This window comes from Oncorhynchus tshawytscha, linkage group LG21 (genome assembly GCF_018296145.1).
Source record: "Oncorhynchus tshawytscha isolate Ot180627B linkage group LG21, Otsh_v2.0, whole genome shotgun sequence".
NCBI lineage: Eukaryota > Metazoa > Chordata > Actinopteri > Salmoniformes > Salmonidae > Oncorhynchus > Oncorhynchus tshawytscha.
The window spans coordinates 17,230,961-17,291,908 of NC_056449.1; the positions used below are offsets into that span (position 1 = coordinate 17,230,961).

General features: G+C 42.3%; 5 protein-coding genes across 6 annotated transcripts in view; 1 reads left to right on the forward strand and 4 right to left on the reverse strand.

The window, feature by feature from the left end:
- Positions 1–5,506, reverse strand: part of gpm6aa (glycoprotein M6Aa) — a 16,231-nt gene extending 10,725 nt beyond the window's left edge. The window contains exon 1 of the mRNA XM_024383112.2: positions 5,044–5,506. Within this exon, the coding sequence (XP_024238880.1) occupies positions 5,044–5,080 (37 nt within the window). The 5' untranslated portion in view covers positions 5,081–5,506. The remainder of the gene's footprint in view (positions 1–5,043) is intronic.
- A 24,843-nt stretch (positions 5,507–30,349) lies between these two features.
- spata4 (spermatogenesis associated 4) lies at positions 30,350–35,166 on the reverse strand. The gene is made up of 6 exons (XM_024383115.2): positions 34,831–35,166; positions 32,931–33,060; positions 32,538–32,656; positions 31,208–31,428; positions 30,916–31,029; positions 30,350–30,815 (listed from the first exon to the last, which is right to left on the reverse strand). Exons 1-6 carry the CDS (start codon positions 34,929–34,931, stop codon positions 30,721–30,723), a joined length of 780 nt encoding a protein of 259 aa, XP_024238883.1. The 5' UTR covers positions 34,932–35,166; the 3' UTR covers positions 30,350–30,720.
- A 91-nt stretch (positions 35,167–35,257) lies between these two features.
- Positions 35,258–38,900, reverse strand: asb5a (ankyrin repeat and SOCS box containing 5a). Of its 2 annotated transcripts, none has more exons than XM_024383114.1 (7): positions 38,773–38,900; positions 38,298–38,377; positions 38,106–38,213; positions 37,737–37,887; positions 36,783–36,917; positions 36,262–36,453; positions 35,258–36,025 (listed from the first exon to the last, which is right to left on the reverse strand). In XM_024383114.1, the coding sequence occupies exons 1-7, from the start codon at positions 38,819–38,821 to the stop codon at positions 35,898–35,900; spliced, it is 843 nt and encodes a 280-aa protein (XP_024238882.1). In that variant the 5' UTR covers positions 38,822–38,900; the 3' UTR covers positions 35,258–35,897. The 2 variants fall into 2 exon arrangements, with proteins under 2 accessions (XP_024238882.1, XP_024238881.1); XM_024383113.2 differs by having other exon boundaries at positions 38,465–38,873.
- A 9,951-nt stretch (positions 38,901–48,851) lies between these two features.
- neil3 (nei-like DNA glycosylase 3) lies at positions 48,852–54,740 on the forward strand. The gene is made up of 10 exons (XM_024383116.2): positions 48,852–49,076; positions 49,195–49,304; positions 49,452–49,586; positions 51,716–51,929; positions 52,200–52,274; positions 52,416–52,582; positions 52,790–52,959; positions 53,232–53,658; positions 54,019–54,199; positions 54,364–54,740. Exons 1-10 carry the CDS (start codon positions 48,969–48,971, stop codon positions 54,544–54,546), a joined length of 1,770 nt encoding a protein of 589 aa, XP_024238884.1. The 5' UTR covers positions 48,852–48,968; the 3' UTR covers positions 54,547–54,740.
- A 37-nt stretch (positions 54,741–54,777) lies between these two features.
- aga (aspartylglucosaminidase) lies at positions 54,778–60,328 on the reverse strand. Its single transcript, XM_024383117.1, has 9 exons — positions 60,008–60,328; positions 59,203–59,356; positions 58,919–59,031; positions 58,589–58,701; positions 57,914–58,019; positions 57,732–57,807; positions 55,617–55,724; positions 55,141–55,274; positions 54,778–55,044 (listed from the first exon to the last, which is right to left on the reverse strand). Exons 1-9 carry the CDS (start codon positions 60,105–60,107, stop codon positions 54,944–54,946), a joined length of 1,005 nt encoding a protein of 334 aa, XP_024238885.1. The 5' UTR covers positions 60,108–60,328; the 3' UTR covers positions 54,778–54,943.
- Positions 60,329–60,948: the final 620 nt, after the last annotated feature.

The following is a 60,948-nucleotide window of genomic DNA, read 5'->3' on the forward strand; positions in this document are numbered from 1 at the left end:
TTTTACAGATTGGCATTAGTAAAGCATTCCTCCAAAAGTGGCTTATGGTCAACAATGACATAGTCTATTATATTTATCTCATGATGACCACACTTTGTTCTTGAACTTTATTCATATGAAACCTTCAAATTAGGGGGTCATTAAATATTACTGGAAATCACTACAGTATGTGAAAACATGGCTACATGTGGATTATCTCTAAGCTGACAATAAAGGCTGAATCAAGAGACAGGCTCCAGCTCCACCTTCAATTGTACTCCATACAAACAGCCCCTCTTCAAAAAGTAAAGTCTGTAATTCGGCTCTGACCCCAAACATGTCTCTCCAGTCCAATCAACAGAAGGCGTCTCTCTCTCTCTCTAACACAAAGAGAAAGGACAGGCCCCTCCCATGCCCCCTCCCCACTACCACGGTCACCACTCTCCCATCTGTCAGCGTCATGTCCGACAGGCCACACACACACACACACACACACACACACACAATGGCTCATTAAAAGGTTGAGGTTGCCATCATGTAATGGTCACCTCTTAGAAAACATTGATAATGCATCTTGAAGACAACAGCACTCCTAAGGATCATTCAGAAAATAATCCATATAGTATCAGCCGCACAATCACAAGATCTATAGTGGCATTAGTTTCATTAAAACAGGGAAGGGGGGAGCGAGAGACGGAGAAGGGGTGGAGGGAAACAGAGGGAGAGATTGAGAGAGAAGGAGATAGATTCAAAGAGAAAAAGCTAATTAGTTTCTGGTTAGAATAGCTTGTGGTGTACACAAGGCACATTTTCACATTTAATCATGTTCATTTGATCTGGTGGCCTGGAGACGTCCATGGGAGGCGGAGTACGGGAAAATAAGCCTACACTAAGCAGTGGGGATGTTTCAGTCTGTGAATGTCGGAAGAGTATGTGTTTCAGCGTTCGCTTTCCCATTTGTTATGCTGCATCTTGACACACATGTCCAGTTTATGGGGTAAAATAGTATACTTTTATTTGATCAATGGGTTGTGTTACCCCTTCTCGCGCACTTGCAAATTGTATCTTTTATTACATGACATTGAATATATGACAGACATGGAAAACCTGTATTATGGCTTCCCTACTTGAATTCATGTTTTTTTGTAATAATCTTGGATAAATTCCAAGAATTACAATTCCAGTTTCTAGAATGAAAGTTTTCCTGACCAAGAGCCACGATTTTTTTGCAAAGGCCACTCTAGTGAATTATAAGATCTCTATGGTATGGACACTATCATAATGCAATACACCTCAGGCTATGGGACAAATGTGAATCCAATTTGGTTGATTTTGTTTGCTAAAAAAGCTTAGCCTCTTCCATTTGACAGCCAAAATAGATCTGTAACACTAGTAGCAATATAACAGAAGATCAAAGGTATTTTGTAACCCTTTGTTAACGGTGAAACTAAATGTAATGCAAACTATTTGGAGGTATTCATTGTTATTTTGAGTATTTACAAAGCAGCCCTGAGAGGTATAAAATGCACAGTTTTAAATTTGCATGTACAGTCATGTTGTGTCTGAAAACCATACAATGTCATGTTCTGTACAGTAGGTGCATTCCATTTGTATTATTTTTGCACGGTAGCACCCTGGCTAGTCCATGGTGCCCCTAATGCCAGGACAGGGCTACAGACGATCTACAGAGCTCTGGTCCACACATAACGCATGTCCTCATAGGAGGTGACAGGGGGACAGTTGCTGGAGGAATGGCCCAGAGAAAGAGCACTTACATCTGCTTGTCCTCTTAAATATGTCATGGACTCTGGGTTCTCTGAGGTGGGGGGGTCAGTTTGTGACCAGTCACCCCAAAATGACAGTGAGGTCACATACTGTAGATTATAATATAACAACTAGATAAAAGCATAACCGTTTGATGCTGCTCGTCCCTGAGAGTTGCTCAGATTTATATATAATGCATGGTTAAAGCTAGGTGGCCTGACAACTTTAAAGATCAACGACTTCAGCTCAGACTAAAAACAATACTACAGGAGCAGTGTTACCATACAAGTTATATATATATATATTTTTACATAATCTCCACAAATACAGCGAAATGAAAACTGAAATGAATTTGTCATCTAAGGTAACATACAAAACACATTGAACATTAAATATAAGCAATATAAAGCCATTTGAGAGGCCCTCAAGGCGGAGGCCCAAAGTCATTCATTGGCCTAACTCCCAGAAGGGTGTTAAATCTCCCCTTTCATGTGCTCTTAAACCAGCCTTTCAGCTCAGTAGATTTACAGTGGTCATGTGAATAATTGTCTCAACCAAGCGACAAGTGACAAGAGACTTAGAAGCCTTAATATAACAGTAAGGTGTAATCTATAACTTGGTAATACTTTATATTAATAGAAGTACTGTTTATGACGGGTTGTAGTTTTATAAGTAGTTTATAGATCATCATTAGATAATATGTTGTTTATGAATCATTATTAAATAGTTATAATTTTGGTCGTTGCCAAATAATAGGTTTATTTATGGCTGCACTGAGGATTTTGTTACTGTTATTAAAAGATGAATAACATAAATCACATTACCTCACTAAATGCGGAAGACACATTTCAGATGAATGCATTCAGTTGTACAACTATGTGTCCCACTTTCCCTTTCCCTTTCCCTCACTTTGAAGGTAATACTGTGAGAGCATACCCAAGTCCCTCTCAATATGGCTACTCTAGCTTTCTAAAGTGAAATGTATTTTCCTTGTGTCAATAATTGAAATGTCAGGAAAATTTTGGGGCAATTTGATGTTTGTTTGAGGTTGATGCCTTTTCTGTTTAGGGGGTGGTTTTAGGGCTAAGGTTTGCATGGAGGAACCAAATGCCAAATATCAACAGAGAACCAAAATTCCATTATTTGCTAGTGGGCAAGACACACTGCACATACTGTAGCAGGCCTAGAAGCATGTAGGCCAACCTACTACATGGCATTTACACTATGCATGCATTCAGACTTCATAATTGGAAACAGGAGGGTCAAATCATCTTGTTTCAAGCACTAGAATTCTAAGTGTCCCTAGCTGAACTTCAGTAGCCTGGTACCAGGCCTGTTTGTGCTGTATCCGACTCCTATGATCATTGTTATGGTTTAGCATGTTGTAGAACCATAAGAGTTGGCTAAACAGCACAAACAGTTCAGGGACCAGGCAACTGAAGTTCATCAGTCAGTGTGTTGATTCAGAGAGGAAGCACTAAAGAAGAAGAGTGTTAATGTGGAGCAGCACTTAGCCAAGCTGCTTTAGCACCCTATTTAATTTATAACTTTACAAATTTGATAGAGAAGAGATGTGCCAGTTAGCCACCTTTGGGCCAGTGGGGCCGCAGCGCTAGTAGTGTAAAGAGTGCTCGGCTAAGTATTATAGAAAGACTAACAAGGCCTTCACCCAAATGAATGGGCATGGTGTACTCGAGTCACGCATGCACAGTCTGGGTGCTAGTCTCGTTCAGTATGGTGAACATTGATGGAGATGGCCAACTGTATCATGTGACAGATAGGGCTTCCAGGATAAAGAATTCACACAGAGAGAGCGAGTACAATACCCATCAGTCTCTATTTTGGAGACTGATGGGTATTCAATCAAAACTGCTATCAAGAAGTTTCCGGTAGTCATCCCACAGGTTGGAGACATCTTAGTGCCAAAGAATCATGGATCATAGTGTGAAAACAGAATTCCTGATCCAATGTTATATTGCAGCCACCAATGGTTATAACATCTTACCAGACAATAAAGGCCTATCACTTTGTAGTACATGCAATTATTCAGCTGTCCCCATAGCAGAACCCTACCCTGGTTCCAGGTAGAATAATTTTGGGTTCCATGTAGAACCCGCTGTGGAAAGGGTTTTTACATGGAACCCACAATTGTTCTACTTGGAACCAAAAGGGTTCTACCTTGAATCAACAAGGGTTGTTCAAGGGCTTCTCCTATGGGGACAGCAGAAAAATAGTTGTTTTTTTTACGAGTGACCATCCATGACACTCACACAAACACGCACACACGCACACAGACACTGTGTAAACTGTGTGTCCAGGATACCAAAATGTCATCTGCAGGAACAGAACAGAGCAGAGTGGCTGCAGGGATAATGACCAGACTTGGCCAGTGCCATGGCAACTCATGCCTGTGAAGCACTGGTTTTCAGGAAGGAGGGAAGAAAAGAAGCACAGACACACGAAGCCCTGTCACATGCACAGAACCTGGGAAGAAGGGGGAAAGGAAGGAAGGAAGGAAGGAGGAGGAAGAGGAGTTGAGGGGGAGAAATACACCTCAGAGTGGAGAGAACGACAGCATTTTTATTCATCCAGTGAGCATTTAAATTAATATGGAAGAAGGCTCATTCAAACCAACCGCTTGTAAACATCAATGTATTTATACATCATGTATTTATAGACTGCTATTTTCGCCTCAAGCCTACACTTCTTCAACACTGGCGAAGGGGTAAATTTGCATTTTAAATGGCAACCCCTTTGCACAATGCAAACATACCCTGCATGCAGATGCACTAGAAAGGAATCTTCACATGCGTCAAAAAAATGTCTGCTGAAAGCATGAAAGCGCTTTGATTTGAATACAAAAGCTGGACATGCATATGGTCGGAAATACAATGGTTTTATTAGCGAAAGCGGACTGGCTCGATGTCTCTTGTCTTCGATGTTCCGCTGATCCATTTCGACAGGCATGGGAGAGCCTTACCGAGACACCCGTGAACAAAGACAATCCTCCCTGTGCTTTCACAGTCAACGCTCACAGAGGCAGGTCACACCCCTCTGACTGTTTCGACAGCAGACAACACCCACACCACACACACACACTTTAGTCAAGCAGACAATCAATGGACAAAGGAACAACCCAAACAGATGCTTTTTTATAGCCAGATCATTAACCAAATATTTTCTCAAACCTTTCTGCATAAGTACTTCACTGACAACAGACAAATAAATTAGGGGAGGATTTCACTCAAATGGAATCTCAATCCATCCACCTGAATATAAAATACACTTCTCTTTCCTTACCTTTCTGAGTCTGCCCCTCGTCCATATCTTCTTCCATCTGGGCTATTCTAGATGCAGAGCAACTGATATGACAAAAGCTCAGAACTCTGTTTCTGTGTGTGTTCTCGGCTGAGGGATAGTCCACAGAAGTCTCTCTCTTTCTCTCTCTCTCTCTCCCTCTCTACTCTGTGTTCAGACCTCTTGTCAGCAGAGATTTAATTCAAGTAGTCGTGCCGTTGATTTATGAGAGAGATCAGTGCGTCTTCACAGCGCTGTCCATCGCGAGCCACTCTGGCAAGTGCTGAAAACCTGGTCTCAACAGTGGAGAATACAGGGGGTGGTGAGGGAAAAGGGTGGTCTCAGTATGCAGGAATAAGTATGTTTGCAGGAAGGTGCAGGTGGTCAGAAAACAGAAAGCATAGAGAGGCAATGATAGAAACACCGGCTCAGCCTTGAAAACATACCCTTACCCTGAGAACAGGAGGAGGGGTGTTTCTTTAGAGGTGTTGAACACTCTCCCACCCAGCCCACCCGGATAACCCCTTTTTTCAGAGAGAATGGTTAAGCCTGTCAGCCCCCTTGGCTATGTTCTGCTGCATGAAGTGAACCTTCTCCTTAACTGAAAAAATATATATTTCAGAAATCCAAAAGGGAATTCTCATAATCATATTAATCATCCAGGTTCAATTTGTTTCTTACAAGGACTTGTCATGGGACCCTTATCATATATACTGAACAAAAATATAAACGCAACATGCAACAATTTTACTGAGTTACAGTTCATACAAGGAAATCAGTCAATTGAAATAAATTCATTAGGCCGTAACCTATGGATTTCACATGACTGGGCAGGGGCACAGCCATGGGTGAGCCTGGGAGGGCACACTTCTTTATGCATTTCTGTTTTACTCACCTGTAAGAAAACCTGTCCCTTTAAGAGTGACAGACGATGTCACAGCAAGCAGGAGCTCACAGTTTTAATTCGTCTAACTCCCAAGTTTAGCTCGCCACCTGTGGCTTCTAACATTATTATTCTAACTGTTGTATCCTTCACTGTGTGTGAATGCAATAACTGTGAGTACAGTATTTGTTTCCTTGTTTCCTGACATAGTTGCCAATGTTTAAGTCATATTTTTGTCATTGTACAGCATTTTATGCACTTGTTTTGTGCCAGCTAGGAAACAACTGTTAGCCATATTTTGCCTGTACGTTGACTAGCTAGCTAGCTATGTTGTAGCCATTTTAATGTAATTTCTGAGTCACTTTATTGTTATAGCAGATGAGAAATATTTATTCTTGTTTGTTATCACTAAATACACTACTTGACCAAAAGTATGTGGACACCGGCTCGTCAAACATCTTATTCCAAAATCATGGGCATTAATATGGAGTTGGTCCCCCCCTTTGCTGCTATAACATCCTCCACTTATCTCTGAAGGCTTTCCACTAGATTTTGGAACATTGCTGTGAAGACTTGCTTCCATTCAGCAACAAGAGCATTAGTGAGGTCGGGCACTGATGTTGGGCGATTAGGCCTGGCTCACAGCCAGCGTTCCAAGTCATACCAAAGGTGTTCGATGGGGTTGAAGTCTGGGCTCTGTGCAGGCCAGTCAAGTTCTTCCACACCGATCTCGACAAATCATTTCTGTATGGACCTCGTTTTGTGCACAGGGGCATTGTCATGCTGAAACAGGAAAGGGTCTTCCCCAAACTGTTGCCACAAAGTTGGAAGCACATCATCGTCTAGAATGTTGTCATATGCTGTAGCGTTAAGATATCCCTTCACTGGAACTAAGGGGCCTAGCCCGAACCATGAAAAACAGCCCCAGATCATTATTCCTCTTCCACCAAACTTTACATGTGGCACAATGCATTCGGACAGGTAGCGTTCTCCTGGCATCCACTAAACCCACATTCATCTATCGGACTGCCAGATTGTGAAGCATGATTCATCACTCCAGAAAACGCGTTTCCACTGCTCCAGAGTCCAATGGCACCACTCCGGCCAATGCTTGGCATTGCGCTTGGTGATCTTAGGCTTGTGTGCGGCTGCTTGGCCATGGAAACCCATTTCATGAAGCTCCCGACGAACAGTTCTTGTGCTGACGTTGCTTCCAGAGTCAGTTTGGAAATTAGTGTTGCAACCGCGGACAGATTTTTGTGCACGCTGCACGTTTCAGCTCTCAATGTTATATAACTTTCAGCAACGGGTGCAACGGGTGTGAATCCACTAATTTCAAGGGGTGTCCACATGCTTTTGTATATATAGTGTGTATGTGCCTTATTACAGACAAGTCAATGCTGTTTTCATGATTTCTGGTAGATCCCTAGTAGAAAAATCTGATCAGATTTTGGAACTAGTCCTATTAGTATTCTACCCTAAAGGATATCCTATAGGAGACTATAAGAATCCATTAGAAAAATCCTATTAAATTTTGGAACCAGTCATATTGGACTCCTATAGAGTTTTATCCTGTAGGATATAGGATAAAATCCTATAAAATAAATCCTGTAGGATTATATCCCATAGTATAAAACAAATATCATCAGAGAAGATTTTCTATTGGATTTTATTTATTGGAATCCTATAGGATTTTTATATTAAGGTACACGTACGCCAAGTATATAGCCTCATCATTGTTATTTGATTGAGTTACTATTTGTCCTTTAGTTTATTTAGCACATTTTTCTTACTTACTTTTTAAAACTGCTGCATTGTCAGTTAAGGGCTCTTAATTAAGCATTTCACAGTCAGGTTGTTGCATTCTGCGCAAGTGACAAATACATTTTGATTTGAAAAGACATTAGCAGAACCCTGCACGTAACCCAAAATGGTTCTACTTGGAACCAAAAAGGGTTCTCTGATGGGGACAGCTAACAGTGTACTCTGACACTGACAAACTGAGATCAATAAAAACAATCTGGTCTTGAATTCAAACAATAGCCCAGACACACAGATAGTACACTATTAGGAGGAAATACAGACAGATTAGTCAGCAGTAGGAATTTGCTTTCCAAACTGTACGTTTTCCCGTGATTGTATTCTGAAATTATTATTATTTTTTAAAACTCTGTTTATTAAGTTTTACACACACACACACACACACACACACACACACACACACACACACACACACACACACACACACACACACACACACACACACACACACACACACACACACACACACACACACACACACAAGGCAACACAAAGCAATATAAATAATATACTCAACTAGAAAAAAAGAAGAAAAAAAATAGCTTTAAAGATACCATACTTTAGACAAGTTAAACACACCAGGCAGAAGGCTACAAAGGTTAAAGGGCAATCTATAGTACAGGGACAGAGCAAACACCTCTCCATTGTTCCTGTAAACAGTCAAGGGCTAAGGGTGGAGAAACCACTCACAGACAGTCATGGCCACATCCTGACCATCCACTGGACCAAAAATAAAGTTTACAATGCTTTAAAATAAAATAAAATAGAATGATTATTCATGTAGGCGTGAACAAAATGTAAAAATAACTGGGAAAAAACAAGCTCACACTACAGTCTCTGCCCGGGCAATATGAACAAGGCATCCGCGGGTCACAATCAATAAGCACATGGACCTTAATGCCCCCCCAGCAAAAACACAGAGAGAATATCCTCCAACCCTTAAGTCACAGGGGGGTCAAATACAGACTTATTTTAGTTTTAATTGGAATGCCATCAGAGGATGGACTGTTTAAAGTAAGACCGGAATGGAGTCCAAGCCTCATTAAACAGTTTGGGTTTCCCACGTGAATTGAATTGAATTTTTTCTAGTTTCAGAGAGCACAACACATCTCTCACCCAATATTTATAAATTCTGTAGTATTAGCCGTCTAGATAAAAGAGTTGTATAAGCAACAGTGTCCGACTGGATTCTTGATAGGGAGGTATCTATGGGTAGTACTCCAAAAAGGGCTGTAAGGGGAGACGGATCTATAACAGTGTCATATATATCAGAGAAACATTTAAATATTAATTCCCAGAAACCTGACAGTTTATGACAGCCCCAAAACATATGCAACAGCGTGGCTGGTTCCACTTTACATCTGACACAGGTAGGATCAAAATCAGAGAATATTCTTCCAAGTTTGGCCCCTGACCAGTGGATACGGTGAACCACCTTGAATTGAATGAGGCTGTGTCTAGTGCTAAAAGAAGACGAATGCACCCTGTGCAGCACAGATTCCCAGGTGTCTTCCCCAAGTTCCTCCCCCAAATCCTTTTCCCATCGAGTCTTTAAAGGCACCAAAGAAGGGTTCTGTAAGTCATGAATGATTGCATATACATCTGAAATTGCGCCCCTAGGAAGCTTGTTCAACTCCAAGATGCTCTCTATAGCTGTATTCGCAGGCCTATGGGGAAATCCAGGTGTGTTAGCTCTGACAAAGTTTCTAGTCTGGAGATAGCGGAAAAAGTGGGATTGGGGGATATTGAACTTTTCCTGCAGCTGAGAAAAAGAGGCAAATGTATCATCAAAGAATAATTGGGCTAGCGAGGAGAGGCCTAGTGAGTGCCAAATGCCAAAAGCCCCATCATTCAAAGATGGAGGAAATAAAATTTTCTGAGTGATTGGGCCTGATAGAGAGAAGCCTCGGAGGCTAAAGGCTTTACAATTGGGTTGACACACCTTTTGCCTAGGGACACTGGGAGAGACGAGCACAACACAGAGGAAAGTGCTGCAGGTTTACACGATTCAGACTCCATCTGGACCCAGAGTGGTCTAGGGCCAGTAGGATCAGTCTGCAGCCAGTACAGAAGGGCTCTGAAATTTGCAGCCCAGTAGTATGTCTGAAAATTTGGTAGAGCTAAACCCCCCAATGACCTAGGCTTCTGTAAATGTTTTCTACCAATCCGTGGTACCTTGCCATCCTAAATAAAAATGCATGAATGTTTGATCCAGTGAAATAAAAAAAGATTTTGGAATAAAAATGGGTAAACATTGAAATAAATATAAAAATTTGGGCAACACATTCATTTTAATGACATTAATCCTTCCGATAAGAGAAAGGGGTAGTGAATTCCAAAAAGTAAAAGATTGTTTCAAACTGTCTGCTAGAGCAACAAAGTTTTCCTGAAACAAATTTGAATATTTCCTTGTCACTTTAACTCCCAAGTAGGTGAATTGATCCCGGACAATCCTAAACTGAGAACTTGTAAAAGAGCACTTTAAAGCAGCGTTGTTTACCGGAAAAAGCTCACTCTTGCCTAGATTCAGCTTGTACCCTGAGATTGATCCAAACTTTTTAAGAACAGATAGGGCACGTGGCAATGAGGTATCAGGGTTGGAGATAAACAAAAGGAGGTCGTCAGCATATAGCAAGACTTTCTGCTCCAAGCCCGCCCTGATTATACCTTGAATGGCATCATTAGAGCGTAGTACAATGCTGAGAGGCTCGATTGCCAAAGCAAAAAACAAGGGGGAGAGTGGACAACCCTTTCTGGATCAGCGGTGCAAGGGAAAATAGTCAGAGGACAAGTTATTACTCCGTACCGAAGCCATGGGGGAAAAATAAAGAATCTTTATCCACGCAATGAATTTGGGGCCAAAGCCAAATCTATAAAGGGCAGCTGTTAGGTAATCCCACTCAACGCGGTCAAACGCTTTTTCGGCATTTTTATTTTTATTTTTTTATTTTTAAATTTAACCTTTATTTAACCAGGTAGGCTAGTTGAGAACAAGTTCTCATTTACAACTGCGACCTGGCCAAGATAAAGCATAGCAGTGTGAACAGACAACACAGAGTTACACATGGAGTAAACAATTAACAAGTCAATAACACAGTAGAAAAATATACATATATACATTGTGTGCAAAAGGCATGAGGAGGTAGGCGAATAATTACAAATTTGCAGATTAACACTGGAGTGATAAATGATCAAGTATACAAGTATGGTGTCATCTGCATAGAGGTGGATCAGGGAATTCCCCGAAGCAAGAGCAACATCATTGATATATACAGAGAAAAGAGTCGGCCCGAGAATTGAACCCTGTGGCACCCCATAGAGACTGCCAGAGGACCGGACAACATGCCCTCCGATTTGACACATTGAACTCTGTCTGCAAAGTAGTTGGTGAACCAGGCAAGGCAGTCATTAGAAAAACCGAGGCTACTGAGTCTGCCGATAAGAATATGGTGATTGACATAGTCGAAAGCCTTGGCCAGGTCGATGAAGACGGCTGCACAGTACTGTCTTTTATCGATGGTGGTTATGATATCGTTTAGTACCTTGAGCGTGGCTGAGGTGTACCCGTGACCGGCTCGGAAACCAGATTGCACAGCGGAGAAGGTACGGTGGGATTCGAGATGGTCAGTGACCTGTTTGTTGACTTGGCTTTCGAAGACCTTAGATAGGCAGGGCAGGATGGATATAGGTCTGTAACAGTTTGGGTTCAGGGTCTCCCCCTTTGAAGAGGGGGATGACTGCGGCAGCTTTCCAATCCTTGGGGATCTCAGACGTTATGAAAGAGAGGTTGAACAGGCTGGTAATAGGGGTTGCGACAATGGCGGCGGATATTTCAGAAATAGAGGGTCCAGATTGTCAAGCCCAGCGGATTTGTACGGGTCCAGGTTTTGCAGTTCTTTCAGAACATCTGCTATCTGGATTTGGGTAAAGAGAACCTGGAGAGGCTTGGGCGAGTAGCTGTGGGGGGCGGAGCTGTTGGCCGAGGTTGGAGTAGCCAGGAGGAAGGCATGGCCAGCCGTTGAGAAATGCTTGTTGAAGTTTTCGATAATCATGGATTTATTGGTGGTGACCGTGTTACCTAGCCTCAATGCAGTGGGCAGCTGGGAGGAGGTGCTCTTGTTCTCCATGGACTTTACAGTGTCCCAGAACTTTTTGGAGTTAGAGCTACAGGATGCAAATTTCTGCCTGAAGAAGCTGGCCTTGGCTTTCCTGACTGACTGCGTGTATTGGTTCCTGACTTCCCTGAACAGTTGCATATCGCGGGGACTATTCGATGCTATTGCAGTCCGCCACAGGATGTTTTTGTGCTGGTCGAGGGCAGTCAGGTCTGGAGTGAACCAAGGGCTATATCTGTTCTTAGTTCTGCATTTTTTGAATGGAGCATGCTTATCTAAGTGAGACCACCACCTCCGGGTCCTCCGACGCTGGGCAGTACAGTATATTCATAAGTAATAATAAATGCCTATTTCTCACAAAGCCAGTCTGGTCAGAGTGTATTACTTGGTGCAGCAAGCCTTCCATACGGATGGCTAAAAGCTTAGCTAGGATTTTGTAATCACAGTTTAAAAGCGAGATTGGGCGATAGGATCCACATTCCAGGGGATCTTTGTTTTTCTTTAATAGTAATAAAATTGAAGCCTGATAAAGACTAGGCGGTAGCTTTGAAGTATTAAGGCACTCTGCAAATAGTCGAGACAAGAATGGGCAAAGCAGACCAGAAAACGTCCTGTAAAATTTGGTTGGAAAACCGTCGGGACCCGGTGATTTACCCCTTTTCATTGCGGACACTGCTGTTGCAATCTCCTCAGGCGTAAATTCTTCTTCTACACAGTCATGGAAGTCTGTATCAATTGAAGGCATATTCAAGCCATTAAAGAAGGAATCAATCAACAAAGGGTCTTGAGGGGATTCAGAGGTGTATAGTGCAGAGTAAAATAGTTTGAATTGATCATTGATCTCTTTATGTATAACTGTGGTGGCACCAGATGGGGTCCTTATTTGTGGGATTAAACGTGAGGCCTCAGATTTACGGATCTGATGTGCAATGAGTTTACTGGCCTTGTCGCCTTGTTCATAGACTTTGTATCAAGCTCGCAAGAGTAACTGTTCAGGTTGCCTGGTAGAAAGCTCATCAAATTCAGATTGGAGTAGTTGGCGCTCTTTATGCAGATCGGAGGAAGGATCCGTAGCATACTTCTCATCCAATGTGGCTATGGACTCGCTCAGGTCCCGAAGTCGCTGAGAGCGAACTCTGTTTTGGTTGGCTGTATAAGAAATCATTTGGCCACGTAGGTATGCTTTGAGAGACTCCCATACGGTAGAGCAGGACATACCTGGTGTTGATTTAGTTTCTAGGAATAAGGTGAAATTAAATTGACAAACTCCTTATCTGAGCATAAAATGGGGTTGAGACGCCATTGATAACACATAGGAGGTCGCTGGGGAAACTCTAGTTCAAGCACTAATGGTGAATGATCAGAAATAACAATACTCTCGTAAGTACACTGCCGAAGGTTAGGCAGAAGTTTTTTGTCCAAAAATAAGTAATCAATCCGGGAGTATGTTTGATGAACATGAGAATAAAAGGAATACTGTCTATCTGTAGGATGTAGGAAACGCCAGGCCTCAAACATAGCATATTTCTGAAGAAAGGATTGAATAAGTAGGGCACAGTTAGATGGGCCTGTAGTTCTTTGTGAGGACTTGTCAAGAACTGGGGACATTTTACAGTTGAAAATCCCCCCTAAAATCAACAAATGAGAATCTAAATTTGGAAATAGCAGACAGAAAGGAAGAAATGAAACTTGTGTCATCCCAATTGGGAGCATAAACACTAGCCAAAACAAGAGGGGTAGAAAACAGTTTACCGGTTACTATGACGTATCGTACCTTAGGATCAGCAATAACCTCAGAAGCTACAAAGGGAGTAGCTTTATCAACCAGAATCGCAGCACCTCTTGATTTATTATGAACGTTCGAGTGGAACACTTGACCAACCCAGTCCCTACGCATCCTAAAATGCTCACCAGTCCTCAAGTGAGTCTCTTGTAGAAATGCAATATTTGCATTCAAACCCTTTAAGTGTGTCAACACCCTCTTACGCTTCACCGGGTTATAAAACCCTTTGGTGTTCCATGAAATGTACTTGATCGCATTATTTCGGCCCCTCTGGGCATTCCCGTTATTCAACCCTGTCATTAGAGCATAGAATGGAAAAGCAATGAGCGCACAAAACCCCCAGAATAACTTGTATCAGAGTAATACTATACGGTGGTAGATGTTTGGAAAAAGTACGGGGGAAAAAAACTAAAAAGACAGAATGACAACATTAGAACTGAACAATTCAACCTCCCCCCACCCCCTCCCCCCATCCCAGACAATACCTCCCGAAATGAGGTGCAGATTCAATTGTTTAGTCTTTACCCTCATGAGCCATAAACGGGCCGGGAATCACAGTCCATACTTCACACCTGAATGGTCCCGAAGTACTCGTTTGGCCTGTCCGAAAGCTGCGCGCTGCCTGGAAACAGTGGGGGAGTAGTCCTGGTAGATGGAGAAGCTCTGTCCTTGAAAGTTCAGAGTGGTATTGCGGGCTCGTCTGAGGATCTCCATCTTCTCATGAAAAAAGTGCACTCTAAGAATTATCTCACAGGGCCTCTCCCCATGCCGGGGCTTTGGGCGCAGCGACTCGATCAATCAGGGGCTTTTCATCTAAGGCAAGAACATCCTTCAGCAGCCCTGAAACAAAATCCGTGGCGCGATGCATTTCAGCTGACTCTGGGACCGATACAAGTCTCAGATTATTGCTGCGAGAGAATCCCTCTAAACTCACACAGCTCTCCTTCACCTTTTTCAAATCCGCAGCTAGGCGTTTCAGGGATGTAGTTAAGTTGGAGACATTAGTAGCGGAGGTCTCCAGTGCCTCAATCGTTGTAGTGTGTGACGCCGTTGTTGTTTTGAGTGATGTGATTGCTGGCACAGTCTCGTTCCGCAGGATGGTTAAATCTGCTTTTAAAGTATCAGAAACCTCCTGTATTCGGGCCTCAATCGTAGCAACCACCTCCATTTTCATTTCAACTATCTCAGAGCGTAGTAGTTTGATGGCCTCGAGAATGTTCATTTTCATGTTCATTTCAGCGCCGCCAGGCCAAGCCGCACCCCCGGGTAAAGTGTGCGTCCTCAGACTCAGGAGAGGGCGGTGATGAGAGCGGGTCTTGTAGGCCGGGTTTTCTCTCTCAAAGTCATGTTTTTGGCTTTATGTTTGGTCGACATGCTGACATTCGGAAGCAAAGTAGTCTTGGTTTTTACGGAAAGGGATCACCAAATTAATATCTGAAAATAAATACGGTTCTGCTGCAAAATTCACGTAAACTTTAAGAATACCACGGGAGCAAACGGAAAACAAAATATATTGAAAACAGAGATATCTAAGGTCAGGGCGTGACAGTACCCCCCCCCCAAGGTACGGACTCCCGGCCGCAAACCTGAACCTGTAGGGGAGGGTCCGGGTGGGCATCTACCCTCGGTGGTGGATCCGGTTCTGGATGCAACCCCCCCTCCTTACGCTGATCCCTCCGCTTCTGTCGAACCGGACCGTGGATCATCGCCGGAGGCCCCGGACTGGGGACCATCACTGAAGACCCCGGACTGGGGACCGTCGCTGGAGGCCCCGGACTGGGCACCATCGCTGGACACCCCGGACTGGGGACTGTCGCTGGAGGATTCGGACTGAGGACCGTCGCTGGAGGTTCCGGATTGGGGACCGTCGCTGGAGGTTCCAGATTGGGGACCATCGTTGGAGATTCCGGACTGGGGACCGTCGTTGGAGGTTCCGGACTGTGAAACGTCGCCGGAGGTTCCGGACTGTGAAAACGTCGCCAGAGGTTCCGGACTGTGAATTGTCGCCGGAAGCTCTGGACTGGGAACTGTCGCCGGAAGCTCTGGACTGGGAACTGTCGCCGGAAGCTTTGGACTGGGAACTGTCGTCGGAAGCTCTGGCCTGTGGAGACGCACTGGAGGTCTGATGCGTGGGACCGGTACAGGTGGCACCGGGCTGATGACACGCACCTAAGGGTAAGTGCGGGGAAGAGGCACAGGATGTACTGAACTGTGGATGCGCACTGGAGACCTTAGCACCGGGCTGATGACACGAACCTCAGGGCGAGTGCGAAGAGGAGGCACAGGACGTACTGGACTGTGGACACGCACTTGATGGAGAGTGCGAGGATCAGGAACAGGACACACCTGAATGGGAAAGTGCATTTGAGGGAGAGTGCAAGGAGTTGGCACAGGACGCACTGAGTTGTGAAGGTACACTGGAGACCTGGTGTGTATAGCCGGCATCAATTGTTCCGGAATTTTAACACACGTTTCAGGATGAGTACGGGGAGCTGACTCAGGTGGCACCAAACTGACAACACGTTCCTTTCCGTGCTTCCTCCACCAACTCAACAACTCCCCCATTTCTCTCTCCTCCGAATTCTCCTTCTTCTCCCAGACTGGCTCTGGTTTACTCCTCGGCTCCACCAACTGCTCCATGTGCCCCAAAATATTGGGGTTTCTGTGGCCTACCTCTCCAACTTAACTCCTCGTATCGATGCCGTTCCTCTCTCGCTGCCTCTATCTCCTCCTTCGGACGGCGATACTTCCCAGCCTGCGTCTAGGGTCCTTTTCCATCCAGGATCTCCTCCCAAGTCCAATCCTCCTGCCACGCTACTTGGTCCATTTGTGGTGGGATCTTCTGTCACGTTCATAAGGATCGGACCAAGGCGCAGCATGGTATGCGTACATTCTCTTTTTAATGAACGAACAAAAACAACAAACAACCAAACGAAATGTGACGCTTACAAACTAGTGCTGACAGGCAACTAAACATAAACAAGATCCCAACCCAAGAAAGTGGGAAAAAGGCCTGCCTAAATATGATCCTCAATCAGAGACAACTATAAACAGCTGTCTGATTGGAAACCATATCAGGCCAACATAGATATACAAGAATCCCTAGACCTACAAAAAACCCTAGACATACAAAACCCCTAGACAAACAAAAACTAGAGTACCCACCCTAGTCACTACCTGACCTAACCAAAATATATTGAAAACAGAGATATCTAAGGTCAGGGCATGACAGTAACAGGCTGTTACTACAACTACTCATAAAAACTCAATAAAACAAGTCTCAAAAATAAAGCTATTTCAAAAATATTGCTATGCTATTACAATTTTTACTGTAAGAGTTCTGGCTCAACTAGATATTTATGTTTACACTGCCCTGCTTAGAGGGGGGCAAATGTTCTACAGCTGCACCATCAAGAGCATCCTGACTGGTTGCATCACCACCTCGTACGGCAACTGCTCGGCATCCAACCGTAAGGCGCTTGTACATCACTGGGCCAAGCTTCCTGCCATCCAGCACCTACAGTTGAAGTCTACCAACATGGACAGGGCTCTAACTCCTCTAGCGCAACAATGAAATAGGGTGCAGGCCAGGCAGCAGGCTGTTAGCCAGCCTTCCAGCTTAGTGGAGTCTGCCACTAGCACAGTCAGTGTAGTCAGCTCAGCTATCCCCATTGAGGCTGTGTCTGTGCCTCGACCTGGGTTGGGCAAAACTAAACATGGAGGTGTTCGCCTTATCTCACTAGGATAAAGACCTCCTCCATTCCTGGTAATATTGAAAGAGTTCATGATACGTCACATCTCAAAATAGGGCTACTTAATGTTAGATCCCTTAATTCAAAGGCAATTATAGTCAATGAACTAATCACTGATCATAATCTTGATGTGATTGGCCTGACTGAAACATGGCTTAAGCCTGATGAATTTACTGTGTTAAATGAGGCCTCACCTCCTGGTTACACTAGTGACCATATCCCCCGTGCATCCCGCAAAGGCGAAGGTGTTGCTAACATTTACGATAGCAAATTTAAATTTACGCCAAAAAAATGACGTTTTCGTCTTTTGAGCTTCTAGTCATGAAATCTATGCAGCCTACTCAATCACTTTTTATAGCTACTGTTTACAGGCCTCCTGGGCCATATTCAGCGTTCCTCATTGTGTTCCCTGAATTCCTATCGGACCTTGACCTCCGATCGTTCCTACTACTCCTCCACTACTCCTCCACATACACTAAGTTGACTGTGCCTCTAAACAGCTTGGAAAATTCATGAAAATTATGTCAAGGCTTTAGAAGCTTCTGATAGGCTAATTGACATCATTTGAGTCAATTGGAAGTGTACCTGTGGATGTATTTCAAGGCTTACCTTCAAACTCAGTGCCTCTTTGCTTGAAATCATGGGAAAATCAAAAGAAATCAGCCAAGACCTCAGAAAAAAATGGTAGGCCTCCAACAAGTCTGGTTCATCCTTGGGAGCAATTTCCAAATGACTGAAGGTACCACGTTCATCTGTACAAACAATAGTACCCAAGTATAAACACCATGGGACCACGCAGCCCTTATACCACTCAGAAAGGAGACGCGTTCTGTCTCCTAGAGATCAACGTACTTGGTGCTAAAAGTTCAAATCAATCCCAGAACAACAACAAAGGACCTTGTGAAGATGCTGGAGGAAACAGGTACAAAAGTATCAATATCTACAGTAAAACGAGTCCTATATCAACATAACCTGAAAGGCCGCTCAGCAAAGAAGAAGCCACTGCTCCAAAACCACCATAAAAAAAGACTAAGGTTTGTAACTGCACATGGGGACAAAGATCGTACTTTTTGGAGAAATCTTCTCTGGTCTGATGAAACAGAAATTGAACTGTTTGGCCATAATGACCATCGTTATGTTCGGAGGAAAAAGGGGGAGGCTTGCATGCCGAAGAATACCATCCCATATGTGAAGCACGGGGGTGGCAGCATCATGTTGTGGGGTAGCTTTGCTGCAAGAAGGACTAGTGCACTTCACAAAATAGATGGCATCATGAGGCAAGAAAATTATGTGGATATATTGAAGCAACATCTCAAGACATCAGTCAGGAAGTTGTTCGCAAATGGGTCTTCCAAATGGACAATGACCTCAAGCATACTTCCAAAGTTGTGGCAAAATGGCTTAAGGACAAGAAAGTCACGGTATTGGAGTGGCTAGCACAAAGCCCTGACCTCAATCCTATAGAAAATGTGTGGGCAGAACTGAAAAAGCAAGTGCAAGCAAGGAGGCCTACAAACCTGACTTAAACTACACCAGCTCTGTCAGGAGGAATAGGATAAAATTCACCCAACTTATTGTGGAAAGCTTGTGGAAGGCTACCCAAAACGTTTGACCTAAGTTAAACAATTTAAAAGCAATGGTACCAAATACTAATTGAGTGTATGTAAACTTCTGACCCATTGGGAATGTGATGAAAGAAATAAAAGCTGAAATAAATTATTCTCTCTACTATTATTCTGACATTTCACATTCTGAAAATAAAGTTGTGATCCTAACTGACCTAAGACAGGAAATTTTTACTAAGATTAAATGTCAGGAATTGTGAAAAACTGAGTTTAAATGTATTATGCTAAGGTGTACGTAAACTTCCGACTTCAAACGTATATTCTAGGCGGTGTCAGAGGAAGGCCCAAAAAATGGTAAAAGACTCCCAAGTCACCCAAGTCATATACTGTTCTCTCTGCTACTGCATGGCAAGTAGTACCGGAGCGCAAAGTCTAGGTTCAAAAGGCTCCTTAACAGCTTCCTTTCTCTATCTTTTGTAATTTTCTTTTACTTGAGTTTATTTTGTAAATATTTTCTTAACCAACAATGCAGTTTTAAGAAAATAGATTTAAGGGCTTGTAAGCATTTCACAGTAAGGTCTACCTACACCTGTTGTATTCGGCGCATGTGACAAATACAATTTGATTTGATTTGATGTCGGCGAGCATGGTGCGTTACATACACATTAAGCGGTACAGACGTTTGCATGTTTACATTGCAGTATGAGTGAAATTCAAACCTTTGATCAACCATTGGGAAAGTTTAGATTTAGATCATCTAAGATGGTCATCTTTGTTCACATCTCTGAACAAATGTTAAAGAAAGCTAATTGAAAGCTAACATGTTGACAAAATAAAATATAGAGATTTGAAAATTGTAGTATCTCTGTATACAATTTTGGTGATATTCGACTCATATTTATTCCCAGTATGGGTTAACCTCCTAACTGTATGCAACACTGTGGGATGGAGAGGATAGGTCTGCTCCGCTCTTCTCACAATAATATATTATATTTCACTTCTACAGAATAAAAGGGGCTCAATTTATGGCCTGACGTTACAGTGTAGCTTCTGTTTAACATGGAGTTTTCTAAGGTTAGACAGAGTGGCAACAATGGTGGAGTGGTGGGAGGCTGTCACTAAATGTCACAACATAGCTGTACTTCACAGTTTATGTAACAATATTCACTTTATAGTGCACTACTATCGACCAGGGCCTCTGTAGTGCACTGCATAGGGAATATGGTACCATTTGGGACCATGCCTACATATCCCACCCAATTGGTAATTGCATTTTTATTTATAAGTGTTAGGCTTTTGACAGCCTTGAGCTTTACAGACATATTGGAAGAAATGAAATAAATAAAAACAGTTTAAATGTGTATCTCAGGGATAAGGAAAAACAGTCAAATGTTTAATTAATTTGAGTCAGCCTTGAGTATGGACAGTAAAGTGATTATTACCAAACTGAATAAAACATGTCAATAAGCAAGTGTGGTGAATTGCCTGCACATACAGTACCAGCCGAAAGTTTGGACACACCTACTCATTCAAGGGTTTTTCTGTATTTTCACTATTTTCTACATTGTAGAATAATAGTGAAGACATCCAAACTACGAAATAACACATATGGAATTATGTAGTAACCAAAAATTGTTAAACTAATCCAAATATATTTTAGGTTTTAGATCCTTCAAAGTAGCCACGCTTTGCCTTGATGACAGCTTTGCACACTCTTGGCATTCTCTGCAGCTTCATGAGGAATTGCCACACCAGCCTTCACTTTGGCTCCCCCTCCTGTCCAGCTCAGGCATTCAGCGTAACCGCCTTCTAGCTGCTGCCAAATGCCCTTCACTCATCAACCCCAGACTTGTCTCATCATCATTACACACACCTGGTTCCAATCCCCACTATCACTGTATATATACTCCCTCCGTCATTTGTCTGCTGGTCATTGTAAATGTTGCTTGTTTTCCTTAGAGGAATCTCTCCTACTATTTCCTGAGTACTTTATTATTTTGGACTTTGGTTTTTGTCCCCCTTTTATAATCATAGTGTTTTAATAAACTCAGTAGTTCTAAACCTGTGAATGCCTCCTGCCTACTCCTCTCTACACTTGTGACAGAATGACCGACTCAAGAGAACAGGAAGCAACAGGACATCCGACCTCTCCGCTATAGGAGCAAAGCTCCTATACCACGACTCGTGCCTGGAGCACCTCGTGATTGCCATGGAAGAGGTGCTCTGGACCGTACGCCAGCTGCAGGCTACACCACCACCTTCTCAGCTCCCCGCAGTCGTTCCAGCCACCCCACCACCATCTACATTACCTAGTCAGATCAGCAAAGTTCACCTTCCCCTCCTGGAGCAGTTTGACGGCACCCCAGCTCACTGTAGGGGGTTTCTCCTGCAGTGTGACCTCCATCTTGCTTGTCATGCCAGGACAGCCTCAGAGAGGGACAAGGTGGCCTTGGTGATCTCTGTGCTGACAGGCCGGGCTCTGGAGTGGGCGTACGCCGCCTGGGAGAAGTGCAGTCCAGTGAGTGCTTCACCCAACTCTTCCGTGCCGTTTTCAACCACCCTACAGAGGGCCGAGAGGGAGCTGGGCATCTCCTCTGCCTATGTCAGGGGTCCATTAAAGCGTCTGAGTACGCTCTGGATTTCCAGATGGTGGCTGCTTCAACTGGCTGGGACGACCAGGCCCTGTTGACAGTTTTCCGCAGCGAGCTACAGGCGAACGTCCAGACCGAGCTGGCCTGTCACGATGACAACCTCACGCTGGACCAGCTCATCGCCATGGCCATACGCCTGGATAATCTCCTGTGTGCCTGTCGTCACCCATCCCGGGGGTTCGGGTCTCTCCCAAGAACCTCCAGCAAGACTGAGCCCATGGAGGACGGCCCGACGCACCTTCCCCCAGAGGAACGTCAACGCTGCCGTCGACAGGGTCTCTGCTCATACTGCGAGGAGTCGGACCACCCCTGGAACACCTGTCCCAGAAGGAGAACCAGGCAAGAAAGCGCCTCAGGGGGGGGTACTGTCACACCAGCCTTGGCTTTGGCTCCCACTCCTGTCCAGCTCAGGCGTTCGGCATTGCCGGCCTTCTAGATGCTGCGATCTTGCTGCTGGCAAACGTCCTTCACTCATCAACCCCGGACTTGTCTCGTCATCATTACACACACCTGGTTCCAATCCCCACTCTATCACTGTATTTATACTCCCTATATATGCTCCCTCTGTCATTTGGCTTTGTCGGTCATTGTAAATGTTTTCCTTCACTCTGCGGTCCATCTCATCCCAAACCATCTCAACTGGGTTGAGGTCGGGTGATTGTGGAGGGCAGGTCATCTGATACAGCACTCCATCACTCTCCTTGGTCAAATATCCCTTACAGAGCCTGTAGGTGTGTTTTGGGTCATTGTCCTGTTGAAAAACAAATGATAGTCCCACTAAGCACAAACCAGATGGTGTATCGCTGCAGGATGTTGTGGTGCCATGCTGGTTAAAGTGTGCCTTGAATTCTACATAAATCACAGTGTCACCAGCAAAGCACCCTCACACCTCCTCCTCCATGCTTCACAGTGGGAACCATACATGCAGAGATCTTCTATTCACCTACTCTGTGTCTCACAAAGACACGGCGATTGGAACCAAAAATATCAAATTTGGACTCATCAGACCAAAGGACAGATTTCCTCCGGTCTAATGTCCATTGCTTGTGCATCTTGGCCCAAGCAAGTATCTTGTCATTATTGGTGTCTTTTAGTAGTGGTTTATTTGTGGCATTTTGACCATGAAATCCTGATTCACGCAGTCATTTTTCTTTGATTATTTGAGCTGTTCTTACCATAATTTTAACTTGGTCTTTTACCAAATAGGGCTATCTTCTCTATACCACCCCTACCTTGTCACAACACAACTGATTGGCTCAAACACATTAAGAAGGAAAGAAATTCCACAAATTAACTTTTAACAAGGCACACCTGTTAATTGAAATGCATTCCAGGTGACTACTTCATGAAGCTGGTTGAGAGAATGCCAAGAGTGTGTAAAGCTGTCATCAAGGCAAATGGTGGTTACTTTGAAGAATCTCAAACATAAAATACATTTTGATTTGTTTAACACTTTTTTGGTTAACTACATGTTATTTCGTAGTTTTGATGTCTTCACTATTATGTAGAAAGAAAATAGTACAAATAAAGAAAAACCCTGGAATGAGTAGGTGTGTCCAAACTTTTAACTGATACTTTATATAGAACACTATATTACATTAGACACACACACACACACACTATGTTAACATCTGCTATAAAGGATGCAGTGCTAAACACACACACACACACACACACAGACACAGACACAGACACACACACAAAGCGCCCTACCCTTGGCCTGAATACCAGCCCCTCACACACACAGGCCTGTCACGGCTGCTTTGTTAACAAGGGTGGGAGATTTGCTGTTGGGGGTTGGGGTCTTGTTTGGGGGAATCCTTAGCTTGCAAGCCACAACACTCTCTGGCTAGTCATGTTCCTGGGCAGACCCCCTCCCTCCCCCTCCTCCCTGTGCCCACTTCCCTTCCTTGCATCCACCGTTTTAGCACTGTCGGTACCAATGGAGGAAGAGAGGGAGATAAAAAATAGCAGATGGCGAAACACTGCGAGGGTATCTAGGCAGTATGCATTCCTCATCACTGCCAAGCCATGTATGAAATTGTGTGGAAGTGGGACTAAATGTCTTTGGGTGAATCTGTTTGTGTATGAATGCATGTGTACGTGCGTGCGTGTGAAATTATATGCCAGTGTTTTTTGTTAATCATAATTTATAAACAGAAGGAGCCAAACAAGCTCACAGTAAGCTTATTACTGTCTCCTGGCTGCTCTCCAGTCTGTGTTCCTATGCGCTCGCAAGTTGCCATAGCAACCATCCCCATATATTGTTCAATAGGAAAGACTAACAAACGTAATAGAATAGAAACAGCACCTCTGAACCCTAAGCCACTCCCTCTATACATCATCGCAAACATTTTAATGTTGAAAAATCACTATATTTAATAACCATTTTGCTTGCCCTAGGACGCTGTGAATTATATCAGTTTCAAATCCCTGTCCTACTATTTTCATTTTTTCTCTCCATTTAAATCTACTGTATTATTTGCTGAACCTGAAAACCCAGTAATTCCAATACAAATCACTGGGCAACCGAACAAGCCAAGAGAGTGTTGTTCTGTGCTAATGTTTGTTAATGTGTTAATGTAAGTGTTAATGTTTGTTCCCACCCAGTCAAGCTGAGAGAAATCAACAGAATCTGAAAGATTCAGGAGGTCAAATTTTACAGCACACCAGTGAAGAGGTAAATACTTGTCTAGGGCTTCAGTTCACTTTGACAACCATGGAAACATGATGAGGGTCCTTTGAATGAAGCCCTGGGGAGTGAATTTATATTTAGTTGTAGGGAAAGAAACTTACAAAACCGCTGTGGAGAGTTAGATAGATATCTAGTGTGACTCACTTAATAAATGCTGCTAGTAGTTTGCAAATTATTTGTCGATAGACATCATCTGTAGGCGAAAGAGTAAAAGACCACATGCACATCTTACGGCTTTGAGCAGATGCTGAATATCGTATAGCCTCAATGTTCATCAACAAAACATGAACATTTGCCAGTACATTATAGCATTTGACCCTTAGGTTTATCTGAAACAGTGCTGCAATTAAACACACTAAGCTATGAACAGGTAATGCATGGAATCAGAAAATGGTACCACATACTGTATATACCCCAGTATGCGGTCTCTCTCTTTTTCCACATCCTCTCCAGGAGATCTCTAGCCAGATAGATATGTGTCAGGCTTGAGGGACCTGCTAAACCACAAGCTTCTCAGACCACATTGAGGGCTGGGCACACAGCCAGAAACACTTATCTAGCTGTCATCTTTTACACTCAGTTTACAGCTCTATTATACATTGAGCAGGGTATGGAGAGATTTAGAACCAACAGAGCAGCCCATTGGGAGTTAGAATTTTCCATCAGGGGAATCGGACAGCTCTGAATCTAGGTGGAGAGCAAACGGCAGCAGCAGAAAGCTGTCTTTCTTTGAACTCCGCTGACGATTGTAAGAAAAAAAAGGTATTTGTCACAAAACATTCCTGAATTTTGCAGGATGATAAGAGACTCGTAAAGACTCTTGACAACAAACAATTTAAGTGGTTATGAGGATAACTCTTTATTTGAAACTATGTATGTAATGCTGTCATATAGTGAAAAGCATCATTATGTAATGAAAACCGTTATGATGATGGAATGCCAGCAGTAAGCAGACATACAGTTGAAGTCGTAAGTTTACATACACTTAGGTTGGAGTCATTAAAACTAGCTTTTCAACCACTCCACAAATTTCTTGTTCACAAACTATGATTTTGGCAAGTCGGTTAGGACATCTACTTTGTGCATGACACAAAAAAAATCCAACTATTGGTTACAGACAGATTATTTCACTTATAATTCACTGTATCACAATTCCAGTGGGTCAGAAGTTTAAGTTGACATACACTAAGTTGACTATGCCTTTAAACAGCTTGGAAAATTCGAGAAAATGTGGTCATGGTTTTAGAAGCTTCTGATAGGCTTGACATAATTTGAGTCAATTGGAGGTGTACCTGTGGATGTATTTCAAGGCCGACCTTCAAACTCAGTGCCTCTTTGCTTGACATTATGGAAAAATCTAAATAAATCAGCCAAGACCTCAGAAAATAAATTGTAGACCTCCACAAGTCTGGTTCATCCTTGGGAGCAATTTCCAAATGCCTGAAGGTACCGCGTTCATCTGTACAAACAATAGTACGAAAGGATAAACACCATGGGACCACACAGCCGCCATACTGCTCAGGAAGACCATGGTTTGACTACGGTTTACAACTGTACATGGGGACAAAGATCGCACTTATTGGAGAAACGTCCTCTGGTCTGATGAAACAAAAATATAACTTTTTGGTCATAATGACCATCGTTATGTTTGGAGGAAAAGGGGGAGGCTTGCAAGCCGAAGAACACCATCCCAACCGTGAAGCACAGGAGTGGCAGCATCATGTTGTGGGGGTGCTTTGCTGCAGGAGGGATTGGTGCACTTCACAAAATGGATGGCATCATGAGGCTGGAAAATTATGTGGATATATTGAAGCATCATCTCAAGACATCAGTCAGGAAATTTAAAGCTTGATCGCAAATGGGTCTTCCAAATGGACAATGACCCCAAGCATACTTCCAAAGATGTGGGAAAATGGCTTAAGGACAACCAAGTCAAGGAATTGGAGTGGCCATCACAAAGCCCTAACCTCAATCCCAAATTCACCCAGCCTACTGTTGGGAGCTTGTGGAAGGCTACCCGAAACGTTTGACCCAAGTTAAACAATTTAAAGACAATGCTACCAAATACTAATGGAGTGTATGTAAACTTCTGACCCACTGGGAATGTGATGAAATAAATAAAACCTGAAATAAATCATTCTCTCTACTATTATTTTGACATTTGACATTCTTAAAATAAAGTGGGGACTCTAACTGACCTAAAACAGGGAATTGTTAATAGGATTAAATGTCAGGAATTGTGAAAAACAGAGTTTAAATGTATTTGGCCAAGATGTATGTAAACTTCCGACTTCAACTGTATTAGCTGACTTTACAAAGGTTTGAAATAAAATTTCTAACAAGTGTATAATCATTATCTACCAAGATAATTCTCCGTGATAATAATCACAGCCGTGTATATCCCCCCAAAGCAGACATCTCGACGGCCCTGAAAAAACTTCCTTGGACTCTATGTAAACTGGAAACCACATATACTGAGGCTGCTGGGGATTTTAACAAAGCTAATCTGAAAACAAGGCTCCCTAAATTTGATCAGCATATCGAATGCGCGACCCGGACTGGCAGCATTCTGGATCATTGCTACTCTAACTTCCGCGATGCATACAAAGCCATCCCTCGCCCTCCTTTCGGCAAATCTGACCACGACTCCATTTTGTTGATCCCAGCCTATAGACAGAAACTAAAACAGGAAACACCTGTGCTCAGGTCTGTTCAATGCTGGTCTGACCAATCTGATTCCACGCTTAAAAATTGCTTCGATCACGTGTACTGGGATATGTTCCGGATAGCCTCAGACAACATTGATACGCTGATTCGGTGAGCGAGTTTATTAGCAAGTGCATCGGTAATGTTGTACCCACGGTGACTATTAAAATCTTCCCCAACCAGAAACCGTGGATTGATGGCAGCATTCGCGGAAAACTGAAAGCGTGAACCACTGCTTTTAATCATGGCAAGGCGACCGGAAACAAGACCGAATACAAAGGCAATCAAACAAGCTAAGCATCAGTATAAAGACAAAGTAGAGTCGCAACTCAACGCCTCAGACACGAGACGTATGTTCCAGGGTCTAAAGTCAATCTCGGACTACAAAAAGAAAACCAGCCCAACCAACGTCTTGCTCCCAGACAAACGAAACAACTTCTTTGTTCGCTTTGAGGACAATACAGTGCCACAGACACGGCCCACTACCACCGCAGCCAACGTGAATAAAACATTTAAACGTGTTAACCCTCACAAGGCTGCCAGCCCAGATGGCATCCCTAGCCACGCCCTCAGAGAATGCGCAGACCAGCTGGCTGGTGTGTTTACGGACATATTCAATCAATCCCTATCCGAGTCTGCTGTTCCCACATGCTTCAAGAGGGCCACCATTGTTCCTGTTCCCAACTAAGGTAACTGAGCTAAACAACTATCACACCATAGCACTCACTTCCGTCATTATGAAGTGCTTTGAGAGACTAGTCAAGGATCATACCATCTCCACCCTACCTGACACCCTATACCCACTCCAATTTGATTATCGCCCTAACCCATCTGGACAAGAGGAATACCTATGTAAGAATGCTGTTCATCGATTACAGCTCAGCATTTAACACCATAGTACCCTCCAAACTCGTCATTAAGCTCGAGACCATGGGTCTCAACCCGTCCTTTGCAACTGGGTCCTGGACTTCAACACTGGGGCCCCACAAGGGTGCATTCTCAGCCCTCTCCTGTACTCCCTGTTCACCCATGACTGAGTGGCCATGCACGCCTCCAACTCAATCATTAAGTTTGCAGACGACACTACAGTGGTAGGCTTGATTACCAACAACGACGAGACGGCCTACAGGGGGGAGGTGAGGGCCCTCGGAGTGTGGTGTTAGGAAAATAACCTCACACTCAACGTCAACAAAGGAGATGATCGTGGACTTCAGGAATCAGCAGAGGGAGCACCTCACTATCCACATCGACGGGACAGTAGTGAAGGTGGAAAGTTTAAGTTCCTCAGGGCGTACATCACGGACAAAATGAAATGGTCCACCCACACAGACAGCATGGTGAAGAAGGCACAACTTCAACCTCAGGAGGCTGAAGACATTTGGCTTGTCACCAAAAACACTCACAAACCTTCACAGATGCACAATCGAGAGCATCCTATCGGGCTGTATCACCGCCTGGTACGACAACTGCTTCACCCATAACCGTACGGCTCTCCAGAGGGTAGTGAGGTCTGCACAACGCATCACCGGAGGAAAACTACCTGCCCTCCAGGACACCTACACCACCCGATGTCACAGGAAGGCCAAAAAGATCATCAAGGACAACAACCACCCGAGCTACTGCCTGTTCACCCCGCTATCGTCCAGAAGGTGAGGTCAGTACATGTGCGTCAAAGCTGGGTCCGAGAAACTGAAAAACAGCTTCTATCTCAAGGCCATCAGACTGTTCAACAGCCATCACTAACATTGAGTGGCTGCTGCCAACACACTGACTCAAATCTCTAGCCACTTTAATAATTAAAAATTGGATGTAATAAATGTATCATTAGTCACTTTAAACAATGCCACTTTATATAATGTACATACACTACATTACTCATATCTTATGTATATACTGTACTCTATACCATCTACTGCATCTTGCATATGCCGCATGGCCATCGCTCATCCATATATTTATATGTACATATTCTTATTCATTCCTTTACACTTTACATAAGGTTGTTGTTGTTAAATTGTTAGATTACTTGTTAGATATTACTGCATGGTCGGAACTAGAAGCACAAGCATTTCATCTGCTAACATCTGCTAATCATGTGTATCTCAAATCAAATCAAAAGTTGATTTGTCACATGCGCCGAATACAACATGTGTAGTAGACCTTACAGTGAAATGCTTACTTACAGGCTCTAACCAATAGTGCAATGTGACCAATAAAATTTGATTTGATTAGATATACTGTACCCAGACAAACAGACCTGACAGTTAAAAGATCAGATCAGCTTCTGATCTTTTCCAATCAGTTGTATAAAGAAAATACCTTCCTGATAATTGGAAGCATGGTTATGTTGCAGGCCATGTGCTATGTGTTTGGGATCCTTTATCTAAATGCTGCTTTCATTCTATTATAAAGGTGATATTACTGTGTCTTATCACAGGTGCAAGGAAAAGAGGAAATGATCTGCACATCATTGTAAAGTTCTCAGAGGTGGAATTATATGAGCTGTGCAAACAAAGAACACAATATCTGGACCTTGCGGTTTTCATCTGGTGTATGATGCACAATATCTAAATGCTGGTGAAATAAGACATTAGGGATCTTTCATCACACAAAAGCTATTGCATTTCCCATCCTTCATTAGCTGAAACTGGATGGAGCCAGTGTAATACGGCAGAGAGAGGTGGTAATTAACCATGTCCGATACCTGAAGACTTGTGTTAACTCCCAAAGGAACCTAGGGTTTAGCTCAGCTGGCTAAGATAGTTTTGTGATGTGCAGATGACCTGGGTTCAAACCCAGTCAGTCACAACAATCTAGTCATTATTAACGTGATGTTGAGATGGATGCACCAAGCATATTACCTAACACTGTATAAAGGACCCTACCTGAAATTAGGGAATTTACAGGCAGAAGAGATGAGCAGACAATATATTGTCCATTGTTAGTCATTGCTGAGAAGGTAATAAATGGAATGTTAACAGACATTTGTGAAAAGCACAGATCTATAATACAGAATGCATTTATCAAAACGACCGTTGATCGTGCTTTGATTTTCAACCTGCCTCACCCATGATTATAAACCAGACACAGCACCGCCACCTACTGGTAACCCCCTGAAATTGTAATTTTAGAGCAACTACTAATGGTTGAAGTACTGTAACTAATGGACTAGTGAATAACTAGTAAAACAACACCCCTAAGGTAATATCTTGCAAGATAGTCATTGAGAACTGCTGTACTTATATTCGGTCATAGAGGTACTTCTATTAGAGGAATAAAGGTACTTTTATTAGAGGACTAGAGGTACTTTTATTAGAGGAATAGAGGTACATTTATTAGAGGAATAGAGGTATAGAGGAACTTTTATTAGAGGAATAAAGGTATAGAGGTACTTTTATTAGAGAAATAGAGGTATAGAGGTACTTTTATTAGAGAAATAGAGGAACTTTTATTAGAGGAATAAAGGTATAGAGGTACTTTTATTCGAGAAATAGAGGAACTTTTATTAGAGGAATAAAGGTATAGAGGTACTTTTATTCGAGAAATAGAGGAACTTTTATTAGAGAAATAGAGGAACTTTTATTGGAGGAATAAAGGTATAGAGGTACTTTTATTAGAGGAATAGAGGTATAAAGGTAATTTTATTAGAGGTATCGTATCAGAGGCATCTCTCACAAATACACACCAAATGGCTGAATATCCTGGCCTTTTAAATTGCAATCAGCGAGCGTCTGTCCGTCTGACGCACCTCAATCTCCTTGAAATGGACACTGGCTTTACTCCTGATGGATGGTTCACATGACTCTATAGAAGGGAGGAAAAAGTAAGTGATGAGAAATAAAAGATACTACAGTGTAGACACGGTAAAACTGGTGGTGGTGAAAAAACTATGTGAATGACTTACTTGCGGTTCCACTTTGTACTGAGGCGTTGTTATCGGAGCTGTCATCTCCGTGGTGAGAAGATGGGGGCAGTCTCACGGCCAGTTCTCCCAAGGTGGGCTTCACGTTGAAGCGCTCTGCCAGAGACAAATGCAGGTTTTTTTTATATCCCAATTCAATTACATTATTTGTATTTGAATAACAGTAGCATTGAATCACAATCACATGATAGTCCTGTCGAATCCTAACCCTAATGTTACCAGCCTCATGGTCTATCCAAGAACCCCACTCTATCCCGATTGTTGGTGCACTCACTGGGGTTCTGGACTCTCTCGGCCGCCCTCTGCTCCAGGTGCATGTGGATGATGGCCTGCACCTTCCTCTGATTGGTGGAGATGTTGGGCTCGGCTATGACCTCGGTCAGCCGCAGGTTGTTCTTGATGGCCTTGGAGGCTGTGGCCCGAGCTAGCATGGGCAGCTGGTCCTGGTAGTCCCTGTCTGTGAAGTCAATCTCCCTGCCCTGGATCCCTTTGATCCTGGACAGTTATACAGTATGTAAGTTTTATCAGCTACAGTGCCCTCCATAATTATTGGGACAGTGAAGTATTTCTTCTTCTTTCGGGTTTTATACTATGAAAGTTTGGTTTTGAAATTAAACAATGACAATGAGGTTAAAGTGCAGACCGGCAGCTTTAAGTTGAATGTATTTTCATCCATAATGGGTGAACAGTTTAGAAATTGCAGCGCTTTTTGTACATAGTCCCCCCATTTTAGGGGAGCAAAAGTATTGGGACAAATTCACTTATATGTGTATTAAAGGAGTAAAAAGTTAAGTATTTGGTCCCATATTCATAACACACAAGGCACTTTATTCATTACGTCAAGCTTCTGACTCCACCGACTTAGATGCATTTGCTGTTTGTTTTGGTTGTGTTTCAGATTAGTTTGTGCCCACATTAATGGGGCACAAACTTAGACATTAGACATTAATGTCTACATTAATGGAGATGCTACCATGATTATGGATAATCCTGAATGAATCATGAATAATGATGAGTGAGAAAGTTACAGATGCACACATTTTTGGGGGGGGTATGATATTTGTGCTTCTATGGAAAAATATGAGGAACTGGATCTGGAAAGCAGTAAAAGAAAGCCTGGTTAAACCAGACTGACCACAATGCTCACCAGTGAAACTATTGTAAGTGCAGCAGACAGTCTAGATTCACAAAGCTAAGGAAGAGAATCGCTTGATGATCAGTTAGTGTCTATGCATTGTATTTATTTTAGCCAGGATAGTCAGCTCAGTAACAATTGGAAAACAGACAACCATTGTCTCACTCTCTTGATAAAGCCTATTGTAATCCTAATGTATTGATGAAAAGGAGAGGATTTGAATTGGTTGAGCATGCTAGGGCTCCCGAGTGGCGCAGCGGTCTAAGGCACTCCATCTCAGTGCTAGAGGTGTCACTACAGACCCTGGTTCGATTCCAGGCTGTATCATAACAGGCCGTGATTGGGAGTCCCATAGGGTGGTGCACAATTGGCCCAGCGTTATCCGGGTTAGGGTTTGGCCATCATTGTAAATAACAATTTGTTTTTAACTGACTTGCCTAGTTAAATAAAGGTTAAATAAATGTCCCACCTCCTGTTAGTTAAGATGGTGTAAATCTCTTGCACTAGAAGCTCCGCTGCTCCTGGCTTGCAGTGGATGGTCCCGTCCAGAACTTCCTTTTGCAGATGGATGTTCTGTTTCACTAGAAACTGATAAGAGAGTAGAAATGGATTCTCCATTATTCAACATGACAAACAAAAGAAAAGACAGGATGTCAGTAGTATAGAAAGACAGCCTTCTCACAGCAAAAACATTGATGACTTTGCAAGTGGACATAGGATTATACCCACCAGTTTATTTGTACTCATACACCTACTATTTTGTTACTGTCCGTTAGTCTGGGTTCAAGTCTGTTTAGCTAAGGAGTGTAATGAACAGAAGAGATGACAACCAGGCTACCTGGCCATACCCTCCAACTCTTACCCTCTCTATTTGTGCCCAGTTGCCCTGTTTGGTTGGAAGTGATGTCCCATTGTTGTAGGAGTGCATGGGGAAGTCTTCATGATAATACCAGGAGAACATCTCTGCCACAAGGTAGCCATTGGAGAAATCCCTGGTGAAGGGAAAATGTGACTCCATAACATAGGGGAGAGTGGGATAAGTTGAGTCATTTTTTATATTCATTACACTGCATTCAGAAAGAATTCAGACTACTTCCTTTTCTCCCCACATTATTTACGCTACAGCCTTATTCTAAAATGGATTAAATTAATGTTTTTCCTCATCAATCTACACACAATACCCCATAATATCAAAGCAAAAACAGGTTTTTAGATGTATATTTTTAATTATTTTACAGAAATACCTTATTTACAAGATTCTCTGGTCTGATGAAACCAAGAATGAACTATTTTGCCTCAATACCAAGCATCACATCTAGAGGAAACGTGGCACCATCCCTACGGTGAAGCATGGTGGTGGCAGCATCATGCTGTGGGGCTGTTTTTCAGCAGCAGGAACTGGGAGACAAGTCAGGATTGAGGAATGATGAACGGGACAAAGTACAGAGAGAGCCTTGATGAAACCTACCCCAGAGCGCTCAGGACCTCAGACTGGGGTGAAGGTTCACCTTCCAACAGGACAACAACCCAAAGCACACAGCCAAGACAACGCAGGACTGGCTTCGGGACAAGTCTCTTAATGTCTTTGAGTGGCCCAGCCAGAGAACCGAACTTGAACCCAAATGAACATCTCTGGAGAGACCTGAAAATATCTGTGCAGTGACACTCTCCATCCAACCAGACAGAGCTTGAGAGGATCTGCGGAGAAGAATGGGAGAAACTCCCCAAATACAGGTGTGCCAAGCTGGTAGCATCATACCCAAGAAGACTCAAGGCTGTAATCACTGCCAAAGGTGCTTCAGCCAAGTACTGAGTAAAGGGTCTGAATACTTATGTAAATGGAGCTAAAAAAAAGATATACATACTGTAACTGTAGATTGATGAGATTATTTTTTTAATCCATTGTAGAATCAGGCTAACATAACATGTGGAAAAAGTCAAGGGGTCTAAATACTTTCTGAATGCACTGTATATTCATTATGGAAATAATCAGAATTCCTGTAAACATTACCGTTTTGAAAACATTGCTTATCCAAAAAAAGCAGTGTCTTGGCACAACTTATCCTGGCTATGGGGTATGTTGAGCCCCTGTACAGGGTAAATTAAGCTGCCTAAAGATTTCTGTAATGAATGGAATATTACCACAATAGTTACCTTTTTGAAACCATGTCTATTTTTATTTCCCAAACACAATAACAATCGCTTCTTTGTCTTTTGATAATTTAAAGCATCTTTTAACACATGCTTTGTTTTTTTTTACCTCATGCCTTGCTATATGCCTGGGAAGAAAACACTTCAATTTGTTCAACTTCACATTTGGATAAATTTACCACATAGCCATTGGCTCAACTTACCCCAATGCAAAAATGTTGACTATAGCCAACACAACTACAAGATGCACTTTCAAGCTAGGTGTAGAACGTCATATTAAAGCTTATAGAGACCCCAATAGAACAATCTTAAAAGGATCTACTTTGGTTTAGATACAAGCATCATGAAACCTCTAACCTAATTTTAAAAATATGAATTTGTTTACCTAACTTGCTTACCACTTTTTCCATGTGGTTTATTCCTTCACAGACTACATGAAAATTGACACTTCCTCAATATTTGGTCAAATTATATATCTTGTGTATTGTTTCCTTGAAACAAAGGTAGCTCAATTTACCCGACTGTCCCTTTAAGGTTACTTGGTTAGATAGACCAACTCTCAGGTTATATTTCACATAGACACGCTTTGCAATTTGCTAATGTACACTCACCTGCGCATATTCTTTGGAGAAAATGACAAATCCAGGCTTTGGAGCCACTTCAGAACTTCTCGTGGCAGTCCTGTCTTTTTGGGAGGTTGTGCGTAAGCCATTGTCTGCTGTAATGTTAATTCAGCTAGCGTCTATGAACCAGCCACACACTTTAACTTTTCTGGTTCAGTATTTCGTTAAGTTGTTGCTATATAATACTGTGTCTTATAGAACATTTGTGGTAAACGAACTAGCTAAGCTAACGAGCTTACTAGCTCATATGGCACATTTGACATGTTTATCAACAGTTCCATAGCAACGGCCTTACTTCTTCTTTCTCCTGGAAAGGTGAACGTATCGCGGGAAGGTACATTGTTGCCACCCACTGGAAATAGAAAATGTTGCGCACACTGAAGAGAGCTGCTTGCCTTTGAGACTTGCAAAAACGTGGAATTCAAAACGTTTTAATAAAATAATAGCAAGCAGCTCAGACAATAAGATCACACATAAAACACATCAAGCAAGCAAGTTTATATCTATATTTTTTGAGGATATGAATGTAGGAGTAGTGTTCTCAATGATAATGGTAAAGATTTTGGTGAATTTCAAGTTTTGCAGATGCACAGGTCTAATCTAATATATATAACGTGATAAACCATGTTAATATAACAATCCAAATTAAATGTATTTTCCATAATATGAAAGCACTTTAAATTGTGTTATTGTATGAGCATATGAGCCAGCCACAGATTCATTTATAAACCTGCTGCAAAATATTGATGAGGAACACATTTTCTAAGTGCCTTTAAACAGTAGAGCTCTGGATTTAAATTAAACTCTCCCTTGAAAATGTTCATAGCAAACCATGATTGCTGGTCATTGCTCCAACCCCAAATTTTAGCAGTTTCTTTTGAACCATACTAAAATCTGGTATAGGCTAAATCAAGTATGTATTTCATTGCTTCAAGTGCAAGTAGTTCTCCTTCTATCATTGCAGGCTGTTGAGTTCACATGAATGACTGACACCAGGAAGATGCCACCACCACCACCACCACCACAGCCTTTGAGATTGTGACGTTCTAAGCTCATCATCTGTACTGGAGGTAGTTCCTGAGGGGGTTGGGAAGGGGAAGATGGTTGATGAGGTGAAACCTGTCACGGCCCACACGGTCACGGATACGCTGTCGACACAGCTGACTCAATGGTTGGGGCGTGGCTGCAGAAAGGTGGAAGGGAAAACATATCATGCTATTCAACCAAATCCACTACAGCCCGGCTAGTTTGCTATTGCTTGAACACGTGATATTCTATTCCAGACAATGATGGTTTCGTTTTGAACATATAATGGACAGCTAGTTTGACTTGGGTGATTAACCAATAATACTACGATACTTTGGCTATAGGAATTCACTGATTTCTAAGGATGACTGTGAATAGGCCTATAGAACTTACCCTCATAGACCAGTAGAAACCCCTCTGTCAGGCTGCTGGGGGGAGCAGCCTCCACAGGTCTCTGGAACTCAATGTTCCTGGCATGGATATCTGCCCCAAAGTCCAACAACAGCTTAACAATGGCAGTGCAGTCCTTCTCAGCGGCAGCGTGTAAGGGAGACTCCATATATCTACCTTTCTGTACATTTGCTCCTGTGTGGAGGCGTAAACCAAGGTATGGATATAACACACATTTAATAGTCCTATGTCATTCAGTTACAGGAAAGAAGTACTTTATCAATGTCATAACATGATAGATTTGGACTTTTATCCAGGTGGGTTAAACATATTAGTGGTGTAGAAATGGGAAGATGCTCTGAGCTACTACAGCATTAGTGGTGGATGTGGCCATAGTGAGAGTGCTATACAGGTACAATACATTTCACCACTTGGGGAGACAGTAACAATCTTACCACTAGTTCTCCTCCTCTCATCATACCTGGCTATGGTGATTTGGCAGAGCAGATGTGCACGTGCCTCACCTTCCCTCAGCAGCCTCTGGACACACTCTATCGCCTGAGAGACACAGGCGGTGTAGAGGGGCGTTCCCAGGTGAGGAATGTCAAAGTCCACGTCGGCTCCCCATCTGATTAGAGTCTCCACACACCCACTGCTGCCTACCGACCGTAGGCACAAACATGGAAGTCATTACTGTCAGCTTTCCAATTATTGCGGTTGGTGTTTTAGCTAATTATTTCTGTACCCGGAATATGAGGATTCCTCTAAGCACCATGGGACATACTCTGACTTGAATTATGTTTGTGTATCTCAAAAACTGTACTCTGATTTGTGATATTTTGATTCAGATTTTTAAGTTTTATGTATTTGCCTCAATCCCAAGTTAGCATACAGCCCAAATGGTCAGTGAAGTACACTTGAAGGTTCATGCCAATGATGTAAATAAACCATGGATTGCTGATGCTAAGTATTAGCCAATGAGAGGCTTTAAAGCCACCGGCCGCCATATTTGTACACCTCATAGGAATAAATGGAATTCAACAGTATTTCAATTAAATGTTTCAAGAACAAGATAACATGTATTTAAGTAATTTTTTGTAGTGGGGACAGTAACATTAGTACTCACAGAAAAAATGAAAATGTTTATATGTATTTTTTATATATATATTTTATTATATATATATATATATATATATATATATATATATATATATATGTGTGTGTGTGTTTAGCTCACATAATATAATTTAAAAGTATGCATTAAGTGTCTGTAATAGAATAAACTAATTTAGACATTAATAAATGCATTTCTATAGCTTGCAAAATCTTCTTTACAATAGAGGAGTATTACCAAGGTGGCTGTGCGGTGGCTTCAATACAGCAGCCCTTGTCATTCATCCAGGGTTTATACACATCATTGGGTTCATACTAGATTCATTAAGATAAGGATGTTGGAGTGATAAGGGTACTGAGCATACCTTTACTGCTGGCTTGGTGAATGGGCGAGGGCTGAAATACCAGAGCCTGGGGTTTGGCCCCGTTCTCCAGAAGGACCTCTGCACATGATACACTGCCCACTGAGCACGCATTGAAAAGAGGAGTCACCCCATCAATGGTGGTGACGTTCACCTGCACAGAGTCTCATGTTAACTCTGACCACTCAGCTGAATAACGCAGCACCATTTTGGGGCAGAGAAAAAATAACAAATAACAGAGAACAAGATGTATTTTACAAAAGCTTTATTAAGCTATTTCTTAAATGTATTATTTAGTACACATTATTACTGTTTCATGTTAAAAAAAAGAAGGTTATCTTGATTATTAACGGATCTTCTCCATTGACTCACATTGGCTCCTGCAGCTATCAGAGCTCTGGCACATGCTACATGGTCTCCAAGGCAGGCCTCGTGCAGAGGACTCACATGGTCTATAGTGACTACATTTACATTGTGGCCCTGTGGGAGCAGCAGAACACAACCATAGTACATTGCAGAAGGTAAGCAGTGAGTGCACACTGAATTGGATTACCTTTGGCTCACCTGTAAAATGAGATTCCTCAGAGCTAAGAGACGACCTTGGCATGCAGCATCATGTAAGGGTGAGCGGTCTGCCCAGGACCCTGCAGCAAACACAAATGCTTGTCACATACCACAGCTCACCGTCTCACAGTTTTGATGAATGATTCCATTTCACAGGGCACACACACCTGGGTCAATATCCAGAATAGCACCAGATGCATTCCAGACTGCATCATCATTGTTACCTTTCTCCATATTACTGATCTATGACACTTCTATTCTATTTCACTTCATATAAGGTAGAGTACTTAACGATCCATGTTGTCCAATTGAGGGTGAGCCAATATGTCTCCATTGGCAATAACCGTCAAATCTATTTTCTCTTGAACTAGCCTAACCTACTTGATGTATTAATGGAAGACCAAGCCACTGTAAATCAGAAACAAAACATGTTCTGGGAAAACTAGTGTAAACTACATATAGCTACATCACTGACCTTTAATAACGCACAACAAGATTTGATTTTGTGTTGCTGTTTGCTGCATTGGTGCTCCCTTTCCATGCGCCAAGCATGTTGGCACACTGTCTGTCACTGACACTGGGAAGCTTAAGTGCTGTTTTGGTCTGCAAGTCTGCCTACAGACCACAGTCAGTCAGGAATGAAAACTAGGGCAAGGGGGGTGGGCCGTTCTATTAATAGTTTAGAGTAGAAATGAGCCTGACCGGTATGTACCGTATACACAGTTATTATGTTTCAGCTACTTTGCATGTTCAGGTCAACAAAGTGAGTGTATGCATTATTCACAGTAGCCAAATTATAAATAATCATTATTGTGATAATATTTTTTGTTGTTGTGACAATATACTAATACAGTAGAGAGATATGGGTACTCACTGTGTCCTTGACCAAAATCAGAGCCAGTACAGTGAGAACAGAGCCAGTACGGTGAGGTAAATGTTTACGGTGAGGTAAACATTGGAATAATGGAGCAACGCGAAAGGATTCGCTGTCATATTGCCCCCTCTTTTGAACAGGCTCTGCTATACTAAGGGGATCATATGCCACTCTCAAGTGGTCCTCACTGAAATTCTGTGCCTGTGTTAAAATCATTTAATTCTCATTGTGGTGTAGTGGAGTGTCATTTCAATGATGGAAGTCTCAGCACAGTCAATATCATCCTGTAATCAGTGTCCACTACTGGTTCCAAGGCATGTTAGGTGCTAAATTCAACTAGTAAATCTGAGCATTGTCCAGAATCAAGTTACAAGGAAGGAAATGAGATACTTAGTCAGTTACACCATTGTGTCTTACACATTTAACCCAACCCCTGTGAGTGCACTTTTAATCCAGGAACAAGGAAAATGCCCACAATAAAGTGAAACTTCCAACTGTATATGAATAAGACAAAGTGCCCATTTCAGCATCTCTGACCTATTAAAGCATTATTGATACAAAGGAGTGAGAGTTGGTTAAAGGCATGGCAGGGTAGTATCATAAATGTTGTAGGTTAAGTGCAGCAGAGAACAGTATAGTTCCACTATTCGTTGGGAAGGTCGGAGATTTTGCCAGTATTTCATTCCATTCTCTTTAGTTATTTTCAGCCTGGCTGAATCAGCCATGTAGTCCAACAACAATCAACAAATTGCCATCAAACATGACCTTATAATGTTTTGATTTACCTTGTCTTCTGCAATGTTTGTTTGGACATGATTCTTTATCAAAATAGCTTTCCTAGTATTAGCCCAGCTGCCATCGTTTGTCATCAATCGACATAAGGAAAAATAGCGCCATCTGGCGGCAGTAGAGCAATCCTAGTATTTGAATTCACACGTATTCCCAGGGGCTCAAGGGTGGGCAAACATTTCTTGGATGTGGAAGGTTCGAACAAAAGACAGTACAACAAACTCTGTGTTCAAACGTTCAAGCTTTAACCAAGCCAATTTCAACTTTATATGGAAAAATAAACATAATTATTTAAGAAAAGTAGATATTGTAAAGTCTACTGAGGAAGGTGGACTGACTGCAATTGACTTTTATCCAATTAATTGATACACCATCCACAGTGTAATTAATATCTTCACCATGGTCAAAGGGATATTAAATATCTGCTTTTTTTTACCCATCTACCAATAGGTTCCCTTCTTTGCGAGTCATTGGAAAACCTCCCTGGTCTTTGTGATTGAATCTGTGTTTGAAATTCACTGCTCGACTGAGGGACCTTACAGATAATTGTATGTGTGGGGTAAAGAGATAAGCTAGTCGTTCCCAAATCATGTTAAACACTATTATTGAACACATAGTGAGTCCATGCAACTTATTATGTGACTTGATAAGCACATTGTCACTCCTACTTATTGACTCAAGACATTTCAGCTTTTCATTTTGAAATCATTTGTAAACATGTCCACTTTGACATGGGGTATTGTGTGTAGGCCGGTGACCCCAAAAAAATATATCAATTTAATCAAAATGTGAAAAAAGAAAAGGGGTGGGACTTCTTCTATCAACATTTAATGGATGATAATGGCAATGCTCTATTGTATAACAATTTCATTCAAAGTGTTATCTTGTTTGCACCAATAGGCAATACTCTACAGTAGTTAAGGCAAATCCACAAGCAATGCTTTTTTTAATCAAAGGAATGTTGACACATTCTACTGCAGTACCACAGATGTTTTCGTTGGTTATATATGGATGTCAATTCTTAGATTTAAAAAAAAATGCAATAATACATTCTAAATGCATTATATTACTTACGTGTTTCCTTTCACCTTTGAAAAGGAAATATTTGTTACAAGATTTCATTAGGATTTGTATAGTCATAACAAGAACCAGATACCTTTATTTTCCTTTATCACCATAAAAAGTTAATGAAAACCTTTATGAGATGCTTTTCAATATTGGATTACAGATAATGATCTTTCATTTATAGTTATGTGATATTATTTTGTTTCCTAATTAATGACAGTAATGTTGAATTTATGTACAATAATTCTTACAGAAAAGTGTTTCTTAAAAATTATATATATCTATATATATATATATATATATATATATATAACTCAGCAAAAAAAAGAAATGTCCCTTTTTCACGATTCTTTCAAAGATAATTAGTAAAAATACAACAGATTACAGATCTTCATTGTAAATGGTTTAAACATAGTTTCCCATGCTTGTTCAATAAACCATGAACAATTAATGAACATGCAGCTGTGGAACGGTCGTTAAGACACTAACAGCTTACAGACGGTAGGCAATTAAGGTCACAATTATGAAAACTTAAGACACTAAAGAGGCCTTTCTACTGACTCAAACAAACACCAAAAGAAAGATGCCCAGGGTCCCTGCTCATCTGCTTGAACGTGCCTTAGGCATGCTGCAAGGATGCACGAGGACTGCAGATGTGGCCAGGGCAATAAATGGTCATGTCCGTACTGTGAGACGCCTAAGACAGCCGTACAGGGAGACAGGACGGACAGCTGATCGTCCTCGCAGTGGCAGACCACTTCTACCAACACCTGCACAGGATCGGTACATCCGAACATCACACCTGCGGGACAGGTATAGGATGGCAACAACAACTGCCCGAGTTACATCAGGAACGCACAATCCCTTTATCAGTGCTCAGACTGTCCGCAATAGGCTGAGAGAGGCTGAACTGATGGCTTGTAGGCCTAATGTAATGCAGGTCCTCACCAGACATCACCGGGAACAACGTCGCCTATGGGCACAAACCCACCGTCGCTGGACCAGACAGGACTGGCAAAAAGTGCTCTTCACCGACAAGTCGCAGTTTTGTCTCACCAGGGGTGATGGTCGGATTTGCGTTTATTGTTGAATAAATGAGCGTTACACTGAGGCCTGTACTCTTGTGTGGGATCCATTTGGAGGTGGAGGGTCCATCATGGTCTGGGACGGTATGTCACAGCATTATCAGACTGAGCTTGTTGTCATTGCAGGCAATCTCAACGCTGTGCGTTACAGGGAAGACATCCTCCTCCCTCATGTGGTACCCTTCCTGCAGGCTCATCCTGACGTGACCCTCCAGCATGACAATGCCACCAGCCATACTACTCATTTTGTGCGTGATTTCCTGCAAGACAGGAATGTCAGTGTTCTGCCATGGCCAGCGAAGAGCTCGGATCTCAATCTCATTGAGCACGTCTGGGACCTGTTGGATCGGAGGCTGAGGGCTAGGACCATTCCCCCCGGAAATGTCCGGGAACTTGCAGGTGCTTTGGTGGAAGAGTGGGGTAACATCTCACAAGAACTGGCAAATCTGGGGCAGTCCATGAGGAGGAGATGCACTGCAGTACGTAATGCAGCTGGTTGCTACACCAGATACTGACTGTTGCTTTTGATTTTTACCCCCCCTTTGTTCAGGGGCACATTATTCGATTTCTGTTAGTCACATGTCTGTGGAACTTGTTCCGTTTATGTCTCAGTTGTTGAGTCTTGTTGTGTTCATACAAATATTTACACATGTTAAGTTTGCTGAAATTAAACGCACTTGACAGTGAGAGGACGTTTTTTTTTCTTCCTGCGTTTACATTTATAGTACCAGTCAAAAGTTTGGACACACCTACTCATTCAAGGGTTTTGATTATCTTTATTTTTACTATTTTCTACATTGTAGAATAATAGTGAAGACATCAAAACTATGGAATCATGTAGAAATCAAAAAAGTGTTAAACAAATCAAAATATATTTTATATTCTTCAAAGTAGCAACCCTTTGCCTTGATGACAGCATTGCACACGATTGGCATTCTCTTAACCAGCTTCACCTGGAATGCTTTTCCAACAGTCTTGAAGGACTTTCCACATATGCTGAGCACTTGTTGGCTGCTTATCCTTTACCCTGCGGTCCAACTCATCCAAAACCATCTCAATTGGGTTGAGTTATTGTGGAGGTCATCTTATGCACCACTCCATCACTCTCCTTATTGGTCAAATAGCCCTTACACATCCTGGAAATGTGTTGGGTCATTGTCCTGTTGAAAAACAAATGATTAAGCGCAATCCCATTAAGCGCAATCCAGATGGGATGGCATATCAATGCAGAATGCTGTGGTAGCCATGCTGGTTAAGTGTGCCTTGAATTCTAAATAAATCACTGACAGTGTCACCAGCAAAGCACCCCCACACCCTCACACCTCCTACTCCATGCTATACGGTGGGAACCTTACATGCAGAGATCATCCATTCACCTACTCTGCGTCTCGCAAAGACACGGTGGTTGGAACCAAAAATCTCAAATTTGGATTCATCAGACCAAAGGACAGATTTCCACCTGTCTAATGTCCATTGCATGTGTTTCTTCTTCTTATTGGTGTCCTTTAGTAGTGGTTTATTTGTAGCAATTCGACCATGAAGGCCTGATTCACGCAGTCTCCTCTGAACAGTTGATGTTGAGATGTGTCTGTTACTTGAACTCTGGGATGCATTTATCTGGGCTGCAATTTGTGAGGCTGGTAACTTTAATAAACTTATCCTCTGCAGCAGAGGTAACTCTGGGTCTTCCTTTCTTGTGGCAGTCCTCATGAGAGCCAGTTTCATCATAGCACTTGATGGTTTTTGCAACTGCACTTGAAGAAACTTTCAAAGTTCTTGAAATGTTCCGTATTGACTGACCTTCATGTCTTAAAGTAATGATTGACTGTCGTTCTCTTTGCTTATTTGAGCTGTTCTTGCCATAATACGAACTCTGTCTTTTACCAAATAGGGCTATATTCTGTATACCACCCTTACCTTGTCCCAACACAACTGATTGGCTCAAATGCATTAAGAAGGAAAGAAATTCCACCCATCTCTACAGATCGGTGTCCCACCCTCACAACGGTTGAGCTAATGTGCGCTAATGTGATTAGCATGACGTTGTAAATAACAAGACAGTTTCCCAGGACAAAGACATATCTCATATTGGCAGAAAGGTTACATTCTTTTTAATCTAACTGCACTGTCCAATTTACAGTAGCTATTACAGTGAAATAATATCATGCTATTGTTTGAGGAGAGTGCACAGTTATGAACTTGAAAAGTTATTAATAAACCAATTAGGCACATTTGGGCAGTCTTGATACAGAATTTTGAACAGAAATTCAATCTTTATTTGAATCTGTCTACAACACTGCTACCATCTAGTGGCCAAAGTATACATTTCGCCTGGGCTGGAATAAAACATTATGGCCTTTCTCTTGCATTTCGAAGATGATGATACAAAAATAAGTTAAAAAAGGTTTGTTTTTTCTTTGTATTATCTTTTACCATATCGAATGTGTTATATTATCCTACATTCATTTCACATTTTCCACAAACTTCAAACTGTTTCCTTTCAAATGGTATCAAGAATATGCATACTCTTGCATCAGGTCCTGAGCTATAGGCAGTTAGATTTGGGTATGTCATTTTAAGCGAAAATTGAAAAAAAGATGCGGATCCTTATTAACTTTTAACAAGGCACACCTGTTAATTGAAATGCATTCCAGGTGACTACCTCATGAAGCTGGTTGAGAGATATATTCATGCTTTTTCTAGTTGCTTGTTCTGTTTATTGATTCAAGTGTTGTTTTGTATGTAAAATGTTCCTATTTGATTGTGAACATTTCTGAAATAAAACAATTATAATTTCAAGCTAAGAATGAAGTATTTTGGTAGTCAAGTTATTGAAAGACATACCTGTTTTTCCTTTTAGGGCATACTTGTATTCAAAGTAAAGTTTTCGCTGGCAAAGACATTACTCTCTACTACAAGCTACAGTGCATCTTGCTACATCAATGACTGGATGGATCCCATGCATCTCATAGGACGTCCAGGAATGTACAATGTGCACATTTAAACAAAGATTTTTACAACTAACCCAAGATTGATCAGAGCATGTCATTTCCAATGGTCTACAAAATACAGTCCACTCTGTTAGTTACAGAATCTATTTTTGGAAACACAAAACTGTATGGAGATCAAATTTGCTGATAGTTGGCCTTAATCATCTCACTCCGTCTTCTCCCTCATCTGGTTACTGGGCTTCCTCTCATCACCATATTTGGTAGTGAGTGAAAACAACAACTGGATGCTTCGTACTTATACATCCGGTGACATATCTGGTTCATTGTGCCATCTGTGATTTAAATCTTCTTCTTCTTCTCAAATCAAATCAAATCAAATCAAATCAAATCAAATTTTATTTGTCACATACACATGGTTAGCAGATGTTAATGCGAGTGTAGCGAAATGCTTGTGCTTCTAGTTCCGACAATGCAGTAATAACGAGCAAGTAATCTAACTAACAATTCCAAAAAAAACTACTGTCTTATACACAGTGTAAGGGGATAAAGAATATGTACATAAGGATATATGAATGAGTGATGGTACAGAGCAGCATAGGCAAGATACAGTAGATGATATCGAGTACAGTATATACATATGAGATAAGTATGTAAACCAAGTGGCATAGTTAAAGTGGCTAGTGATACATGTATTACATAAGGATGCAGTCAATGATATAGAGTACAGTATCAACGTATGCATATGAGATGAACAATGTAGGGTAAGTAACATTATTTAAGGTAGCATTGTTTAAAGTGGCTAGTGATATATTTACATCATTTCCCATCAATTCCCATGATTAAAGTGGCTGGAGTAGAGTCAGTGTCATTGACAGTGTGTTGGCAGTAGCCACTCAATGTTAGTGGTGGCTGTTTAACAGTCTGATGGCCTTGAGATAGAAGCTGTTTTTCAGTCTCTCTGTCCCAGCTTTGATGCACCTGTACTGACCTCGCCTTCTGGATGACAGCGGGGTGAACAGGCAGTGGCTCGGGTGGTTGATGTCCTTGTGATCTTTATGGCCTTCCTGTAGCATCGGGTGGTGTAGGTGTCCTGGAGGGCAGGTAGTTTGCCCCCGGTGATGCGTTGTGCAGACCTCACTACCCTCTGAGAGCCTTACGGTTGAGGGCGGTGCAGTTGCCATACCAGGCGGTGATACAGCCCGCCAGGATGCTCTCGATTGTGCATCTGTAGAAGTTTGTGAGTGCTTTTGGTGACAAGCCGAATTTCTTCAGCCTCCTGAGGTTGAAGAGGCGCTGCTGCGCCTTCCTCACGATGCTGTCTGTGTGAGTGGACCAATTCAGTTTGTCTGTGATGTGTATGCCGAGGAACTTAAAACTTGCTACCCTCTCCACTACTGTTCCATCGATGTGGATGGGGGTGTTCCCTCTGCTGTTTCCTGAAGTCCACAATCATCTCCTTAGTTTTGTTGACGTTGAGTGTGAGGTTATTTTCCTGACACCACACTCCGAGGGCCCTCACCTCCTCCCTGTAGGCCGTCTCGTCGTTGTTGGTAATCAAGCCTACCACTGTTGTGTCGTCCGCAAACTTGATGATTGAGTTGGAGGCGTGCGTGGCCACGCAGTCGTGGGTGAACAGGGAGTACAGGAGAGGGCTCAGAACGGACCCTTGTGGGGCCCCAGTGTTGAGGATCAGCGGGGAGGAGATGTTGTTGCCTACCCTCACCACCTGGGGGCGGCCCGTCAGGAAGTCCAGTACCCAGTTGCACAGGGCGGGGTCGAGACCCAGGGTCTCGAGCTTGATGACGAGCTTGGAGGGTACTATGGTGTTGAATGCCGAGCTGTAGTCGATGAACAGCATTCTCACATAGGTATTCCTCTTGTCCAGATGGGTTAGGGCAGTGTGCAGTGTGGTTGAGATTGCATCGTCTGTGGACCTATTTGGGGGGTAAGCAAATTGGAGTGGGTCAAGGGTGTCAGGTAGGGTGGAAGTGATATGGTCCTTGACTAGTCTCTCAAAGCACTTCATGATGACGGATGTGAGTGCTACGGGGCGGTAGTCGTTTAGCTCAGTTACCTTAGCTTTCTTGGGAACAGGAACAATGGTGGCCCTCTTGAAGCATGTGGGAACAGCAGACTGGTATAGGGATTGATTGAATATGTCCGTAAACACACCGGCCAGCTGGTCTGCGCATGCTCTGAGGGCGCGGCTGGGGATGCCGTCTGGAGCCTGCAGCCTTGCGAGGGTTAACACGTTTAAATGTCTTACTCACTTCGGCTGCAGTGAAGGAGAGACCGCATGTTTCCGTTGCAGGCCGTGTCAGTGGCACTGTATTGTCCTCAAAGCGGGCAAAAAAGTTATTTAGTCTGCCTGGGAGCAAGACATCCTGGTCCGTGACTGGGCTGGGTTTCTTCCTGTAGTCCGTGATTGACTGTAGACCCTGCCACATGCCTCTTGTGTCTGAGCCGTTGAATTGAGATTCTACTTTGTCTCTGTACTGGCGCTTAGCTTGTTTGATAGCCTTGCGGAGGGAATAGCTGCACTGTTTGTATTCAGTCATGTTACCAGACACCTTGCCCTGATTAAAAGCAGTGGTTCGTGCCTTCAGTTTCACACGAATGCTGCCATCAATCCACGGTTTCTGGTTAGGGAATGTTTTAATCGTTGCTATGGGAACGACATCTTCAACGCACGTTCTAATGAACTCGCACACCGTATCAGCGTATTCGTCAATGTTGTTGTCTGACGCAATACGAAACATCTCCCAGTCCACGTGATGGAAGCAGTCTTGGAGTGTGGAGTCAGCTTGGTCGGACCAGCGTTGGACAGACCTCAGCGTGGGAGCTTCTTGTTTTAGTTTCTGTCTGTAGGCAGGGATCAACAAAATGGAGTCGTGGTCAGCTTTTCCGAAAGGGGGCGGGGCAGGGCCTTATATGCGTCGCGGAAGTTAGAGTAACAATGATCCAGGGTCTTTCCACCCCTGGTTGCGCAATCGATATGCTGATAAAATTTAGGGAGTCTTGTTTTCAGATTAGCCTTGTTAAAATCCCCAGCTACAATGAATGCAGCCTCCGGATAAATTGTTTCCAGTTTGCAGAGAGTTAAATAAAGTTCGTTCAGAGCCATCGATGTGTCTGCTTGGGGGGGGATATATACGGCTGTGATTATAATCGAAGAGAATTCTCTTGGTAGATAATGCGGTCTACATTTGATTGTGAGGAATTCTAAATCAGGTGAACAGAAGGATTTGAGTTCCTGTATGTTTCTTTCATCACACCATGTCACGTTGGCCATAAGGCATACGCCCCCGCCCCTCTTCTTACCAGAAAGATGTTCGTTTCTGTCGGCGCGATGCGTGGAGAAACCCGCTGGCTGCACCACTTCTATGGCATTATGGTGAAAATTGAGTGACTTTAATGTACGTTTTAATCATGTGACCATGTTAAAATTCAATGTCAAAAAGCTGGACATTGTAGCATTTATTGCAATGGCATAAACTGCACCGCACAAATTGAAATCATTATGAGTGCAGCAGAATGCTTTTTGGGAGTCAGTGAGTTTACAGTTAGACATTGAAAGAAATCCTGTCAAAGAAGCAGGCCCCTGAGCCTGTGTAAGAATGTGACTGAAGGAGTGGGGTGGTTTGTAATATGTCTATTTTTGTATTTTGTATGCTGGTTTTTATACAAATAATATTTTTTCTGTCGTTTACCAACCGTACAGTAGGTGGCGGCATGCACCTCTAACCCTTGTTTTACGACCGCCTTCATACCATAGATGAAGAAGATGAAATCATATGGCGGGAATCCGGATGTTTTGGTTTTGTAAAAATTCAGTACGCACAGCTTCTTGTTGTAGGTTTTTTTTTATCAAATAGTTTGCAACAATAACTTTAGATACCAAGGTAAAATGGTTGAGGGTCCAGGATGCACATTGAATGGAGAAAAGATCCGCTCGAAGGTCCAAAGAGGACAGAAGGTGAAAGAATTCAGGGGAAGCTTGACGACAAACACACAAGTAAGTTACTACTGTTAGCTAGCTAACAGGAGCTAGTTACAGTAACGTTACCAGTTATATCTCTGCTGTTGTAGCTAGCTAACTTTAGATGATTGTAACGAACGTTAATTTTTTGCAGAGGAATGCCACCAATACGATCTCCTTCCAGATATTCATGGGCTGTCAATACACAGGAGTTGAGACCCTTGGAAAGGAACTCTTCATGTACTTTGGCCAAAGAGCTCTGAGGTAGCTAGCTGCTATTATGGGGGTGATGTAATTTTATTGTTAGGAATCAACTGATTCAATTCGGGTATTTAAATGTCTAACATACCACCCATGTAAAATGCATTTCTGAACTGTTTACATTTGTTATTATCTCTCTTCTAATGGCAGAGTCCACTTTGGTATGGATGGCTCTATGCGAATCAACCCCACTGACATCAAAAGCAGAAAGGGATCACCCCCTGTGCTGGAGATCCACCTGACCAATGACACAGTCTCCTTCTTTGACTCTACTGTGGAAATCAGGTATGGGGGATAATTCACACTGGGCTGGAACAAAAGCCTGCACTTGCAGCAGGCATCAAGGTACTACCCTTCCACTCCTGGCATCAACCTATAGTTCCAATTCAGCCTTTGATTGTAATCATTCTAACATGAAATGGTGTTCTCTACACACACACACACACACACACACACGATTGCAGACGGGAGGGGGGGGGCAAGTCACTATATTATTTGAGTTACAAGCAGGTCTCAAGTCAAAAGATCAGTCTCAAATTGAGTCCCAAGTAGATCGGGTCAAATCCAAGTTGTGCATTCTAACAGCAAGTTGAGTCAAGTTTTCATGTCAAGAAAAAATCATCTATGCATCTGTCTATTTATTGAGGCTACCAGAAAGAGTGTATATTTATTTACAGGTCTAGGTGATCTAATGATGAGAGCACCATATCATGCAAAATATACAAGTAGATTGACCAAATATACATGGGCAATAGCCCAAAAGAAATAGCCTCTATATCAGGCTTAACCTCTCCTATCTGAATGTACACAGGTAGAGGGCAAGGCTGTACTGCCTCCCCTTGAGACACCAAATCGAATCTGTCTAAAAGGAGCTGAAACAGGCCTACATAATATAAGCACTTGGCCCCCAGGACCAAACAATTTTTCAATTGATAATTACAACGAATAAACTTGTTTTACAATATAAAATGTGATTTCCACATCCATTGTTACATTGGTACTTTTGTTTTAATCAGACTTAATGATCTTTCAACACCATGGATACATGGAACAACAATTTTCTCTTATTCAACGTTCTGACTCCAAAGCATTGAGCTCAGGCCACAGCCTATTTCTATGCACACTGAGACACGTGCGCTCCGATTACACACAACAAAAATGACAGAGACATAGGACACACGGAACTCTGACATAACTCTGGGAAATATGAACAAAGGAAACCATACATTGAATCATAAAAATAACTTCTACATCATGAGTCTTGCAAACTGTCATGTGCACACACTATAAAGAGACGTTTAAAATGCATAGGGCATTTTAAATGTGTGAAAGCCAATATTTCAACGGGGGGAAAAGCACTCCAGGAGTGTGGAGAGCGCAAGTGAAGAGCCTTGCCTATTGTGCGTCTTCTCAATAGTAATAATTCATGTTAACAATTCCAAATGCAAGCTTCATAAGTTTGCATTTATCAATTTCAAGCGATTGTTACATACCAAAAGACCAGTAGGCCTGTGCTAGTAATTGTTGCCAATTCCTGGTGAACTTGCAAAGTAAACCATTAATATTTATTTTTATATCCCTTTTTCTCCTCAATTTTGCGGTATCCAATTGGTAGTTCCAGTCCTGTCCCATCGCTGCAACTCCCGTACGGACTCGGGAGAGGCGAAGGTCGAGAACCATGTGTCCTCTGAAATGCAGCCAAGCCACACTGCTCACTTAATCCGGAAGCCAGCCGCACCAATGTGTCGGAGGAAACACCATGCACCTGGCGACTGTGTCAGTGTGCATTGAGCCCGACCCGCCACAGGAGCCGCTACTGCGCGATGGGACAAGAACATCCCTGCCGGCCAAACCCTCCCCTAATCTGGACGACGCTGGGAAAATTGTGCGCCACCCCATGAGTCTTCCAGTCGCGGCCGGCTGTGACAGAGCCTGGACTCCAACCAGGATCTCTAGTGGCACTGCGATGCAGTGCTTTAGACCACTGCGCCACTCAGGAGGCCAACAGTTAATATTCTTGATCAACACATTTTTGGGGGGCTGCATATTTATTATGGCAATCTTGTCCCGACAATTTGACGTTTGCACTGTACCCGATCCTATAACTGTACAGCAAATCAGCAATCTGTTCACTAGCTCGCCGATCTGTGTCGATTGACAGTGCTGGTCCAATCAGAGTGCAGTGTGTGCGGTTTACTAGCCAATTTGTTGCAGTTTTTTTTTTTTTAAGGGCAACGGTGTTGCAACTCTCTGGCTGCATGTAGACTCTGTGCCTCAAAACCTGGCCAGATTAATTTCAAATTATCAACCTCAAGTCAGTCGAGTCCCGAGTCTTGAGGGTCCAAGTCAAGTTTCAAGTTATTTTATATCAAGTCGAGTCTCGAGTCAGACTTGAGTCCACAACTCTGTTGCAGACTGACGGAGGACTGTGAACAGAGAGTGAGAGCTATGGAGAGTCTGGATGTTTGCTCCTGTAAATTCAGCTTCTCCCACGCGGAGGAGACTGTGAGGAGGCAGAGCTGCAGGATGCTGTGTGACGTACTCCTAGACCAGGCCGTCCTACCAGGAGTGGGAAACATCATTAAGAACGAAGCCCTGTTTGACTCCGGTCTTCACCCTTCTGTTAAAGTGGGTAAAGCTGATACACCATCATTTTCGATACCTATACATAATGAGCAAGGTCCAGTCATGTTTTGGATTGCCTCTAGGCTATTTAGCATGCATTACAAACTACATGGAATCCATTCAGTAAGTGATGTTGGATGAGTTTATTCAGCACTGTGGTGACTGAGTAGTGTATTGCATTGCTATAATTTGCTAAATGGTTAAGATTTGCTAAAATGATCATTAGAATGGAACCAAGTAAATGGCGTGGACACAATTTTCAAAATCTTTCAGGTCAATCAACTCACGGATACCCAGCTCCACCATCTTGTGAAAATGACACGAGATTTCACCCTCCTATTTTACAAGGTAGACTACAATTAGCAATGTAATGAAAGCAATATCCTATGTGCTAAATGACCTCTTAATTGAATAAAGATGCTTTACAGTAGTATAAAGACCATGTATTCATCAGCCATGTCCCTTTTGTTTCACTTCTGTTTCCTTCAGTGCCGTAAGACAGGCTCCGCTCTCAACAAACACTACAAGGTCTACAAACGGCCTCAGTGTGGTCAGTGCAATGGGGCCGTCACCGTCTGTCGCCTCGGGGACAACGGAAGGATGACGTACTTCTGCGACTGCTGCCAGACTGGGGACCCAAGTGAGGTTAACGTGAGGTAAAGTCACAGGATTTGAATGAAACTAGAAATGAGTTGGGATGAAAGCCTTGGACCCCGACACCTCCGAATTAAGCCATTATGCATCTTGTAGGTGAATTTTGCATATATAGTACAATCTGAATGTAAAAAGTACTGGTGGACAAGAATTCAATGTATTTGCGACTCACATTTAACTTGTCTTCCTTTATACTTCCTGTTATTTAGCAAGCTCCCAACCAGGAACACGTTAGTTGGCTGGGCTTACCAAGGCAGCATGGGGAGCAACGATCATGTGGCCAAGAGGGAGGAAGAGGAGTGGGCCTGTCAACTCTGCACTCTGATCAACCAGCCTATGAGCAAGTCCTGTGATGCCTGCCTGACCCCTAGGCCTGAGCGTGAGTAGTCAACTACTCTTATATGGACGAATGTGGTTGTGTCAAACCAATTCTGATCACATTTAGGTCTGGTTTTATGTGTGTGTGCAGGTTTCTTGACCCAGAATGAGCCTCCTCCTGGACTAATAAAGCATTCTCAATGTTGAATCTCAATTTAGTTACCCAACCCTTCAGGCCAAGTCCAGCTCTAAACTAACAGAATAGAATGTGAATCTAATTGATGTTGTTGATTAAAATAAACAGTTTTCCCACTGTCCTCGTCCCCTCCACAGTCCCCAAAGACAATGCCAGCCCCGAGAGTTCACCCTTCACCAGAGATCTGATCAAGTACCCCTGCAATGCCTTCTCCAAACCACAAGAGGGCCTGAAAGTCAACCGCAGGGCTGCATTCGGGAACACCACCCTGATGTTCACCGACCTCAGCCCAAAGGCGAGCCGCGTCAACTCTCCCCTTCCTCTATCCTCCACCAACAGTCAGTTAAATTCCACAGCAAGAGGTTTAAGTAAACACAATGTCTGCCAGGGAAAAAGAAGTAGTCCGAATTATGCCTCTGGTGGCTGGCAGGACAAAAGCGGGGAGCTCTCCAAAGGGGAATCAACAATGGTCTCCTACAGTCAGCCGCACAAGAAAATGAGAATTGATCACAGTCCCTTTTCTGTCAGTAACAAACCTCAAAACGGAACCCACCATAATTTGAGGTGAGTGAATGGTGGTGCTTTCGTATTCATAAGTAAAATATTATAACAAGGTAGTTTGACTTTTGTGTGGGTAACTGGGATGGAAAAGCCTCCTGCTCTCTGTACTTTACAGAATAGTTGATTAGTGACCATACTGTACCTGTTGCTCCGCTCAGTGAGCCCAGAATGTAGGTCAGTGTGCTGAATAAAATGTTCACAGAAACTGTTGTATGCCAACTAATGCATGTGGAATGGTTTAAATTCAAAGATGTTATCAAGTGTAGCGATAATTAAACATACTCAATTTAAATTAACAGCTGATCCTTTGACAGTGAATGTTATACCATTTATCTAACAAGAATACTTTTCTCCACCCGTCAGTCCCCCTCAAAACAATGCACCAACTGGGAGTACACAGACCCAGTCCCCTCCCAGCAACCCTTGCTGTGTGTCCCATGGGCGGCCCAGTGTGCTCCGATTGGTCACCAAGCAGGGGGACAACAAAGGAAGACAGTTCTACACCTGCTCGCTCCCCAGGGAGACACAGTGCAAATTCTTTGAGGTAAGAATTATGGTGGAATTGGTCTACATGTCCATTAGCAAAAGTAGATATGTGTTTGTTCAAACATAAACAAGTACATCCTGATTTACAGACATGGAAGACTATTAGACTGACCAGGAAAAACTGGTGCCTCAGAATGACTGTATTCTCTCTTATGTCCTTAGTGGGCTGATACACACTTTCCATTCTGTAACCATGCAAAACGCTGCCTGATGAGGACTGTACTCAAACTAGGACCAAACAACGGCCGCAACTTTTACGTATGCAGTTTTCCAAAGGGCAAGCAGTGTGATTTCTTCCAGTGGGCAGAAAATGGTCCAGGAATCTCCATCCTTCCAGGTTGCTGATGAGAGGAAAGGGGCAAGATACAAAGACAAGAACTGTTTTGAACATCACTGCTTTTTGTACTGCTATTGATCCATTTTAGTGTAAAATGTTTTAATTAATCAATATATCACTTAAGTTCTTAAGCATCACCCTTGTTATAATATTAAAATCCATCACTGTCATTAAATAAATAATTGATCGCTTTCAATATAAACCATGGCTGTCATTTGAAATGTTATGAACTGCACAGCTTTTTGTATTATGAGTTTATTCATAAAATGTGAACTATTTCTGTATTTATGAAAACATTCAAACAGTTTAGATTAAAATCCATGGCTCATAAGACAACAAGTATTGATTGTCATAATTGATAGTGGCACAAGGGTACACATTACCTCAAATTAACATTGAATGGTTTTAAAAACAGTCAACTGATTGTAAAAGTGGAGATTTGGTCTTTGAGTTGTACACCACAAAATTAAATTTGGAGAAGCCAGGAACTTTGTTGCATGCAGCACCTTAGAAAGAAGACAGAACAATGGGTAAGCATTACATTTATCATAGTATTTATTATGACCATTGTAACCATAACTGGGTTAATCTAGAGAACTCACCATAGTGGCCTGTTGTGTTGGCACAGATGACAGCCCCAAAGAACCCTGGGTAATGTATCTTGATTCTGGAGATGGATGTCTTACAAGCAGTGGATGGATCTGTTCCTGTCTTCATTAGCTCAACAGCCAGGTAACTGCATTTGTAAACAAATTAAACACATTTCATTAGTATCTGGTTTTGGCATCTAGCACGTTTAGCGATGATAAGCCGTTTGCTAATCCTTAAAATATTAAATGTCAGCTGTGACTAAAAAGTACACCCAAATGTAGACAAAGCAGAAATGTGAGTCTTATCTGGGGTGTAATTCAGTGATGTAAAACGTTCTGAGCGTTGCAGATAGAAATATAATGAATAGAGCTGACATGAGCTGACACTTCTATGACGATCATATTTTGTCTACACCATATGTTTCTATCTGAACGTTCTTTAACGTTACATCCTTCCAAACATCTCTGCTAGAAGCCTGGATGGATACCTAGGTAGGAAGCGCATCATGACATCTCCATCTCCCGTTGCTGCCGCACCCCCTGCGGTGCTGTCGGCATAGGAGCCTGCTCCAGCGATGGGAGAGTCCCCTACACGCCTATAGGACAAATCAAGGAGATGTACAGGTATACTCATCGTCTATATTCATTATATACAGTACCAGCTAAGTTTGGACACCTACTCATTCAAGGGTTTTCTACATTGTGGACTGCCAAGAGTGTGCAAAGCTGTCACCAAGACAAAGGGTGGCTACTTTGAAGAATCTCAAATATAAAATATTTAGATTTGACACTTTTTTTGGTTACTACATGATTGCATATGTGTTATTTCATAGTTTTGATGTCTTCACTATTATTCTACAATGTAGAAAATAGTAAAAATAAAGAAAAATCCTTGAATGAGTTGTCTAAACTTTTTTTTTTCTCTTAAAAAAAATCAAAAATCCCCCGAGCTGAGAGGCTGCTTTTTTTGTGTGTGTGTGTCCAAACTTTTCACTAGTACTGTACCAGTGTACCAGACCCCTTGACTTTTTCCACATTTGTTATGTTACAGCCTTATTCTAAAATGTATTTAAAATATATCATCCTCAGCAATCTACACACTATACCCCATAATGACAAAGCAAAAACCGGTTTGACATTTTTGCAAATGTATTAAAAATAAATATCAAATACCTTATTTACATAAGTATTCAGACCCTTTTGCTATGAGTCTTGAAGTTGAGCTCCGGTGCATCCTGTTTCCATTGATCATCCTTGAGATGTTTCTACAACTTGATTGGAGTCCACCTGTGGTAAATTCAAACGATTGGACATGATTTGGAAAGGCACACACCTGTCTATATAAGGTCCAACAGTTGACAGTGCATGTCAGAGCAAAAACCAAACCATGTGGACGAAGGAATTGTCCATAGAGCTCCGAGACAGGATTGTGTCGAGGCACAGGTCTGGGAAAGGGTGCGAAAACATTTCGGCAGCATTGAAGGTCCCCAAGAACACAGTGGACTCCATGATTCTTAAATGGAAGAAGTTTGGAAGAATCAAGACTCTTCCTAGAGCTGGCCACCTGGTCAAACTGAGCAATCGTGGGAGAAGGGCCTTGGTCAGGGAGGAGACCTAGAACGTGATGGTCACTCTGACAGAGCTCTAGAGTTCTTCTGTGGAGATGGGAGAACCTTCCAGAAGGACAACCATCTCTGCAGCACTCCACCAATCAGGCTTTTATGGTAGTGGCCAGACGGAGGCCACTATTCAGTAAAAGGCACATGACAAGCCGCTTGTAGTTTGCCTAAAGGCACCTAAATACTCTCAGACCATGAGAAACAAGATTCTCTGGTCAGATGAAACCAAGATTGAACTCTTTGGTCTGAATTCCAAGCGTCACGTCTGGAGGAAACGTGGCACCATCCCTACGGTGAAGCATGGTGGTGGCAACAACATTCTGTGGGTATGTTTTTCAGTCTGGGAGACTAGTCAGGATTGAGACAAAGATGAACGGAGCTAAGTACAGAGCGATCCTTGATGAAAACCTGCTCCAGAGCGCTCAGGACCTCAGACTGGGTTGGAGGTTCACCTTTCAACAGGACAACGACCCTAAGCACACAGCCAAGACAATGCAGGAGTGGCTTCGGGACAAGTATCTGAATGTCCTTGAGTGGCCCAGCCAGAGCCCGGACATGAACCCGATTTGAACATCTCTGGAGAGACCTGAAAATAGCTGTGCATCAACACTCTCCATCCAACCTGACAGAGCTTGAGAGTATCTGCAGAGAAGAATGGGAGAAACTCCCCAAATACAGGTGTGCCAAGCTTGTAGCATCATACCCAAGAAGACTCGAGACTGTAATCGCTGCCAAAAGTGCTTCAACAAAGTATGGCTTAAAGGGTCTGAATACTTATGTAAATGTGATATTTAAGTTGTTTAATTTTTAATAAATTAGCAAACATTTCTAAAAACCTGTTTTTGCTTTGTAACTATGGGGTATTGTGAGTAGATGAAGGAAAAAAACAATAATCAATTTTACAATAAGGCTGTAAACGTAACAAAAGTCAAGGGGTCTGAATACTTTCTGAAGGCACTTTAATTTTAAACAAGACATGCATACCCCGGGACCTTGTGGTTCGCTCCATTGGTTGATGTTCCTGCTGCAACTTGGCCATCTTTACCAATCACAATCATCCCTAATGTCAGGAAAAGTTACACAATATTAAATGTACAATTCTGATCTGAAGATCAAAGTTGACTATCGACCTCTACAAAACAATTCATTAATTTAATGAACTATACCAATAGTGTCATGTGCATGTATATCAATCTGTCGTTTTCTCTTTTGCCTCAGTGTGGCTCCAGGTTTGTATGGTCCACAGTATTGTGAAGGATCTGGGGAAACGTTCTGTTGATATTAAAGGGGAAAGATTAGTCAACATCAATTTGGGTTAAGACTGTTCTATCACAGCAGCCATAGACAAATAACACATTAGGTTGTTTGTGATTATATCCACAGTTCTGTAAAGGATTTTTTTATTACATTTTTTTTTGTCATTTAGCAGATGCTCTTATCCAGAGCGATTGGCAGTAAAGCAAAGAGAAGGCTTCCAATTTAATGAAGATATTTTCTACTTCGACCAGCACACTACCTAAGCACCGTAATCTTTTGGCTATGGTTACCCAGCTTAATAGTAATTTAAGCAGCCGGTAGCCCAATATGCATAAGCATTGTATTGTCTACAGGGCTTTGGTTGTGCCAATGGTAACAGCATGTTGGGATAAACAATAGTCTCTTTCATACGTCCCCTAATGCATTATTCATAACATGGATGTCCATTTAATTCATTACTTTTTCAAACATGGTGATATTCTTACATTTTTTCAGTACAGTATAAATCAATATGATTATGGAAGCCTGCATGCATCTTTCATACAAGATAATGACAGACCAAAGCTATATTAGAAAACACACACCTTGCGATAATTGGGTTGGCAGTTGTCCTTCAACCACTGTGTGAAAATGCTGATAGATTTGTTGGTTGTAAGGTCTTCTGCAGTGAAGCCCATGTTCTCAGCAAAGACTGATGCTGTGTTGAACATGGTAGTGGGGTTAAAAATAACAATATAGGGTCAAAAGCAGCTAACAGCAATAAAATGTACTACTAACTGTATATGATGGAATGGTTAGCTGTAGGAGGCTACTGTATGTTAAAAGATATGTGATGAGTTACATGCAAAAGGAGTCATGTTTTTGCTGTGTCTGTCCCCTTAGCAAATAAAAGCCTATTTTGAATCCTGCAATACCTGACTCGCCCACCAGTAGTGTGTTGTCGGTGCGTTCCATCACGGCTCTGGCCACCCCAATTGCATTCTTGATTCTGCGTAGGTCTCCTACAGCGCCCACCTCCATTGTATTACTGCATCCACACAAAACCAGGAAACCTTTAATGAAGAATATTAATAATATTTCCAAAAAATTCCATGTCCCACTATAACTTAATTAAACATTGTATTGACTGAAATGGGATCAATTGGTTTTAGACACCCCTAAGCCCTACTCTACTGACTAGTTAGTGGGTATGACTTGCCCGTTCATGATCATGGCATCCAGGGTGGTCTCTCCTCTCTCATCTGGGCTCCCTCCAAACCCCACACTGCCATCACACTGGTCAGCCTCGCAGCGGGCACAGCCCTTCTCCACGGCATCCAGCACAGAGCCCCCAGCCTGCAGAGCACTCCACGCTTTAAGAGAGAGAGTCACAGACAGACAGATGAGTGTTTGACTTAGTAAGAATATTGCAGTCTTGCTACATTCTAGGAATAAGTCTACACATGAAAATATGCTTTATAAAAAAATAAATGGATGTGCTTCCTGATTCACCAATTCAACATGAATGGGTCCCAAGAGCATCATTTGAACATAAAATAATATGTTGGTTCCCACGCAACACACAAAATATGTAGCAGAGGTAGAACCTAGAAGCACACAATATTTAACTTTTTCACAGTATTTAGACATGATTTTGGTCACATATTATCAGAGTGCCAGACGGTACAGTCCCAATCCTGCCAGATAACATGACCATCTCAAGGGATTGCCCATAAAAAGGAATAGGCCTAGGTTGCCAAAGAACCATTTGGTCAATGATCCCCCCCAGTTGCCAAGGATTAGTATGCCAACTGGTGATATTTCGACAGCTTGGATTGTCCACATCAACTCAGAAAATAAAATCGAAATATTTTAGAGGGCCACATTCATCTCTTGGGCTGGCAGGACAGATCTATCTAGCTAACTTCATGAATGTCTTTCTTACAATGTATCATTTGATAAAGTTGTATCAAAATTGATAACTTATTTGCAACAATAAGAACAAAATGATATAATGTAGTTACCTGCCGCTGTAGCATGCTCGAATTGCCATGTGTTTATAACAAGAGGCAATGTTGCGTGACCAAATGGCAACAAAAACAGCAATATAAAACACAGATGCATTTTGACAAAAGTTTTGCAAAATAAATAACGTTAGCTTTCAGTTTCAACTGCAATTTTTTTCCAGAACATGTTAATTGCAAGTGATTATTTTTAACGGTCCACAGTATTTCGAAAATATACGAGGCGTTTTGAAATTAGTTGGTTAAAAATAAACCTAGATTTCATGAAGAATTTCATTAAGAATGAAAGCTCATTTTTCCTTGTTTTGACGACTTCCTTGTTTTGGCACATGACTAGTGGGCAGGCTTTTCATTAAAGGGCCAGTGTGTCTTTTCAGTGCAATGCATATGTTGAAATACAGCTTCATGCTCTGCATTGCTTTTCTGCAATTGCATGGGACTTGATAAAGTGAACAATAAAAAATACCATGTTTGCTGCGCTCATTATGCCAACACTTATCTAAATTCAGATCACACATGTTAACTCATTCACAACTGTAGCCTAGCAATAAATCTGTGAAATAGAAATTGACTGACTCCATCCATTTAAAATAGGTTCACGATTAATGTTAGTTGCGGGAGATATTGGATTCAACGTTTTGCTAGAACTGAAAACAATGGATTTAATTTGATCTTCTCATCTCAAACAAAAGAAGACAAAAGCACAGGCTACACAGGGAAAGTAACAAAACAATCAAGTCTAACCTTGAGAAGTGAACCTTAGTAGTGTGTCATCCTTTACATTATTCATTTGGAAAATGCAATTTTCACTGATATTTTATTCATTGGTTAGTCCTTAAACATGGCATGACATACCATGATTGTTACAAGGTGTCTGTTGGGGAACAATGAAGAGAGAAATATAGAGTATAACTTTTTCTGTGTTATTGATCAAAATGAAA

Excerpts from the sequence above, each read along its gene's own strand:
- spata4 (XM_024383115.2), bottom strand. The coding sequence starts at position 34,931 with ATGGCTTACGCACAACCTCCCAAAAAGACAGGACTGCCACGAGAAGTT. Across the intron at positions 33,061-34,830 it reads TCTCCAAAGAATATGCGCAG|GGATTTCTCCAATGGCTACC; the intron begins GTGAGTGTACAT and ends TCCCTTCACCAG. Across the intron at positions 32,657-32,930 it reads ACTGGGCACAAATAGAGAGG|TTTCTAGTGAAACAGAACAT; the intron begins GTAAGAGTTGGA and ends CTCTCTTATCAG.
- asb5a (XM_024383113.2), bottom strand. The coding sequence starts at position 38,531 with ATGGAGAAAGGTAACAATGATGATGCAGTCTGGAATGCATCTGGTGCT. Across the intron at positions 38,214-38,297 it reads TGAGGAATCTCATTTTACAG|GGCCACAATGTAAATGTAGT; the intron begins GTGAGCCAAAGG and ends CTGCTCCCACAG. Across the intron at positions 36,026-36,261 it reads GTTTCTACTGGTCTATGAGG|CCACGCCCCAACCATTGAGT; the intron begins GTAAGTTCTATA and ends ACCTTTCTGCAG.
- neil3 (XM_024383116.2), top strand. The coding sequence starts at position 48,969 with ATGGTTGAGGGTCCAGGATGCACATTGAATGGAGAAAAGATCCGCTCG. Across the intron at positions 49,587-51,715 it reads GACTCTACTGTGGAAATCAG|ACTGACGGAGGACTGTGAAC; the intron begins GTATGGGGGATA and ends ACTCTGTTGCAG. Across the intron at positions 52,275-52,415 it reads TCACCCTCCTATTTTACAAG|TGCCGTAAGACAGGCTCCGC; the intron begins GTAGACTACAAT and ends TGTTTCCTTCAG.
- aga (XM_024383117.1), bottom strand. The coding sequence starts at position 60,107 with ATGCATCTGTGTTTTATATTGCTGTTTTTGTTGCCATTTGGTCACGCA. Across the intron at positions 58,702-58,918 it reads ACTACTGGTGGGCGAGTCAG|CATCAGTCTTTGCTGAGAAC; the intron begins GTATTGCAGGAT and ends TGTTCAACACAG. Across the intron at positions 55,045-55,140 it reads CAACACAACAGGCCACTATG|GTGCTGCATGCAACAAAGTT; the intron begins GTGAGTTCTCTA and ends CTTCTTTCTAAG.